This window comes from Mustela putorius, unplaced genomic scaffold, assembly GCF_011764305.1.
Source record: "Mustela putorius furo isolate JIRA1106 unplaced genomic scaffold, ASM1176430v1.1 tig00000129_pilon_pilon_pilon, whole genome shotgun sequence".
Taxonomy (NCBI): domain Eukaryota; kingdom Metazoa; phylum Chordata; class Mammalia; order Carnivora; family Mustelidae; genus Mustela; species Mustela putorius.
Window position 1 is genome coordinate 5,194,862 of NW_025421290.1, and position 70,974 is coordinate 5,265,835.

Genomic DNA, 70,974 nt, shown 5'->3' on the forward strand with positions numbered 1-70,974 from the left:
GCAGTGACTGCTCTGGGGTGCATTATATAAAACCCCTTGAGAGCTCTCCTCAGGGTGGGAGTCTTGAAGACAAAATAAAGGAAATGAGTAGCACTAGAAAACATCTGTAGAAGGTGACTTCTGGAGGGCTCCTCCTGTGGAGCAATGTCATTGTCAAAGGTTCGTAGGGTGCATGGGTGGCTCCATTGGTTAAGCGTCTGACTCTTAATTTCAGCTCAGGTCATGATCTTGTGGTTGTGAGACAGAGCCCGGGCTACGGGCTTTTCACTGGGCTTGGAGCCTGCTTAAGAGTCTCTCACAAGGGCTCCCTCTGCCCCTCCCGGCCCTTAAAAAAAAAAAAAAAAAAGAAAGAAAGAAAGAAAAGGAGGCTTTCTGAGTCAAATATTCCTACTCCCTTCCTGCCCATCCAGACCTGGGTTGGGTTGAAAAATACACAAATCACTTTGATTTGTTTGTCTGCATGTTAAAAATCTGAGCAGGTTTTAGCTCCGCTTGAGTTTTATTTTTGAGTATTCTATACTTACTAGTTTATTTACTCTTTTTACAAAAGAGAATAGAGCCAGGCAAACTGTCACTTGCTTGAAATTTGGGGATCATATGGATGCCTCCTTATGCTCCTGGGTTCTGCAGGGAATAAAATACCGCACTCAATCTAACTCCAAAATCATATTATGATAGGACGCAGTATGAAGAACGCAGCTATTAAAATTCGTGTAAGGTCTGTCTCACTCTGCAGAAATGGGGTGTAAGGGACACTGGTTAGAACAGTTAGTCTGCTCGAAAGAGAGTTTTGCTGAACATCACCCCATCAGATTTGTACCCTGAAAACCCCACTCCAACCCTGGGGCAAACACAACCTCATGTATTTGGTGGCAGGGGAGAAGAAACACTGCGGGAGAACGTATTATTTTCTTGGTGCCATTGTTACCTGCTCTGGGGACACATCTATACTCATCCCCTAGATCACTGTAGATTGTTACGGGGTGGCAAAAAGCTTGAAGCTTAACAAAGACTCAACTCCAGAAGAGAGAATAGTCCATTAGGTCCACCCAAATGAGAGGAAGCTGGTGAGAGACAGTCTCTAAATATAGGAAGAAGAGTAACAAAAAAGTGATACAAAGGAAGGAAAAAACTTGCAAAGGGTGGACAGGGGCAGGACCCGGGGCCCAATCCTGATACTGCCTGTCACCTGAGTTGTCAGGGAGGGCAGGAAGCGTTGGAAAATCAGGCAACCAGAAGCCCATTTGTGGTAGGTCACACGCAGACAAGGACAAGGCAGAAGTCCTAAGCATCTACTCCAGGATCGAGGCTCGTCCTAGGTACAGTGGCGGAGCGCTTGACGTTTAAATACATAGGGCTTAAAGTTGACAGCTAATCTTAGACTGAGAAGTCAAAAGAGGAAGAAGTGACAAATGGGGAGGTCTGGAAGGGTGTGATTCAAGGAGCACAAATTGAGAGCAGGCCCGGGGGCCAGGGGCTAGCCTCAGGGCTAGAGGCGCAGACTGGATTAGACATCACGCTGCCCTCCTAGAGCTGTGATCTCCCAGGATCATAGGTCTCGTCCTCCAGCGCACAGCAGGTTTCCAAGATGGAGTGGTGTGAGAAAAACTGCAGGTGCACTTTCAGAGCCAGGTACTCATACGTATGGAAATTAGAACTAGAACGGTCTGCAGTGATAGGACTCCCCTTCTCCCACTTTAGTGGGATTGCCCACACTTCCTCACATTGTTAATGAAACCTCTCCCATGTGGTGTTTCTCCAATACCTGCCTTTTCTCCTCTTGAGTTCTGCTCTACCACCTATTTGCCTCCCCGGACAGCTAATTATAAGCCTCTATTTTAATGCCTACTTACTATGAAAGCTTGTGTCAAAAGCAGCACCTACCTATATAGACATTTCAAAGGTTGTAATTCCAGAGCAGGGATGAAGCAACGCTCTTGGATATGTTCCCCATCCAAGTGGTGGTTCAGGGAAGTTGAAATAGGTCTGATTAGGTCAGTGCTGATCAAGTGAATGCCTAAGAAGTATTTGAGAATAGCCACCATGATAATGATGCGGAGACCTCCTACAAGCCTATTTCGGATACTTTCTATTTATATGAAGAGGGAGAGGAACTTTGCATTCATCAAGGGTAAAGCTTGGGCTGCAGCAGCCTTGTGGGTAAGTTCACACCTTTGCAGAGCCGTAAGGGTTTTCACCAGCCCTTCTCTATCTTTACAAATCATGTTCCTGCTCTAACCATGGCTTAGAATATTTGAACGTTAGGGTTACAGTTTGGGTTTTTAATCACAGCCTTTCTTGCTAATGGTACAATCTCCTTAAGGTCTTCAGTCTCTGAGACAGTTCTGATCTGCTGGGATGCTATCCTCACTTCCTCTTCTCCATTGCAGGGGTCGAAGGTGGAAGGGGTGGGGGAAGTAGGCACAGGAACAGAGTAAGTGTTTATGTACCTATAGCTTGGATTTTGAAGGGGAAACTCAGACCCGCCCAAGTGTCTTTTATCATCCGTTCCAGTTCTCGAGCTCTGCAGAGATGCCCCTCTCCTTAACAGAAAACAAACTCTCTGCTCAGAGCTTGCATGGACTCTCGTGTTTATAAATGGGAACGTTCGCGGGACTCGAAGTCTTCAAACTCTCACTGCAGATCCTGAGCTTCTGTGCGATTATGTAAAACCTTGTGTTGCCAAAAACCCTCCTTCTGTCTTCCTTCTATCTTGAAGCAGGGTTGAGCAGTTTATGAAAATGACAGCAGGGAAATGTTTTACCTGCTCGACTTGTTCTTCCGATCTCATTCGGGTTTCAGTCAAATGTTTCTACACTGCACTGGGCGTGGGCGGCGGTGACTCACCAGGAGAGAGGACATGGTGGCATGTCCAAGGCGCTGCGGGATGACGGAGGAACTTCGCATTCGGGCTTCCTGCCATTTTGTTCCTTCCCTTGTTCTCTGTCGGATGTTTGCTTGGCTCCTTGTTCCCAAGGAGAACCAGTCAGTTGAGTATTCAAATATTAAATTAATTCCTCTTTCTGCACAAGTGGCCAGGCCAGTTTTTACTGGAAACGGAGACCAATGCGTGAGGGAAAATGGGGGTGGTGTGGAAGGGGAGAGACGGAGTTTAAAGGCAGAGGAACCTACAGAAAGTTGCTTTTTTGTCTAATTACAAATTTTAGGACACTTTCCAAGATCTGTGATCTTTGTGCACGAAGAGACCAAGAAAATGTTTCAGGGAGAGTAAGCTGACAGGAATCAGCTTGTGTCAAGAACCTTCCTTTTTCCTGTTGGCACCATCTGCTGGGCCCTTTAGAGCTGGGAGAGGGACCTGTCCCCTGGCCGTCTGACTCCCATGAGTCACATTTCGCACACAACGCCTCCGCTTTCCCCCTCTTTCAGACTAAGGACTTGTCCAGCTCTCTAGTGGCTACATGCCTGGTGTGCCTGTGGGGAGTAGCTGGCTGGACGGAAGCAGGTGAAGTTGGAAGCTGCACCCCAGTGCAGCCTGGTTCCTCCCCAGGCAGTGGATTTCCTCCTCCTTCTCCAAAGCTTGCTCTCCCCGGGTCCTGTTGTCCTCCTGCAGGACCCTTCTGGAGCCAGGAAGCTTGGTGATGTTTCTTGATTACATTTCTCTCATTTTAAAGCGTAATGTTGCTAGTTTATCAAGAGTAATAATACCCCAAGGTGTTCAAATGAGGTATTTGGGGCATTTGGTTCCAAATGCAGCTGTATATCATGGGAAGAAGGGAGAGAGGAGAGAAATTGGCTTAGAAACACACATTCTAGGATCGGATGGATTTAGTGGAGCATTCTACCTAAAACTTAAATAATAATTAACATGAATTCTTCGCAAATTCTTCCCAAAAGTTGAAGAGGAGAGAACATTCCTAAATCATTCTATAGACCAACATTACCCTAATACCAATGCCATAAAAAGACACCACAAGGAAAGACAACTACAGAGCAAGATCTGTTAAGAATATAGATTCAAAATCCTCAACAAAATATTAGCAAATCAAATTCAACCACATATTAAAAGGGTTATATACAATTACCAAATGGGACTTATTCCCAGAATGCAAAAGTGGATCAGCATATGAAAAATCAATACATCACACTAATAGAATGAAAGGGGGGAAAAAAACCACATGATCATCTCAACTGATGCCGAAAAAGTGTTTGATAAGATTCAACACTCAGTAAACTCAGGATTATAGGAAACTTCCTCAACATAATAAAGGCCATATATAAAAAACCCACAGCTAACATCAGATTCAGTAGTAAAAGACTGAAAGCTTTTTTCTTAAGATCAGGAGTAAGACAAAAATGTTCACTTCTATTCAGCATAACACTGGAAGGTCTAGCCAGCACAATGAGCCAATAGAAAGAAATAGAAGGCATTCCAATTGGAAAGGAAGAAGTAAAATGATCTCTGGTCACAGATGATGTGATTTTTATATGCAGAAAATCCTAAAGATTGCACACACACAGACACAAAAACAGCTCAAGCTAATCAACAAATTCAGCAGTTGCAGGATACAAAATGGCACACCAAAATCAATTACATTTCAGTACGATAGCAATGAAAACTCTGAATTGGGGGGCGCCTGGCTGGTTCAGTTGGTAGAGCACAAGACTCTTGATCTCAAGTTTGTGAATTTGAGCCCCACTTTGGGTGTAGAGATTTTAAGAAATAAAATCTTAAAAAAAGAAAGAAAAGAAAACTCTGAAGTGGAAATTAAGAAAATAATTCCATGTTCCATGGAAGGATACAATATTTGGGAATAGATTTCTAATCCAGGAGGCTAAAGACTCATACACTGAAAATTACAAATCATTGCTAAAATAAATTAAAGGAGACACAAATAAATGAAAAGAGATCCTGTGCTCTTCTTGTATTGGAGGACCTAATGTTAAGATGAATACTACACAAATTGCTCTACATAGTCAATGCAATCTCTATCAAAGACCTACTTTTTTTTTTTCCAAAATAGAAAAACCCATTTTAAAATTCATATGGAATCTTGAAGGACCCTCAATAGTCAAAACAATCTTGTTAAAAAAGAACAAAGTTGGAGGTCTTATACTTCCTGATTCCAAAGCTTACTATGAAGCTCCAGTAAACAAAGTAGCACAGTATTGGCATAAAGACAGACAATGTAGGGGCGCCTGGGTAGCTCAGTGGGTTAAGCCTCTCCCTTCAGCTCAGGTCATGGTCTCAGGGTCCTGGAATGGAGCCCCCACATCGGGCTGTCTGTTCAGCAGGGGGCCTGCTTCCTCCTCTCTCTCTACCTGCCTCTCTGCCTACTTGTGATCTCTCTCTCTGTTAAATAAAGTTTTAGGGGAAAAAAGGCAGAAAATATAGACTGGTGGAATAGAATAGAGATTCTAGAAGCAAATCCTTGCATATAGGGTCAGATGATTTTTGATAAGAGTACCAAAACCATTCAGTGGGGGAAAGGACAATCTTTTTGACAATGATACTAGAGAAATTGGACATCCACATGCAAAAGAATGAAATTGGACACTTACCTTATACTGTCTATAAAAATTAACTAAAAATGGACCAAAGAATTAAGAGCTAAACTATAAAACAGAAGAAAACATAGAAAGTATTCACAACATTGGATTTGATAATGATTTCTTACACATGACATCAAAAGTACAGGGAAGAAAAGAAAAAGTAAAACAAGTGGGATTCCACAAAATTAAAACCTTTAGTGTATACACAGACATTATCGAGAGAGTGAGAAGATGGTCCACTGAGTGGGAGAAAATATTTGCAAATCATATGTCTGTTAAGGGATAAGTACTCAGAATATATTAAGAACTCCTATATCTGAAAAACTAAAAACCAAAATAGCCTAATTAAAAAGTGGACAAAAGGGGTGCTTGTAGTGGCTCAGTCATTAAGCATCTGCCTTCAGCTCAGGTCATGATCTCAGGGTCCTGGGATTGAGTCCCGCATCAGGTTCCCTGCTCAGCGGGAGGCCTACTTCTCCCTCTCCCACTCCCCCTGCTTATGTTCCCTCTCTCACTGTGTATCTCTCTGTCCAAATAAATAAATAAAATCTTCCAAAAATATAAAATAAAAAGTGGACAAAGGACTTGAAGAGACATTTGTCCAAAGGAGATATACATATAGACAATAAGCACATGGAAAGATGCTCAACATTGTTGGTTGCCAAGGAAATGCAACGCAAAACCACGATGAGATACCGCTTCACACCCATACCGCTTCACGCCCCTTAGGTTGGCTATTCCAAAAACCAAAAACCAACCATCCTTACCCTGTACCCTGTACCAAACAGAAAATGACAAGTGTTCATGAAGATGTGGAGAAATTGGAACTCTTGTGAACTGCTGCTGGGAACGTAAAATGGTACAGCTTTTGTGGTAAACAGTTTGGTGTTTCCTCAAAGATTAAATATAGAATTACCATATGATCTAGCAATTTCACTCCAAAGAACTGAAAGCAGGTACTGAAACTGGTATTTGTACACCAGTGTTCACAGCAGCCTATTCACAATAACCAAAGGTAGAAAAAACCCATCTGTCTACCAACAGATGAATGGGTAAACAAAATGTGGCATATTCATACAATGCAATATTATCTAGCCATAAAAGGAATAAAATCCAATGTATGTTGTGACATGTAAGAACCTTGAACACATTATGCTAAGTGAAGGAAGCCAAACACAAAATGGCAAATATTGGCGATTCTATTTTTATGAGGTACTTAGAAAGTAGCATGTGGTCACCAGGAGCTGGGGGAGGGAGTGGGGAGTTATTGTTTAATGGGTACAGAGCTTCTGTTTGGAATGATGAAAGAGTTCCAAAAGTGGATAGTGATGATGATGATGGTGACTCCATGCTGTGAATGCACTTATGACCACTAAATTTTACACTTCAAAGTGGTTAAAAATCCTAAATTTTATAGTATGTATATTTGACCACAGTAGGAAAAAAAATTTTTAATACACATACCAGGGCCTTATTATTAAAGAGGCTGAGAGGGCTGATATAGTAAATATGAGTTGGGAACCTGGAATCTGATTTTATTTTATAATAAAATTTATTTATAATAAGAGAGTTAGAGAGTTAGAGAAAGAGAGAGGGGAAGGGAGACAAAGAGAGAATCTGAAGCAAATGTCCCACTGAGTGCATAACCTGACATGGGGTTCAATCCCACAACCGGAAGATCATGACCTGAGCCAAAACCCAGAGTCGGTCACCCAACCACCTGAGCCACCCTGGCATCCCCAGATTTTTTTGTAATGCCTTCCTGTCTTTCACAGACATAGCCAGGCTTAGAAATTTGTGATTTATTATCTGCCTGTTCTTTCCAAGGCAACTGGTGCCAGTCTGTGAGGAAATGTTCGCAAGTCTATGTGTAATATGTGTGTATTATTCATAAATCTAAGTGTATTAAATTTAAAATGCTGTTTTAGAATCAGGGATTGTCATAACCACATTGGTGTCTACTCATTTATGAATGTATAAATTGATTGTGACTGTAGGTTGTTTTTTAAATGCCTATATTCAGCAAAATACAAATGAACAATCCAGGGGTGTTTGACTGGCTCAGTCAGTAAAGCATAAGACTCTTGAGCTTGGGGTCCTGAGTTCAAGCCTCAGGTGGACCTGGTGCTTACTTAACCCTCCCCCCCCCCAAAAAAATCCTGTTAGTCTTCTCAAAATTTTTTGAAATTTTAATGGCTCATTAAATTCCAAAGTCTGGGAAACTTTGCAACCATTTGAAAATATTGTAACAGAGACTGTCACTTCTATTAACTTCTTTGTACAACAAGAAATTGAAAAGATTTATGCATTTTCCTACTGTTCATAGGATCCTTGAACAGAAATGGCAGAGTTGAAATGGACAGTATCAAGATGCTATTCCTCCTGCGGCCTGTGGCACTATTCTTCCTCAGATGAGGGAGGAGGTAGGTAGATGTGGGGCCAGGAGAGTGGAGAATGGTATAAGTCTTCTAGAGAACATACTGTCAGAAGAAGGGGTTGTCCTGTCCTGGGTGGTCCTTTGAAGGCCCTCCTCACCTCGCTGAGTTTGGGGACTGAGGTAGGACCGGGGCTGAGGAACACCCATTTCTAGAGGATGCCTTTGCATTCCAGAGGAGGGCAGCTGGCAACAGGGAGTGCCCAGTCTGTGGGAGCCCCGCCTGCCCCGCCCGTTAGGCGGATTAGTCAGTTATTGAAAAAGTGCTTTGGAAGCACAAAGGTCTGGAGTGACTCCATGTGCTGTTGCTCAGGCCTGTGTGGGAGCTGGCATTTCTGAGACGCTGAGGCTCTTCTAGGAGGCTAGGGGACAAGAAACAGTTCTTTCCTGTTGTGGTGCAGTCCTTTTTGAGTCTGTCTCAGGATGCAGAGACAGTTCCAGAAAATTCTTTTGCAGTGCATTCTGTCTCAGGAGAGAAGTTCATTTTGGTGGTAGGTTTCGTAAGATATTTAGATAAATGAACCACATCAGATTTTAGTTTCGTTTTCATGCTTAAGTCTTTTTATTTATATTCAAGTCATTTATACATAAATGAAATCATTTAACATGTTCTATTCTGTGACTTACTTTTTTTACCTTAACAATAGTACCTGGAGATCTTTCTATGTTAGTGTGTTTAGGCTTCCTTGTTTTCTTTAATGACTACATTCCTTCCAGGCTGTAGAGCTGCATCACAGTTTTCTTAACCTACTGTAAGACATGTAGGTGGTTTGCTGTTTTTCACCATTACAAACAGTACTACAACACACATTCCTGTACAAAAATTTGTGTGCTTATGTATAAATATTTCTGAAGGATATATTTCGAGAACTGGAATTTCTGGACCAAAGGGCATGCACATTTCAGTTTTTTGGTAAATAGTACAAACGTTCTCTCTGAAAATTCTGTTGTAATTTATGTAGCTAATGTGGCACTCATCAACACTGGATGTAATCAGCTTTTTTAATAATTGGCCACATCATGATCAGAAAAAGCAACATCAATTAAAATCTTGTTTTTCTGGTTTACTGCTTAAGTTATACATTATTTCACATGCCTGTTGACCATTTGGGTTTTTTAACTTTTTTCTGGAAGCATAAAATTACAGAGGTACACAAGTCCTAAGTGTACTGCTGAAGGAATTAACACAAGGTGAGCTCTCCTTGTATCCACCCCTCAGGTCAAGAAATGGAATGTTATCAGATCTTTTCCCACCACCCCAAAAGTAATCACTATCGTGATGTTTAACCCCTACCAATTAGTTGTGCCTGTTTTTGGATTTCATACAAATGGAATCGTAAAGCATGCGCTCTTCTTAGGCCTGGCTTCTTTCCGTAGATGCCTCCAAATGGTTTATGTGCTCTGAGCCCACCACTGGTGGAGACAGAGGCCCAGCTGCCACTCTGCAGGGTCAGCTTCTGGTTAGAGACAGGACTACCTACCCCAGCCGTGCTGCCTTCTTGACAAGATCGACTTTCTTGGCTGGCTGGATGATTGGTATGGGCGTCCCATCATGGGAGAACGGTGTTTGACCTCAGTCTGTCCTCCCCCTTTTGTCTGAAATGAGCACCAGCCTGTCATGCCCATGGACTGGCCAAATTCACTGCTCAGCATGAGATTGTCTGGTTGTGGGCTGCCTCTCCTATGGCCCAGCGGCAGGCAGTTGTGTTCTGCTTGTCCCTCCTTTTTCTTTCTTCCTTACACGTTTTTGGGAAGGCCAGTTACCTGTGACTTGGTTAACATGTGGTAGGCCTGAAGCTTGAGCTAGGAGAAAGAGGAGCGACATCCCCGTTTGCTCGACAGGGAGCTTGGTTTTAGGCTGGTGAGCTGAATGTGCAGCTGTCAACTGTCTGAGCTGGTTTGCTTGGAAATTGCTCTGCTGGCCAATCTCCAGAAAAGTAATCAAAAGTGGCCTCAAATCACAAGTTTTTTTGCTTGCATTCTGAGTTTCACAATTTAAGGAGTTGGCTGGTGCCTGTCCTAAAAGTACGGCATTTTCTACTGTTTGTAACACGTGTGTCTGTGTGTGCATGCGTGCGCGTGCGTGGTGTACACAGGCTTGTCAGCACAGGCAGGTTTTATAGCTAAACCGTTTATACCTACAGGCAGGGAATGATTAAAGAACACGGTGTATGGCAGATTTTCTTTGATTTCAAGCATCATGTATCTGGATTTGTAGGTTGGTGTCTTTGAAGGAATGCCCTGGAGAATCTGATCCACAAGGTACAGAAATATCTGCAGATAATTACTGAGGAGTATTCAGCGTGTCTTTTTTGGAGGAACAGGTGCATTTGGCCACACACTGGGGGAAGTGAAGACCTGAGCTTTGAGGAAGTCAAGTTTGAGGGCACCAGAGGCTGTTATTTATATCAGAATGATGTGTATTGAAAGCTGAAGACCTTCATTCCACCACTGTCACGGAACTAGTTTAGAGAAGAGGAAGGGTGTGCATTTTGCCTTGTTAAAAATCTATTGCACTAAGAGCTTCTGGTGTGGTCCAGAGTGCTGGTCATTTGTACCCAGGCTCTGTTGTGGACCAAGGTACTTACACATGCTCTTCCTTCAGCCTACTTGTGGATAAAATGATTCATTTCTGAGTGGTTGATAGATGTGTGACTTGATTCCTGCCCCCTTCCCGAAGAGGTGAGCAGCCTGGTTTGTGTGTTTGGGGGGAGTGGAGGGACCTTGCATCTCTGAGCTCAGAATGAAGACATTGGAGTCTAACAGCCAACAAAAACAATACATAAGGAACTCTTGTGTTTTCCATTATAATACGTATTATATACATATAATACGTATTATAATACATAACTAGCTTCTGTTTTTATATCTTCTGAGTTCTAAAGAATTCCCCCCTCCCCCACCCAACACATCACAAAGCTCTTTGTCCCCAAACACACTCATTGCCCATAACCAAACATGTCAGAATTATTACGGAGAAACTTGACAGTGGACCAAACATGCGATTTATGCTTGACAAGAATTGAGAAAGAATACATCTCAGATTTTCTGAGAAAGTCTTTACTTTTTGGTTCAGAAATAGGACTAAGAAAACATAGAAAGGGAGGCACCGTTGCAACCCTATTAGGGTCATTAACAGTTAATTTTTCCTAAGGAGCCAACAGAGGATATTTCTTCACAGAAAGATCAGTTATCTGTAGGGCGCCTGGGTGGCTTAGTTGGTGAAGCATATGCCTTCAGCTCAGGTCATGATCCCAGCGTCCTGGATCCAGTCCCACATTGGACTCCCTGCTTGGTGGGGAGTCTGTTTCTCCCTCTGCCTACCCCCCCCCCGCCCCACTTAGGCTCACTCTCCCTCTCACACACACAGGAAGGAAGGAAGAAAGATTGATCAATCAGGTATCTATAGGAGAAGAACTTGGTTCCAGGGTAGGTAGAAATTGAAAAGAAAAAACTTGTGGGTTTTTGCTCTAAATAAGATCCAGAGACAGAGGTCCAAAAAGCAGAGTGCCCTGAATGACTCCAATAAGGAAGTGGTAGGTAGCGGGAAACAACAGCACGTTTGCATAAGTATTGAGATTTTTCTGGGTTTGCCTAATCCCAGTCCTTTGGAATTGGCCTTTTATGAGGGTAAACATGGTTTAACAGTGAGCAAATATTAGTTCACATAATTAAGACCTGTTGAGTGGAACAGGAAACATTCAACAGGAATCTGCAGGTGCCTGTAAGCAAGGGTGACACTAGAAAGATCTTGGTATGTCAGCTCCTTCTTCCCCCAAAGGGAGTGTCCTTGGAACGAAGCCACCAGCGACAGGAGAGGAAACAGACGGCTTGTAAAAATAGGAGCAGCATGGCAAGATTCTGAACTTATTAATAATCTGCTAGCCCTGGGGAGAGTGTAAAAGGCATCTGGAGTATTTGCATTTTTGTTTATTGAAGGAAGGCACTTCACAACTCTCTCTCTCTCTCTCTCTCCCTCCTCTTCTCTCTCCAATTCATTCAGGACAGGAGATTTCAGAGTCTGTCATCTTAGGGGTTGAGTCTGTTTTCAGCTTCACTCCAGCTTTTACCACCCGCATGAAAGAAAGACTATTCTAGTAGGACTTAAGAAAGAAAAGCCAGCCTGACTTCTATGATCCTCTCTTACGTCATGGATGCGTTTTCTTCCTGGAGGGAGCCATGTGATTTCTCCCCTTCTTTCCATCCTGCATTCTTTTCATTCCGAGGCCTGGTCACATCAGGACAGAAGCCCTCATCCTCAGGCTCTGGGGGATGAATGGGAGGCATGCCCCACTCTGGCTCTGCCTGAAGTTTCTTCCAAACAGGAGTGGAGACAAACGGGTGTGCAACTCAACATAATCCGGGGCAAGATATGATCCCGGCCATGAGAGAAAAAGAAACAATGTGCTGATGGAAAATTAGAGAAGATTTATTTGTGGCGACATTTGTAATGAGCCTGAAAAACTAGCAGGATTTTGACAGATGGTAAAGAGTGTCACTAGTATTATTATGATATTCAGGTCCAATAATAGCTAAATGAATCTGTATCTGTTTAGGATATTCAGAGCTTTTGGCCTCCACACAATGTTCTGTTGGCAGGAATACCCCAGCTATGCTTTAACGGATCACCTTTCTCTCTCTCACTCTCAATCCAAGTGGTTTGAATGAGGTGACCCCGCCCCCATCTCCCTTAGGCATGTGACCCAGCCTAGCCAATCAGAGAGCCATATTCTCTTTATCACAGTGATCTGTTCCAGCGTTGGGTATGTGACCCAAGTTGGACCAATTCCAGAGCTTTTTCTGGAACCATTGCCCAAAATGCATTGTCTTTCTGGGGGGATTGTCATACTGGTAAGTAGTAGTTTAGGAGCTGGAAGGGACCTGTTTTGTTACAACAAAGGAGAACCCAAGAGATGGAGAGATTCCTGAGCACCTGGATCCAGTCATGCTTGAAACTCTGCTGTTGGAGGTTTTAGTCAGGCCAATAAATTCACTTTGTAATAAGCCCTTTTGTGTTTTTCCCTTGCAAATGAAAACAGTCCTAAACAATATAGAAATTTTTTTTTTTTTTTAGTATTTCAATTATTTGAGAGAGAAAGAGAGAGCACAAGCAGGGGGGAGGAGTAGAGGGAGAAGCAGACCTTCCAACAAGCAGGGAGCCCAGTGTTCGTCTCTATCCTAGGACCCTGAGATCATGATCTAAGCGGAAAGCAGATGCTTAACCGACTGAGCCAGCCAGGCACCCCACCAATACAGAAGTTTTAAATAATTTGCTTAAACCAACACAACCTGTGGCGGTAGGAGGCTTGCAGATTCACAGAGCAAGTTTTTGGCAAAAAGAAATCTTTCTATTGCTAACATTTTCCAGGTCAGCTTCCTGGATTTCAGTAACAAAGACATTGGAAACTGTATTCTTGAACCCCCTGGTCTGAGGCTTCTCACCAATCTAGCCAACTCCTGTGTGCTGGCTATTTTTCCATGAATCAGAAGTGAAATATGCAGTTCTGTTGTCACAAAGGAATGAAAACAGTTCATTTGCCTTTTGTATCTCTCCAAGCTTTGTTTTTTCTGGGTCACACGTTCTAAGTGAAGAGTCATAATGATAATGCCATTTGGATTTATGAACAGTTGAATAGACAATTGAGAAAGGACTCATTAATCATCAGAAGCAAATTCACTGCAGAAGAATTTCAGAGAGCAGGACAACTGCCTTGAGTCAACTGATTTTCTGCTCCTTCGGGGAAAACTGTTGGATGTTTGAGTTAAGTGCCACATCTGCAAACCTGAGAAAGAGAATGATTTTTATTGAGTGCTTACTGTGTCCTTGGTACTAAGAACAGTATCGTGCCCACATTCTGTCTTAATTTCATCCACTCTGTGAGATAGGCACCAATCCTGTTTTGTGACAAGGGGAACGTGGCCAACATTATCTTTCCAAGCCTCCTACAGAGACAACCCCAAGAGGTCACTGCTTCTTGTTCAAAGTTCGGTCTCTCTGGGCAATTACTGTAGATATTTATCATTCTGCAAACATTTTTTTCATTTTTGCCCTGCAGCTTTGGATAGCCATGTGATATGCTTCTGGCCAGTGACTTTTGAATTGAAGTCTTCTGAAGATTTCTGTAAAAGTGTTGCTTTCCTGATTTGAGCATAGCTCCTTCCTCTTTGTTCTTTTGTTCTCTGTGCTTGGAATGTGGGTATGAGGCAGGTGGTGGAGGAGCTGTATTGTGACCTCAAGGCCACCATGGGGAGGACAGCTGTATTGTAAGGGTGGTAGGGCAAGAAGATAGAAGGAAACTGGGACTTTCTGACATTGCAAAACCAATGTTTCTGTCCTCGAAGGCCTGCTTTCAGACTTGTTATGTGAAAAAAATTGAACATTATTTGGCTAACTTGGTGAGGTTGGGTTTTTGTTGTAGACAATTGCATGTACTCCCCGACACAGGGAAACTGAACTAAAGCAGGGACTTAGTTGTGTTTCCATATAAAGTGATGCCTCGAAGCTGAATAAGACCTAGAACCCACCCTTAAATAGCTCAAGCCTACTTTGGGAGGCAGATTCGTAAAGAAACAATTACAATGCAATGTCATTAATGCAATGATAGTGATTTGCTTAGGAAAAAAATAAAATGAGACAAAAGTGTAATAAAAGTTAGCCAGGCAGAGGAGAAATGTGGGCAAAGAGAGTACAGCTTGAATAAAGGCATGGAAGTGAGACCCAGCATCATAGGTGCAGAGAGCCACAGGCTGGTCTGAGTTGTTGGAGCACAGAGTATAAGGCAGGCAATGATCAGGTGTTTCATTTACCTCGTGCAGCAGAAAAGTTCAGCCCCAAAACTTAGTGGCTAAAAAGTTCAGCTGGTGGTTCTTCTGGTCATAGACTATCTGTTGGGGTTGGAACATTCAAGAAAACTTCCTAAATCCCATGTTTGGTGCCTCAACTAGGATAAATTGAATATTTGCAACTGGCTGGGCATTTCTCTCTCCCTCTCCTCTCTTTTCTCTATCCATCCTTCTCTCTTCTTTTCTTTCCTTTTGAGTAGCTGGGACTTCTTCACAGCATGACAGTCTCAGAGTAGTTGGACCAAGATCTTACATGGTTGATGGCTTCCAATTAAGAAGAAGAGGAAGCTGCTAGTGCCTTTAAGATCTAGGCTCAGAAGTACCAGAACATCACTTCCATTGCATTTGGTTGACCAAAGCAAGTCACAAGGTCCATCCTGAGTCAGGGAGAGGAAGTAGCTTCTACTTCTTAATGGGAGGGGAAGAATGCACATACAGGGAGAGATGAATTGACAGTGATCATCTCTGGAGATGACCTACCATGAAAGTAAGAAGGGTACAGATGCAGGACAAACTTGTCTGCTTGTCGGGTAGGTTGATATGAATGCCAGACCTGGGGGATAAGCCCCGCTTCATATTTGGGATCTGAAAGGAGAATGCCTCTTGGACTGACCAGACCCATCAAAGTAAAGCAGACCAGGAAATGTGATTAGGCAGAGAAACCCCTCTTCAGTTTCCTTGTGACATAGACAGGACTCAGAGTTTCTCCTACGTCATGGGAGATTGTTGAGTTGAGAGTCCGAGAGTTGACTGGAATCTTCAATGGTGAAGGACCAGGTAAGCCCGTAGCAAAGGCTGGGTGGGTCACTCAGGTCACAGGCAGGAGAGGAGACTAGCAGAGAGCCCTTGGATTCAGAATGCTAGGGGAAGCTGAGCAGAATGACTGAGCCCTGACTAAGTTGAGAGACCAGAAGAGGAGTTCCCAGCCACCCTGTAGCAGAAACCAGTAAGAATCTAGAAGACGTGTTATGGTTTTGAACACCTTGTCTTCTATGACGTCCAATCATAAGGTCACAAAAGACAACACTGCTCTCACTCACCCGGGCACAGGTTGGAGAGCAACGAGGGGAAGAAGAGACAAACCCAAGAACCTGAGAATGTGCCTGACGGGAGTCCATATTTAAATAAGCTCTTCATAGCATTTCCTGGACCGTACTAAAACCCAAAATTTACCCAGCAAAAGAGGCTCACAAGGAAGAATAAGTTATAAGGAAATAAAGAAGCCATGTTAAGTAAAATTACAAAGAAATAATAGGAATAATGACAAATGCAGGATAGCAGTGACTTCTGTGGTTGAGGAGGGGGATGTGGGAGTCCTCAGGAAGCTTTGGCTGTTCTGGTAAGGTCTTGTGTCTAAAGTGAGGGGATGGATACATGTGTGCTGCTGTATTCCATCTTCCTTTTTGTGGGCTTAAAATAGTTCAGAATGGAACTTTGTAAAAAGCTTTGTTTCTGAATAGAATTGTGAGCCCTTAATGCCAGACTTAAGCCTTGAATGTGTTAAATGGGAATGAGGATCTAGAAAGAGACTTGAAATAAGTCAAATTTGTTTGTGAGGAAAATCACCCTGGCTGGATTTATAGGAGGGAAAGAGTAGAGAAAGGAAGGAGGCTGTCACAGTAATGCTGTGAGAGCTGACAGTAGCCTGAGCTCCCAGCTGGTGGTCAGGGTCTCTTAGGAGTTAAGTTTGTAGGACTTGGTAATTGGCAAGATGGAGTTGGGAGGGTGGGCAAAGTTATCTATTTGAGTGAGTCGGTGTATGTGGACTGCCCCCACCCCTGCATTGACCAAGATGAGAAGACCCAATTGGGGGGTGTAACTAGTTGGAAAGGCAAAGGGTTGTCAGGACAGGCTGGGTTTGAAGGGTCTATAAGACATCCTCATGGGGATGACTGGCCAGAGGGTGGGTGTGTGAGTCTGGACTGCAGTGAAGTCTGGGAAACCCCAGCACTGATGTAAATTGGAGCTGTAGAAGTATGTGAGATGCCCTGAGGGAAAGTGAGTAGAAAAGAGGACCCAGGACAGACCAGATGCAACATCCCTTTAGCCTCAGAAAGGGAAGCTCTAGCTATCCCCAGCTCTGTAGACACCTACTTGCCATCTCTTCTGATAAGCAGAAAGAAAGGCCACCCACCACTCACTACCATACCTCCCACCATCCTTGCTGTGAGATCCCCCCTCAGGCCTCCCCCTGTGGTAGCCTGTCCCTCCCTGTCCCAGTCTCCTCTGTTTTCTGTTCTCTGTCCAGGTTTGCATGCCTGCCTGCCTGCCTGCCTGGGGGCTTGCTTTCCTTTCTGTCCAGAATTATTAAAAGGTGCAGAGAGGAAGACTTCCCTCGACAACCAGAGGAGATCCTCACCTAGGGAACAGAAACCCACAGAGCCCGGTGAGACCCCAGACGTGGGAGCCTCCTCTGAAGTATGGGCCTCGGGCTCCCAGATCAGACGTCAGTTTTCTCCTGGAGGGTCTGTTCTGTGGAGAATGACAGAAAATGAGAGGGATGAGGGCTGCTGAGTATGGCTTGGAGACCCTGGGGTGCTTCGGCTTCTGTTGGCTTACGTGGTCACTGTGGCAACCACTCTCCTGTGTGTGTCAGGCCTTCCCTAGCTGTAGGGAAGCTGGAGAACATACTGCTGGGGTTCCAGGGTGAGGTGAAGATTTCAGATTTTGGCTGATCTGTGAACACCCCATCTCTGAGGAGAACAATGTGTGGATCTCTGGACTACTTGCCCCCAGAAATGATTAAAGGGAGAGTATACTATGAGAAGGTTGATCTGTGGTGTATAGGAGGGCTGTGTTATAAGCCACTGGTGGGAAATCCAACCTTTGAGAGCTCATCCCATAATAAGACCTACAGACGCATCCTCAAGGTAGATGTAAGGTTTCCCCCATCCTTACCTTTGGGGGTGCAGGACTTGATGTTCTCAGATACCAGCCTTTGGAGTGCTGCCGTTGGCCCAGATCCGGAGTACCCTGGGTCCGGGCCCCTTCTCAGAGGGTGTTGCTTCCATCCATTCAGATGGTTTCTTGAGCCCTGTCCGCACCTATTTTATTGTGGTTGTCCAGGGAGCTCTCCTGGCTCTACTGTCTTACGTATTTTGTTTCTTCTAGATGCAAGATGCTGATTAATAAAAGTTGAATCATTAAAAAAAATCATTTAAAAAAAATCACTCTTTAGGAATTCCTCTTGTACTGCCACAGTGTCTTTGATTTGAATTTCCAGACACTGGTCTCTGTGGAAACCTCACAGGCCTGAAGAGCCAACACTTGATGGGATTTTTCTCTTCTTGACCGCCTCCTCTTTGAAGAAGGGATAGAACATTTCCTTCCTGATGGGTTCGTTGGCAGTAATAGAACATGCGGAAGCTGGTCAGAGCAGTTTGGGTTGACGGCAAGCTTAGGGGAAGTGGACATAACAGGGCCTTACAGCCTGGCCAGCCCTTTCCTGTCAGCCTCCCATCTCCCTTTAGCTTTTGTTATCACAAATGCAAGATAGTGTCAGCCTTTGTCTGTCCTTGTTGACAATCTGGGCATCTTCTCTTCCACCCAGACTGTGGAAATCTCTTTGTTTTTCTTTTTTGTTGTTGTTTTTTTAAAATTTGGTTTCTGATGTGAAGTTTACATTCTGGGTTGGACAGGGAACTGCTCTAAGCTCTACAGAAAAAGTGTATCTGCCCCAAATTGGATTAAAAGAATTTGGGAAAAGCCAAAACAACAAAGCTGTCCTTCAGAAATACCAGTCTCTCAAAGCATTTCTGTAAAAAAGTAGATTTTAGTATATTCTTAGGAATGTTAGGGGATTTGGGTTTCCTAAAATCAACCCTATAGTCAAAAGTGATACAGCTACAGAATAAGATAGTTGAGAAAGGGAAGTTTTCGTACAGAAAACGTTTGTGTTAAGGAATCATTCCAAACCCTTGTGGCGCATCTACTCTGAGAGCTTAGGATTGCTTTTACCTGTACAAACTGTAACCTGCTGGTATCACATATATGCCAAGGAGAGGAGGCATGCGCAAATAAGCAATCTCCATTCTCAGGATGATCGCCTTCCCGCCATCATTGGTCTTTTACTGAACTGAGCAGGGGAGAGCCAAAGGTCCTACAGCTCGTTCCTCTGCCTCCAGACACCTCAGATAGCAGGGTCGCCACTCTCTTTCAGGGCCTCCTCTGGAAACCTGCCCACTGCTTTGGATTTTGGTTTATCTTGACTATCTGATGATTTTGGATGTGCCTTCTAGCTCTCAGGACCTTCCCTGCCACCACTCTTATTCTGGCCTTGCCCTTCTGGGATAGACTCACCCCAGACCTCCCATCTGTCCTTATTCTGGGTCAGGTGTTAGCAGCTAGCTGATTGGATCAATAACCTGGGGAAGGGGTGTGCTAGCGGGTTCAATGTGGTACTTTTCCCAGGTATTATATTTACATTTTGATAGGAGTCCCCTGGGTGGAGTATGGGGTAGGGAGCGTTAATTTATTTTTAATTTTTTAAATATTTTTTATAAACATATAATGTATTATTAGCCCCAGGGGTACAGGTCTGTGAATCACCAGGCTTACACACTCCACAGCACTCACCACAGCACATACCCTCCCCAATGTTCATAACCCAACCACCCTCTCCCTACCTCCCTCCCCCGCCACCCTCAGTTTGTTTTGTGACATTAAGAGTCTCTTACGGTTTGTCTCCCTCCCGTTCCCATCTTGTTTCATTTATTCTTTTCCTACCCTCCAAACCCCCCACATTTCCTCTCCATTTCCTCATATCAGGGAGATCATATGATAGTGAAATAAGTCAATCAGAGAAAGACAACGAAGTATGATACCCTCTGGTTCCATCCACGTCGTCGCAAATGACAAGATTTCATTTCTTTTGATGGCTGCATAATATTCCATTGTATATATATACCACATCTTCTTTATCCATTCATCTGTTGATGGACATCTAGGTTCTTTCCATAGTTTGGCTATTGTGGACATTGCTGCTATAAATATTTGGGTGCACGTGCCCCTTCGGATCACTACGTTTGTATCTTTAGGGTAAATACCCAGTAGTGCAATTGCTGGGTCATAAGATAGAGAGTGTTAATTTAAAGAGATTCACCCAGATTTTGGAAGAAAGTGGTGTGTGTGTGTGTGTGTGTGTGTGTGTGTGTTACAGAAGGAAGAGAGAAGAGACGAGGAGGAGGAGGAAAGGGAGGAAGATAGTGGCTGCCATTTGGCAATGGACAAAGAACACAGGCAACACCCTTTGCCCCTCTCATCCAGAAAGGTCTATTGTTGCTGTGTTGGTCTGTATCCTCCCAAGCACCTAGTGTCATAAATGTGAATGAACATCCTTATCTTTAGCAGTCAAACTGAGACACTTATGAAACTCAGAACTCATGGTTTCTATGTATTCCTCTTAGTAACATTCTCCTTATTCCAGTAATCCCACTTCTAGGAATTTCTCCTAAAGAAAAATCTAGAATAATAAGACTAGCATTAGCTATGGTGTATTGAGTTTCAATTGTGTACCAAGACTTTGATACACATTGGTTCATTTAAGTCTTGCACCAAGCCTGCAAGGCAGATAACACTATCCCTCACCTGAGGCTGGAGAGATGAAGGACTTTGTCCAGGGCTCTCTGCTAGGCAACTGCTTTGGAGCTGGGGCTCAGGGACAGGGAGGGTACCCCACTAAAAGGTGTCATCTACCTGGACACTCTCAGAGATGAGTGTATCCTCTTGTCCCAGAGTCTCCTGTCCTCCCCAAATGTTCCATAGGCCCTGGGTGGGAGGAATGGGATCCCAGGTCCTGGGGGCACGGGGAGTGTGGTGCTAGCAGGGGACAGTGCCTATTGTGCCTCCCGCCTGTCTAGTTGCTGTTCTTCTTTGAAAGCTTTCCCTCGCTTTCTCTGATCAATTCTGTTTCTCCTTTCTCTGTTCTATCAGAATAGCCCAGAAGGGATTTCTACTGCCTTCCAACTCATCACAGTGGTTCTCAAAATGTGTTCCTAAGATCCCACTTAGAATCCTCTGGGGAGCTGTGAAAAGTGCAGACTAACTAAATCAGATTCTCGGGGGAGCGGGGTTGCCCAGAACTCTGCATTTCACGGCGCTGTAGCACGCTCAAGTGACACACCGCACTGGCATTTACGCCCGTTCAGAGCAGGGACTCTGTCACACTGCCCTGGAGTTACCTGTGGCTTTAGCGCAGGGACCCACAGCAGATGGAAGTGAGGAATTGGAGGCAGAGGTGTACTGGCAAGGAAGGAAAGGAGAGTTGAAGGAGGTGGAAAAAGTGGGATTAAGGGTGGGGAATAAACGAAAAGGGTGTAATGTGAGAGCTTCTGCGGGAGAGTCAAAGAGATGGGAAATCACAGGACTCATTTGCTTGGGGTCCTTTGAGGATTACCAACAGATACTCAGTCAATATCTTATCCCCTCCTTTTAAAAATTTTTATTATTTTTTATTATGCCCAAAGATGCATGCTTGAGTCCTAGGAATTTTTTTGAAACCTGAACTTTCAATACCAGCATGAGTAATTGTGTATAAAGTGGGTCACAAGGAAGTGATAACGAATGCACAGACTATTTTAACTGCTGAATCAGAAATCTCTGTGCTATATTATGAAATATGCAGGAAGGAAAATAAGCAGATGATAGGAGTGGAAGGAATCCTAAAATAATATTTTCACAAACAAATTCTGCCCCAACATACGCCTGGAAGGTGGGGGTAGGGGAGCTCTGATGATGCATGCTCCTGAGAGTTAAAGAATTGGAATAAAATTGCAGAACTGGAAATCTTTCCAAATGACGTAGGATCTCCTGATCACATGACCGCTCAAGCCCACAGCTCGAAAGGCTTCAGCAATGTCGTGGGGGCATCTCAGTCGGCTTCGTAGCTTAGACAGGCAGGACTTAGAGGAGGCAAAGACAAACAAAACAAAACCCACAAAAATTTAAAGTCTGTTCTATTTGCTCTTCCTAAAACAAACAAACCCCACCTTTTTTGACTAAATCTGTTTCGCTGATTTTTTTTATTTGGTAAAATATATACAACATAAAAATCACCATGATAACTATGTTTAAATGTACAATTCAGTGGCATTATGTTCACAGTGTTGCGCAATCATCACCACTATCTATTTCCAGAACTTTTCATCATCCCAAACAGAAACTATACCCTAATCAACAGTAACTTCCCATTCCTCCATCCCCATGGGGTTTCCCCCCATGGAAACCGTCATTCTACTTTCTGTCTCTGAATTTGCCTGCTCTAGGTAGGACCCTGTATAAATGTAATAATATTTATTTCTTTAGACAAAAGTAATGCAATATTTATGGTATTGCATTTAGCAGAATGATTTCAAGGTTCATTCATACATGTTGCAGCATGCATTGGAATTTCCTTCCTCTTTATGACTGAATGATATTCTATTGTAGGCACAACATTCGGCTTATCCCTTCATATACTGATGGACAGTTTCTTTGAAGTTGAGCTGTGGTCTTTTCTCAAAACACTTATTGTAGTCGCATGATTTGTGACTATGTGTAGTCGCATGATCCAATGTGATGAAATACTTGTTTAATCGTTATTTTCTTTGGGCCAACATATTTGACAAGGAGAACATTCATGAAGACTTGGTCAAAAAATACTTGAGGGCCTACTATGAGACAGCTGCGGTACTGGGTGCTGGATATACACTGGTGACAAGGCAGACCTTGTGACAGAAGCTTGAAGAAAAAGTCCTATTGTTTTTATTGCCTTCTTGACTAACAACTTAAGGGATAACTCGTAAAAGCTTAGGGATAAGTTTGGCCAAGGACGAAATTGTACTTGTTAGATTGATTTTACACACGGCTTTCCCAAAAGGATTTGAGTTAGCTTATAAGACATAATATATAATGTTAATTCGCAGAGAGGTAGAATCAAGACCAAGAAGAAAGGAAAGTAGTAACGTGCTAGAGCCCTAAGGTGTACATGTTGGACACAATTGCCATTAAGTAATTACTATGTCACTACGTTTCACACAAGCTCCAGGGATGTGCTTGCATGGGGAAAGAAAATTAACATTGACCCGGACGAGTAGAGCTCATTTATCTCATTTTAACAAAAAGTCTGAAATTACAACTCAGGGCTAGCTCAGTAACTCACTATCAGGGACCCAGTTTCTTTGTCTTTCTGCTCTGCCTTATTTATTCATTCATTCATTCATTCATTCATTCATTTTAGATTTTATTTATTTAGAGAGAGCAAACGTGAGCAGGGGGAGGGGGCAGAAGGAGAGGGAGAGGCAGACTCCCCAGTGAGTAGGAAGGGCAATGCAAGGCTTGATCTTAGGACACCTAGATAATGACCTGAGCTGAAGGTAGATGCTTAACCGACTGAGCCACCCAGGTGCCCCATCTGCTCTGACATCTTAAGATGTACACCTTCATCTTCATGCTTCATGACCATATGATCCCAAATTGGTGGCTGCATCTCAAGGCAGCAAAAAAGGAGAAGGGCTATGGAGCCAAGAGCTTTTTCCTATCTTCATCTGGAAATCCAGATAGACCCCCAGGAATGCTTGCACACATAGTAGGTTGCCTTACGGAAGAGGAGCCCTGTGCTTAGGGACCCCAAATCTTATATAATAGCAGTAGGCAGTCCTGTCCTTTACTCTGGAGTGAAACATTATTTTTGTCTTCCCAGGTTCCAAACAAGCCTTCCCTTTATCCCGGCGAGACAGTATGTCTGTTTTCCAAGGTTGTAAGCCTTTCAGACATGTTTGAGAAGATATCTAAAAAGAAAAGACTGTCAGGGCCCCAGCTTGAAAGATAAACAGAAATCTGAGACCATGGAGAATCTTCTCCCAACAATAGCCTCCTCGGGAGCTTCTGCCTATATGTTCCTGGCTGGAACTGTGTCGTATGGCCACCTCTACCTTCAAGGGAGGCTCTGAAATTGAGTCTTTGGGGTTGGGCACATTACTGCTCTAAATAAAATTGTGGTTCTGTCAGTAAGAAAAGGCAGGCGAGGGATGGAGCTTCACAAGAACAAGGCAAAAACTGTGTCCAGGTGTTTTCCTCTGCATGGCCAATGTCTTTCCCCCGTTGCTTAACAGACCTTTTGACACTATGTTTATTGATCCTGCCAGAAATAATTTATACAACTGAGACATAAGAAACCCCCTTGGTCAACTACCATTTTACAAATCTCAAATAAGTTATCAGTCGTTTATGCAGAATTTTAATGTCACAATTGTGTAATATCTAAGTGTACAAGCCCATAATTCCTTAGAATTCTTCCCATTAAAAAAAAATCCTTATTAGTTATTTTGACAAGCCATTTTGTGGAGGGGGTGAATAAAAATTCGTTCAACTTAAGAAAATGTTTGTGTCATGAAATTTCCCCGCATCTTTGAGTATCTATTGCTTAAAGAACACATCTTACTTTGTGAACAGATAGGTGTTTGGTAAGAGGTTTATAAATATACTTTTTCTGGTTTCATTTATTTTAAGAGGCTTTTTTCACCTCATGACAGTCATTTGGGGCTGACAATGTTGCCATGGTAACCATGCTCCGAAATGCTGGTTGCCAGTGAATATTGATCCTTAGCACCTCAGCACCTTTTGCGACAGTGCTCGCTCCCTATGTGAAGGAGGCTTCGCTCCGAGCACATGTAGGTCAAGGAATCTACACTCGGTGGTTAGGTACTACCCCAGAAATCTACTGGATTTTTCTCCCAGGAACCTAAGGATCCCAGTAAGAATCCAGGCCTGCCCCACATCACTGGGGCTTGTATTTTCACTCTAACAGATGGAGGGTGAAACTTCTTTGTTTCCTCTTCGGTTGTGTTGTTCCTGAGTTTAGCTCAGTCAGTGCAGCACAGGAGGCATTTGAGGGAAAATTTTGGATGTGAATGGACATGCCTTCCCCAGAGGCAAAGAAGTTTGTAAACTACTTTTCCAAAGCTCATACTATATGCTTTTGAAATAAAAATGCTTCTCTTCGGAAAGGGAGGGTGATGTTTTGACCTGGGCAGCATACCTGGGGCTTCAAGATTGAGCCAAATCTGAGTTCAGGGGCGTCGTGGAGGTGCAGGGATCTCAGGGCCGCGACAGGGCAAATTGCAGATGGAGTTTGCCCTTCTTCTCCATAAATGCGGGGCAGCCTCCCTTCAGCAAGGCTTCGTGCTTGAGAAAGGGGAGGCTTGTTAGAAAAGGGCAGCTTTGAAACTGAATTCTCTTTGCCAAGAGCTAATGGACTGTCTTCAACGTGCATGAAAATATTTTCAGCGTGGTGACCAGAGAAGCCAAAATGAGGCCTCCACAGACCTAATTTGGCATCAGTTTATCTCCACGTGAAAAGATCTGGATGCGCTTATTTTCCTCTCTGCTATAACTGAGAGAAAAACAAACAGAAACCCTGCAAAGGTTCACTGAGACAGGAGTCAGTCACAAAAAAGGAATTTGAACCAAGATAACGTTAGTTACATTTTATCCACATGTTCCTGAAGCCTGAGCCCTACCAGTCCAACAGACCTGATTCTGCCTTTTGCCATTGCCATAAAACTTTACCGTGTGGGCAAAGACTTTGTGTAACTCAGAGACCCTCACACACAGAGGCACACACACATGCAAACCTCCTTTGATACCTCGGGGATACCACCAGAATGGACAGATTCCAAGACCAGGTGAGACCTTTCACTTTCTGACCATCTTTGCTCAGTTTGGAGAGGCCACTGTCTGTTTTATTGAAGTAGAAATCCAGGAAGGAGACACAGTGGAAGAGATTGCTCCCCTGCTTCTTGTAGCCATGGCTAGCCTGCATGGAGCTCTGATGGGGAACCAGGGAATGTTCTTTGAGAGGATTTTGGTGACTGCTTGCTAACAGTCCTAGCAAGTCAATGTGATTATAATATGCATTTTTACAGTTGTGGCAGCTGAGGCACAGAGAATTTAAGTGACTTATCCAACATCACACATTATACTGCTTGTGTAAAATTATAGACGCCCCTCTCCCCCCCCTCCTCCCAGCCTCCTGCTAAGCAAAATGCTATAGCAGGAAGGGGAGAAGAGATCAGGCGGTGGGATACCTGAAGAGAAAACAAAGGGAGGCTCTTAAAGTCCAGGCAAGCGTGCTGTCTCCAGGGACAGTGCCATTTCTCCCCGGTGAAGTACCAGTCAAGCTCCCCAGCCTCAGAGGCCTGTCCAGGGCTCCTCGCTGCCAGGGTCACATTGCTCAACTGCCTGTAGGGGTGCTGCAGTCCTGGAAGGAAGCCCAGGCTGCAGGGCTGCCAGGCCCCGCCAATCTTCTACTCAAAGACAGAGGTGAATGTCATCCCGGGGTAAACTCTCCTTCCAAGGACCTTTCCAAGGTAAGCCTTGTCTGTTTCAGTGTCTGCCCTCCTTCGTGTATCTCGTCGGACTCCAAAAAGACATGTCCTCTGATAAACACATCAGGGGAACTGGTGGGCTGAGTACTGGTGGGTCATGTGGGGGTCCAGGTTGGGGACCAGGTAGGGGACCAGGTAGGGGACCAGGTAGGGGGGTGGTAGGTTCATTCCCACTCTCTCGCTTTTCTGCAGTGATCCTGTCTTCACTACAGTCCGTGATGCCCAGGACTGGATGACTTATCAGCCAAAGGCACCTCTTTTTAGTTCATGCTGCCTGTTTTCCCTGAAGAATGAAGCTCTGTCTGACCCAAATAATATAGGGGAAATGTTTGTAACTATGAGGTCACTGTCTTTTGTTGGAAATTAAAAAGCAGAGAGGACATATGCCAACGCCCGCCTCTGGGATTTCTTCCCTTGTCTCTCAATAGAGTAGTAGAGCCTCTTAGACCTCAGACCATTCACCGGTATCCTTGGTTGTCAAGATGATGAACACTTATAGCCCTAAATCATGTACTATCACAGTCATTTGGTTTAAAAATATATGGACAGTTTCAATAAAAGGGATGACTAGATTAACTTTTTTTTTTTAAAGGATTTATTTATTTGAGAGAGAGTGTGTGAGCAAGGGAGAGGCAAAGGGAGAGGGAGAAAAGCAGACTCCCTGCTGAGTGCAGAGCCTGACCTGGGGCTCAACCTGGGGTTGGGGGGGGAGCTTGACCCCATTATCCTGAGATCATAAACCCTAGATCATGACCTGAGCTGAAATCAAGAGTCCAGCACTCAACTGAACCACCCAGGTGCCCAGTTGACAAAGTTTCTGAATCCAGAGTCGAGCCTCCTTGGTTAAATCTGTAATATAATAAACTTATAAGGTGTCAGGTTGGCTTGTTGAGTTTTTTTGGTTTGTTTTCTTCCCCAACAGGAAAATTCCTTTACAATGGTGAATAAATAACAAACAGTGCTAGAATTCAGCCTCAGTCCCTGGTCCACAGGAGGCAGGAAGGGAGCAGTGAGAAGAACCAACACATTACAATGCTCACACTGACTGCCACACTAGGAATGACCGCTGCACAACTCCCTGGAACTCCGCCCACCTGCTAGTGCAATAGAGAACTATGTTGCTTGTGATTTGTCGTTTTCACTCATTGAAGATAAAATCCACCATGGTGACAGGATTTCAGCACAACAGTCTCTCCCAGTCATGTTAGATATAGACATCCCAGCTCTTGAGAAACAAAAGCGCATTTGATGTCTCTTGCAAGGACCAGAGAGTTACAAATTTTTCTTAATGATCTGTTGAAATATTTGTATATACTTAAAAAAATAAAAAGAAAACTAATGGTCCATTCTGTGCTCTGTTTCCCTGGAAGATTTCTCATGATCTGGGAACCAAGAATTAACTCACTTCAAAATAAGCAATAAAAATTATAATACCATACTCCTAAGCAGATGGTGGGCTTGCCAGGGTTGGAGGGGGAGAAAAGCAGGTGCTCTGCTTGGGGGTAAGGTGTGATCTTTGGGACCACTGATTGGACAGGCAAACAGAAGCATCCATAAGCAGGACACACTACCAGTAAGGGCCTGTTTCCTTCCATGTTCTCCCTAGGTGCGGAGGCATCAGTCACCTGCGTGATGACTTCTCAGGACTGAGGACCCTATCCCTCAATCTCCATCCACTCCAGTGACCTGCATGGTACGTTGGGTGGTCTCTTAATGAAATGGGCTGAAGCCAGGAATTGGGCTCTAACTCTGGAGGACGGCCGTAGGTTTCCTTCAGGCTATTCCAAGCAGGAAGTGCCTGGGACGCTCACTTCCCCCAAGTAACTGTGAGGCATGAAGGGAGAAAGCAAGGAAAAGAGAGGTTTAGAAGACAGAAGTGACTAGAACCATGGTGGTTCTAGACATGGCTCAGCTTTGTGGGTCAGACTTGCTGGCACAGCCACCTTATCCTTGTGCTGGGGCGGACTGGGAGAAGTCTTCACAGACAGTAGCTTCTGTCTGTGATACCAGTATAGATTATTTTTACTGGTTATAAATGCAACAGATTCAGGTTCATTCCCCTTTGCTAGAACTGTTCACTTCCCTGAGGAATTCGTGGCTTCAAGTCTACCCCTAGGTGCACCCTGGCTTGTCATCTGTTCCCCCCACCCCCACCCTGGGAAAGTGGCCCCAGGATGAGCAGAGAGGACACACAGCACAAGAGGTGACTAGAAGGAGGACCTACCTCAATGAGAATTCTAACTCTGAGAACCTAAGTAATTGTGAAGGACTCAAAGAGGGAGCTGAGCTTCAAGGTCACTCACTGGGTTTTTGTTGTTGTTGTTGTTGTTGTTGTTATTTTAAAGATTGTATTTATTTATTTGAGAGAGACAGAGTCAAGGAGAAAGATCATGAGCAGGGGAGAAGGGTAGAGGGAAAAACAGGCTCCCCAGGGAGTCTGAGCAGAGAGCTTGACACAGGGCTTGATCGTAGGACCCATGATCATGACCTGAGTCTAAGGCAGATGCTTAGCTGATTGAGTCACCCACCTCAAGTCAGTGGGGTGTTTTTTTTTTTTTTAAGATTTTATTTAGTTTGACAAAGAGATCACAAGTAGTCAGAGAGGCAGGCAGAGAAAGAAGGAGAAGCACACTCCCCACTGAGCAAAGAGCCCGATGAGGGGCTTGAACCCAGGACCCTGAGACCATGACCTGAGCTGAGGGCAGAGGTTTAACCCACTGAACCACCCAGGCGCCCCAAGTCAGTGGGTTTTAACTGAAGTTGAAACAGACTCAGAGGGGATGATTTTGTCTCCAGAAGAGACAGACTGGAGGTCACGAGAGAACTTGTCACAAAAGCTTTGTCCACAGGAAAGCTTGCCCCTAAACTTCCAGCAGCAGAGTCTGTGCCCAGCCAGGCCAGCTGGGCTGCATCCTTCACCAAACCTAGTGGTACATCTATGGTGGTCACCACAGCCCCCATCATATTCTGCATATCCTTGCCCATCTCTTGAGGGTCCTGCCCTCACTGTCCACCTGTGCCTCCAGAACATCTTAGTGGCTTCAAAGCCATTGTCACATACCCTCTCAGGCACTGACTGGGTCTTGAATGAATAGCTGTCATAGAAGCCCTCCCATGGCCCCTCTACGGTGTTGGGGGCATGATCTCTGAAGAATGGCTCTCCCTTGGAGCCATAGGCAGCGGTGAAGAGGCAGGTGTGAGCTGGTCCATCAGCCAGAAAGTCACAGCACCAGGGGGACCGTGGCTAAGCTTGGACACCATCAGCCATGAAGTTCATTCCACCCAAGAGGTGCTCGGAAGCACTGTTGCTGACCTTTAGAAACCCATTAGTTGCAGGCCATGCAGGCACAGTCTGTCTGCATGCAGGTTTGCCTGGAATGGGTTCCCAAACTAGGGTTGCTGGCTACGATAGACCACATCATGGTTAGGACATTCCATCACATACCCAGACCAGGTACATTTTTTTTTTGAGACCCATCAGGGAAAATGGGTGAAAGCAGATGTCCTGGGCACTCAGCTGGCTTCCTTGCCCTTCTCACGGCGGGCCTCGAGGGTACGAACTCAGTAGTCTGGCGGGGCAGGGAGTATCTGCAATGGCCTTGACTTCACGAAGTACTCCTTTCCCATGATTCATGCAGTCCTTACTCTGCCCACGGAGGAGGCTCCCAGGGGCTGGGGAGAATGAGGGCAGGTGCAGAGCCTGCTGAAGCCCGGAGAAGTCTGTGGGAGGGGAACCGAAGGCTTCAGAGAAGCCACCCAGCTTCCAGAATGGGTCCTGGATGAGCTTTTCTGGCACCTTGAGGGCTGTTGAGCCCAGCAGATGAGTGTGCTCAGTGTACTGGAAAATGACGACAGCAGAGCCTGGCGTGGGTGGAGAAGGGGACACCCAGACCACAGCAGGCAAGGTAGCCGGGAGCTCCTTGGGGAAGTGCTTCAGATAAGCTTCAGAGGTACCCCCAGGCACTTACTTCAAGGGCTCTTGATGTAGCCCTTCCTCACAAGTTACAAGGACGGCGGGTCTGAGGTGGCCAGGCCCTTCAGCAGCCCCTGTGTTGTCTGGCGGGGACTCACCATAGCCCCTAGGAGCCGCTTGATATCTGCCACTCCTGCTCTGTGGCATGGGACAGGCACTGCCCACACTCCCACGGTGCAAGGCTCCTGGGCAGGGAAGGTTTGGAAGGCCTCACAGCCGTAAAAGAAAGTACGGTTGAGGTGCGAGACTTTCCATCAGCAGTGTTTCCCAAAATGGAAACCATCTTCCAAGGGTGGACCAGGTTTGCGGTCCAGTTTTCTAATAGTCTCCTTTTCACTCCTTCACCAGAATGTGTCTTTGTTTCTCTTGGCTTGGAGGAAATGCAACTTTCTTCCTCCAGGTCTCATCCTGCTCTTCTTCCTTCAGTAACCCCTGGACCTTAGGGATGTGGTACATAGCAACGGGGTGTCTCCCTTTGCTGCCCACCCCCCAAGGTGAGTCCTCTCTGGAGCCTTGGGCACAAGCTGATTTTACAAGTCTGGCTCCTCCCAACACCCTCTGCCTCACACCTGGCCCTGGCGAATGCCCCTCCGGGCCCTTGCAGGGGCAGCTCAGGGGTGTGGCCGTGTAGGAGTCCTATTGGCTCAGGGCTTCTCAAGTGCTCCTTCTCACAGAGTAAACACTGCAGACAGAATTCACCACACCAAAGAGCTTGGTCAGCCCCAGCCCACCCAACTTTCCTGGCACATCGGCCAGGAGTTCAGGCCCTTCTCTGCTGGGGGCCTCTGGGCTCTCATTCCCAGAAGGGCAAGGAAATCACGCATCTCTGGGCTTTCCCTAGGACTGAGGACAAAGGCTTGGAGTCTGAAGGTTGCATGGGATTGCCACAGGGTTCCAAACAACAAGGGTTCCAAACAAGGGTTTAAAACAAAACCCTTTGTGGTCTTATTAGAATACTCACAGATGTTCAAATTTTAGATTTTCTACCTCCAGGACTCTTATATCAGCAGCAATGTTGATTTGGTTTGTTTTCTCCCTCCATAAGGTGTAGGCAAATAGGTGGTCAAAATGAACAAAATGGAAGGGTCTTTGATGGCTTCAATACATTGGATGGGTTCACTGACAGGCTTATCAGCTGGGCCTCAGCCACAAGCTTTCAGTAATGAAAGAGAGTAGTCAGGAGCTTTTCAATACAATCCAGCCTCAAGTCAGTATTTCAGGGGGTACAGAGCAGCATGGCGAGGGCAAGGTGGGATTGGGTGATAGTGGGGCAGTGGTGGGGTCAGGGGCACTTCCTTGGGGCACCAGCGGACCCATTCCCTCTCTGCCCCCCAACCTTCACTGCCTCCCAGGCTCCTCCTCCCATTTCCAGTTGGGATCCACTTGTAGGTTGTTTTAAACCAGTCATTCAAAGCACAGTTTAGCTGTTCCCCCAAAGACTTTAACTTAAAAAAAAAAAAAATCCAACGGGGGATAATTGTTCACATCTGCCTAATGTTTCCACGTGAAAAGACATAATAGACTGTAAGATTTTGAGTTACAATAGCTTTCAGTTTATAATTAAAATCAAATGGGTAAAATTCAAGCGAAAGAACTAGATGCTTCTGATAGGTAGTCTTTATATGAGGACTCAACACAACACGTTCTGTTAGCAATAGCATTGATTTTTCTGATTTTTTTCTACTTTTGTGCAGGTGAGGTAGGAAGGAGCAGATGTTTTGTGTCTCACAAGACAATAACTCATTTCATTATGACTACTTGGCTTCACCTTGTTTCTGCTGTTCATTGTTAACAGAGGCCCACGGTGCTGTCACTGGGGCCTAAAATGTACCATATGGAGCCAGAGGGCCTTGGGAGAACTGAAAATCATTGCCTTGGCCTGACCCAGTCACCTGTCCCAAGAAAAATCATACCCCATCGTCCATGAAGTTTCAGAGAGACTCAGCTTTGACTCAGCTGCTGCTGTGGACCACAGCCCTTGCTGCTTTGGGCCCACAAGGCCCTCAGCCACAGGACTGAGAACACTAATGCCAGCAGACATTATAGACCAATGACCGAAGAGCAGGCTTGTGTTGGAAAGAACACAGCTCTAGGGCAAGACTGGTGAATAAATTAGCATAAGGGTGTGGGGTCTGACTGGAGCTTGATGGAGAAGTCCAAGTGTGCTGTGAGTTCAGCTGAAGCTAAGACTCCAATGAAAGACTAATGTGGTCTAAAGGTAGACAGTAGGTGCTTAGTGAATGCTTAACTGGATAAATCAGAAGATGCTGGTCAGAGGGTCCTGCGTGGGGGTGGGCTAGGGAACCAGCTGGGGTTGCTGAGGATCTATGGAAAGAATTATTGCCGCTTGAACCAGGGGATTTCCTTGAGTGAACAGGCACCAGGCTGCAGAACTGAGCACAAAAGTCAGGTTTGTTTAAGTAAGGTAGGACAGAAACTGCTCCTTGCTGACACAGTATCTACACTCACCTTTTCCCTTAGTAACACAACAGATTTTAACTTGGGTGGCAATGTGCCCAGCTCCATGGTACATTCATCTGTCACATTTAGAGTTGGGATGGCCATTGAGGTATAAGTTTAAGCTGTTGGGTGGGTCTTCTGTTCTTTAAGAGGTGCTACTGTACAGATGTACTCACTTTTTCCCCTTCTCCCTTCCCCCTGTGCCTTTCTGGAAAAGGAAGATCAGTGTGATGGCTGGTGCTCTAGCTGCCACACTAGACCATGAGGTGAATGTGAAGATGGAAATCATAGGCTAAGAATGGCAGAACAGAAAGACAAGAGAACCTGGAATCTTGATAACATTGTAGCTCCCATACCAGCCAGACCCCAGCCTTCTTTTATGGGAGAGAGAAATAGGCTTCTACCTTATTGAAACCATGGTTATTTCTTCATTAACCTGGAATATCAAAAGTCTAGAAATCTTGAGAAGCCTTTAAGAGTGAAAAATTAGGGGTTTGGTTTATTTTATTTGTTTGGTTTTTTATTTGTTTGGTTTTTTTGGTATATTTAAGTAAGCTTTAAGACAAGGTGATTTAAAATGACAAAATACAGTCTTTCTCTCTGAGCTCAGGCATAAAAAGTAACCAAGGAGTTACATATTATTGGGTTATGTATTTATTTGGCTTAAATAAAAATAGGTTTTATTGTCTCATGTAATTGAGAAGTCCAGAGGTCAGGTAGGCTTCAGATAAGGCCCAATATTGTAGCTAGACAACTCAATGAAGTTCCAATGTCTTTGGATGTCAGTGAAGACATCAATTTCACCTAACATTAGACCACAAGGTCCCTGAAACTCTTGGCAAAGTCTTCTTGTATCTGGACCGGATCCCCAAACCAATCACTGTGACTAGGAAGGCTAGGACAATGAGACCCTCTAGATGGTCCACTCAGAGACTTGTAACAAGGTTTTTCCTCCCAATAGCACGGTTGGGGAAGTAGGGACCTTGTTGGGAGGGAGAGAAAAAAAGGGAATGCATGTAGGAGGCTGCCACATGTCCTACACCTCTCCTGGCCATTGTCACCACCTAGTGTTGTTAAAGGAGTGTCATTTAAAGGACTTTTTGAAAAGGCAAAGTTTTCTTGCTCTCAATTGTATTTCTATTCGCCTCGAAGCCAGTAATCGGCTTATTGGTTTGAGGTAAGGCATCCGATTTCCCGACAACTTTTGCTCTTTCATTCACTGATTCAATCGTAGATAATATCTTAGGTGCTATTTTTTTTTTTTTCCAAACATAGATATCTTAGGTGCTAGTTGTGTGTCGTACAGCTGGCAGGTCATGCCGGAGAGGACAGGCACATATTAAGCCATTATGATTGGCGGCCCTAGCAGATGTGGGTACCCAGACTCTTTAGAAAACTCAGAAAACAAGCATGAGGGCCTGGGAAATAAGACAGGTAAGTCTCTCTAGTGACAAGGGAAAGGGACTAGCAGTTGGGCATAGGGTGATGCCCAGAAAGGGTGCACCAATGTAGGGCTCTTGGCAAGGCCCCTGGGTAGGTCGGGTTTCCTGAGCCCGAGGAAGGGAGAGTGGGGTGGGGGTGCCTCTGGGGACGTCATGCTGTGCCTGTTTTGCGGTCTGACCAGGACTGGCTTTGCAATTAGGGTTCTGGGTCTCCCTGGCTAGGAAGTCTCTGGGGGTCAGGGGGAGGATGGGTGGAAGCAGTGGTTCCTAATGTGGGCTTGGGAGCATTTGGGGGATAAAATGCTAGGAAGGGAGCACAGATCCCTGAAACGTCCAGGAAGGATTTTTCCCAGTCCAGATAGCTTGCTGCTCTCCTGATCCTGGACAAGCTCAGGAGTTTTCAGTTTATCATGACACAATTCTCCCCTCCCTGACCCACCGGCCTGCAATAGTCAGAGAATAAGGGCTTCATAACCCAAATAGTTCACAGTATGGTATTTGTCTCTATTTAAAATCATCTCCCATGGGGTTCAATTAACAATGTACATGTCAAACTATGTCACACCCATTACTTGCTCTAATTTGGTCAGGCTGGGTCAGGCAGTCCCCGATCTGATGGGAGCTGTGAGCCTCTCAGCTAAGAGCCAGGACAGTGGTGCCTGGGCTGTCCTTGGCCTGAGCTGCAGCAGGCCGTAATGTCACACTGGGAACTACCAGGCAGCAGGAGGTGACCGGTCAAGCTCATGAGGACAGTGCTCTGTGATAACAGCTTCACCCCTGGAGACAGTTGGATGTGGGTTTGAATCCCGGCTCCCTCATTCAGCAAGTTGGTGATCTTGGGCAAGTTCTTTAACCTTTCTGAGCCTCATTTTCCACTTCTGTGAAAAGGGAATACTCATCACACTTCATTCATAAGGGCTGTAGTTGAGGATTAAGTGAGATAATGTGTGTATAAAATGTTCGGCAGAATGCCCGGCCTTTTATAAGGACTCTGTACTAGCTACTAGTCATAGTATTGAATTTTTTATCTTGTTCAGTCCTTCAAAACTGGGGCTCCTCCTACAATTACCCACAGGAAATATTTCACCAGCCCTCCAGAAACCAAGAGAAGACAGACAGCCCTTCCTGGAGGTCATGCAGGGTAGTCAGAGAAGCCACAATGGTATTTTGACATCAGAATTATTAAATATGTGGCAAGATCAGCCTTGACTTTAAGAATAGTTCGGTGAGGGTACAGAAAGCTTCTATCTCTGCCTGATGGAGATCACAAAATGCCTTTCTGTGGCCATTCAACTATCCTGCAGGGCTCCAAAGAAGCAGACATAAGGGTGCTGGGTCAGTCATTCTCTCCATTTTAAAGAGAGGTAAACGGAGGCAGAGAGCAGTCCACATACATGTGAACAGTCCCTTCCCTCACCTCTCAAAGGACAAGTGAAACTGTGGTAACTATAGAGCTAGAAGCCGAAACTCCTGCCCAAATGACTTGAGACTGAGGCATCTGGGTCATCAACCACAACGGAAGCCAATATTGGGGAAATTATCTGGGGTTAAAGGCACGAAGGCCATGCTTCTTACCCTCTTCCACATTCAAAATCTCTGGCGGTAGTGTGCAGGTCCATCTGTGGGCACGTCCAGGAGGCGATGTATTATAGAAAAAGCCATGGATCATATTCAGGAGACCTGTACTCGCCCTCAGTCCTCCCAAACCAGCTGTGTGACCTTGGAAAAGTTACTGTACCTCAGATCTTACATCAGAAACGGAAGGGAAGGGGTTGGATGACATCAGTATTTCCCAAGCCTGACAGCTCATGACTTCACAGGGTCATGTCAGGGGAGGGGCAGTGGGTGGCGATCTGAAGCCCGCAAGCCTGTATTCTGAAGTGTTCTCGGTGATTCTAGAACAGTCACCATCGGGAAGCCTGGCCAGATGCTATCTGAAATGTCCCAGCTCCAATGTTGTCTGACTCCAAAGCCCCTTTGAGTACATTCCACACAATTCCACACAGTCCAGGCCAGAGATGGCAGCCCTTATCTATGAACCCCCATGAGAAAGTCAGTGTGAAATCCCAGAGAACAGCCAACATGGCAGAACGTCTGGCGGGGGTGATACAAGGAGGAGGGGCCGTGTGTGCTGGGGCTCCAGGTCTCTACCTGCTTCAGGGCCAGCTGGGTGTTGGAGCCTGCAACTGAGGCTTGCCAGGGGCCGCAGTGCTTTCTCCCTGACCATGACCATTCTTTGCCGTGCTCCTGAGGGCCTGGGGCCTTCTCGCCATTGGGCTGTAGTCTCGAACACCCAACACACCTGTCCTGAGACTGAAAGACATCAAGCATCCCAGCAGGCCTGCCTTGTATCCTTGAGGCTGGGATCCTTCACGTGAGCTTTTGAAATCAGTCATGTGTCTCCAGCTGCCCTCGAGTTACAAAAATCCTTCTTTTAATGAGGAGCTGCGGAATGCTAAGCCTCAAGCTGCTTTTAGCTCTTTCAAAAGTTTCAATTATGGATTAATCCTGACATTCTTTGGCTTTAGTAAATGGGCAGGAGGTTTTTGTGTGTCTGTGTGGTGATGTGGGAGGAGTGGAGGCCAAGGCAAGAATAAATCATGGCTCTCGGGCCTGAATTTGATCCAGGAAATGTGTGTCTAGACACCCTCTGGGTGGCAGAGAGAATAGGGGAGGCGGGGGGTCCATGGCGGGAGCTTCTCTGTGGCCCCTCATGCCTCCAAGGTACCCAAGCAGGATGGGGGCTGCCCGGGTGTGTTTGCGGGGTGGGGGAGGGGTGGGGAGGGTGCATCTTGGCCAATGGGGCTGGCCTCCCCTTGTTCCTGATTCTTGAAAAAAGTCAAAGCTCTCCATTTTACCTGAATTCTACTAATTATAAAATGCTGAGACATTTAGTTTAGAAAATTCCTCAGACCAAGCCAATCCCACCATTTAACCTCAGGTTGAGACTGAGGAGAGAGCCTGGCTTCAGGGACTGATCATTTGGAACTCTGGTCCCAAATGAGCTGAGCCACGCACTGCCCCCCCGCCCCACACACACACCCAGAGCTTCTTAAGTCTTCAGAGCTAAATCCAACTCCTACTTGGCAATTTCCATTGTTGGAGGGAAAGAAGACCCTGGCTTTCTAAAGTTCTAGAAATCCCCTTTCTCTTTGGCAGTGTAAGACCCCACTGCAGGGCTTTGGGGCTGTCATCCCCACCTCCCCTTCCCCTCCATCTGCCCTTGCTCCCAGTAAACCCCAATAACAGAGAGCCCATTCCTTGGACAGTATGCAGGCTGTAGCATTGTCTCTGTTCCCATGCCAGAAAACAGACCCAAGGCACAGGGGAGTACCATATGACATGGACAACCTTGAGCCATCAACTTATTTTTTTTTAAGAGGTAAATCATTTGGGTACTTTGGTGCTCTATCAAAAACAACTTACTCATGACAACATGTCACAGAGGCTGAGCAATGGCTCTAGAATTTCTATATAGGGGAATCTTGGAGGTAGCATTTTGTTTGGAAACAAGGAATAGCTAAAGGACTCTTCCTAAAGCTACATGGCATATTAGACTCTCTTTTTACTTAAATGGCACATGTATTTAAAAAACAAAGAAATCCCCTAGAAGCCCTGTGATTGGTCAGGACACATGCAAGGGCAACAAGATAAAGACATCTTCCCTCTACCCCCGCTGTCGCCCCCCACCCCGTCCCTGCTTCTGCACGGGGAGGGAAATGGGAAGAAGGTCCCCGAACAATCCAGGGGCAACATGAAGATGGATGAAGAGGGTACATTCTCACCACCAGGCTGAGCTGTTCTGGATAAAACCAAACATGCTCCTTGGCAAAGGTGAGGGGTCATGTCAGAATGCCCCAAGACACCTGCTCCCATGGGCTTCTCCCGGCCAGGCAGACAGATGGCTCATTATGACCAACAGGCAGCCTCGAGGCCTGGGGCCCTGGATTGTTGGCACCAGATGGCCTGGGGGACAGGGACTTTACCTCATTGCTCAGATTGTATCCCAGGGGATCCTGTCCCTGTTCCCTTCTTGGGATCAGCAAACTCAAGGAACACCAGGGAAGGTTTTCTTAGAGTTTACTTCAGAGTAATTTCTATACTCTAGAAGAGTGACATAAAATATAATGCTCCTGACTTGTCCGGAAGTGGTCGAATTCTGTCACCATAAGGCCACTGTTTGGTATTATTTCAAGTAAGTGATCCATGTATAACCCGAAGGGTTTCAATATTTAAAAATAAACAAGCCATTGAACCTTCACTAAATTGGTGGTTGTCATCACATGTAATAACTGCCTCACAAGTGTGTCAGTCCCTTCTGGAAAACTGGTCACCAGCGACTGGCGAGAAATCACACTGTTCTTATTGAAAAGTTCTCTGTTAATACAAGGACCAACCTTACATTTTCCCTTTGACTTTTTAAACAGCAATAATTCAATCCTGAAAGGAACAGTGATGTGTGTAGCTTCTGTTTCTCCCCAGGGAGCAAAGAACTCTGGTAGGACACACACACACAGGTGAGGGCCTGCCTTCAGAGTTAGGCACAGTTGGTATTTAGTTGGAGAGCGTTTGGGAGATCAGGGGGACAAGAAAGCCCCCTCTGCAGCAGGGGAGGTCCACACCTCGGCTTCCTTTGTCCTCAGCCAGCTCCCAGCAGTGCGCCCCCACCCCCACCCCCACGCCCTGCTCATGGCCCTCTGCCTCACTCAGCTCCCCACAGCACTTCCTCCACCGCCCTCAGGCCAGGCTGGCCAGGAAACCCAGCCCCAGCAGAGGCTCCCAGCTGAGCATCTTCAAGGCCCCTCAGGGAGGCCTGAGGCAGACGGTGACATCCAGGGCAGGACTGAGGTTTGGGGCCTGTTTCACAGGACGCCCATCTCTTTTACTTTGTATGTGGTTTGGAACTCTGTCAGATTTCTTGGGCCCCAATGCCTTCCTCATCAGTCTGCAGGTCTGCTGGTTGGCTCTGCGTTCATCTGCTAGACACAGATAAGAGGACAGATGAGACGCGAATTTTGGTAGCATCAGTTCCTGGTGATTCGAGATGGAGAGGATATGCATGCAATTTGTCAACACACAAGCAGCCTGTTAAAGAACCAAAGTTCATCTAAGGAAATTTAAAGATCTAAGCAGCTTTAGTCACCAATTCGTGAATCGGGCAGCATCCCTGTAACAAATACAGGGGTGCTCTGAGGAGTTGTGCGACCTGGAAGGGTTTTATAGGCAGGAAAGGGGCAGGACAAAGAAGATATTAGTGAAAGAAAAGAAAGGATCGATTCAGGCAAGGTCACTTTCCCTTAGGGGTGAGGGCAGGGGTCTTGGCAGAGGTCCTCACTAGTGCTGATCAGGAAATTGGAGATTGACTGGTTTAAAGTGCACTCCTGGGAAAGGCTGGAACTGCAGTAAGATTAGGTGCTAAGTTTGGGGCTGGGCTTAACATAGGTGTCTCCATTTGGGGTCTGCGTTTCCCCCCCCCCTTTTTTTTTAAAGATTTGCTTATCTATTTTGGGGGGAGCAGGGGGAGGAGCAGAGGGAGAGGGAGAATCTCGAGCAGACTCCCTGCTCAGCACAGAGCCCAACCAGGGCTCGCTCTCACAACCCTGAGATTGTGACTTGAGCCCAAATCAAGTCGGACGCTTAGCCAACTGAGCCACCGAGGGGCCCCTCTGTTGTTGTTGTTTTTCCTGTTGCTTCTTTTTAACAAGCCTAAACACACAGAGCATCTCGAGAACAGAGAGTGACTTTAATTTCTTCTTTTAGGTAGTGATAGTAATGCAACAAACACAAATTGCCTGAGAACACTTAACTATTTTCTAGGCACTATTGCAAGACCATGAAATTCAATGTCAGAAAGTCCTGCCCTCACAAGTTTTAGAGTTTTGTGAAAGATATTCTTGCTAACAAGTACGAATCCAAATGACTCTTCCACTCCCATTAGGGTCCTTCTAAGCAGGGGTAAGAAACAGCCTACCAAAGCAGGGCAAGCAGCACAGAGCCATGGGCTGTACATGGTCTCTACTTTCTCAGAATCAAAAGTCCTCAAACACTTGGAGGAAGCATTAATATATTTTTAATTAAAATAACCACAAACCTCTACTGTGGAATAGCATACAAAAATCAGATCGCCCACTCCATCCCCCCACTTGCAGCCTAGTGGCAGCTGGCTGCTGCTGAGGACAGGGATGAAGGACAGACTGGTAGAGAGATAGGAGGGAGCAGGGACAGTCAGAGCTGTAGGGGTAGGGGTGGGGGTGGGGTGGGGTGGGGGGTAATGCAGAGGCACTAGAGTGTAAGCGCTTAGGTGTAAGCTAGGTGTAAGCGCCCCCCCCACCCAAGGGGAGGTCCACGGGCACTAGATTAGAGGAGGAAGCACAGAAATGCTTTTGGGGACCTTGGAAACTTCAGTAGGGCTTCATGTTCCAGAAATGGAGGCAAGGCATTCACTAAGAACTTCAGACTTGGAGGAGACCGTCTTTGAAGCAACCCAGGGTGCTCTCCGTGTGGGCTTGCCTGCTTTGAAGGTGTCCTCCACCCTCCTAGGAAAGTGGGGAGAGGCTCTCAAGTGACTGAAGCGGAGAAGCTGCATGGAAGAGAAAGAACTGGGTGGGGGAGGGATCTGTGTCCTCTAGCACGTCAGCCCAGCCGGGCAGGAAGCTCTGCTGAGTAACTTTGGTTTTAGTTGGAAATCTTTTGTCATGTTCCTGTCCACGCAGCAGTGTGGGGGAGTGGGGTTCGATTTCCTCCTTCCTTGGGGTGGACAGGGACGGTGGCATGGGGGCATGAAGCAATGGATAAATGGAGAAGTGATTGCAAGAAGTGGTGGAGGTCGCTCGGAGGGTTTTAAAATTCACAAAAGCTTTCCTGGTTGTGGGGAGGACACGCTGCGAGCAGCGTCTGCCTGTGGAACAGGCCACTGGAGATTCTGGAGGAGGGATCCACCCAGGCCTCCTGACTTGTGGCTTTAATTATCCAGTTAGTCATTGGTTTACTGTCATCCAAGTTTAATAAGCTGGACTGTGACCCGTGAGCAAAAAAGCTGGCCAGGCTTGGGGGTGGGGAGGAACCACTCTGGGTTGTCCCGCAGGCTGAGGCAGGACCCACAGAGACCAGCAGCCCTGGGGAAGTGGGGACCAACTTCCTTTTCTTTTCTTCCTTTGCAGCTGGGATCTTGAACACAGGGCCCCCAGGCACCCACCAGTCCAGTTAAACTGGAAAATTTTAAGAACTGACAGCTTATAACTAACTGCTCAGAGATAAGTTTCACTGGCATGGAGCACCCTTAGGGAGCAAAACCTGATTTACAAGCCAGGGAGGGTGTGGGTGAGGTGCAGGGAGCTTGAGAGCCACCGGGCTGCTCACCCAGTTCCTCACAGGAAGCGGCTGATCCCCTTGGCCCTGGCCCCTTGCCCTGGCCCTGGGAGGACTGAGTGTGTTTGGGTGGCATCCTCCTGGAGGGGAAGAAGCAGGTTTTTGTCCCCCTGACCTTGGAGCAAAGCCTGAAGCTCAGTGTGCACAGGTCACGCTTCCATTCTGAGAAACCTGATCCTTCAGACCCGAACACACCGCTCTGTTTTTTGCACAACAGGATGGTCCTAGCTCAGCTCCAGGAACATTCTGGCTTCCAACTTCCCTCCTGAGCACCTGGTGGCTGTCGCTTTACCGTGCCATTCTGTCTGCCTGGGCTTACATTTTCAGCCTCTCCCCAGAGCTGCCAGGAGCCATCTCCCAGGCAAGGCTTCTACACAGAGGCTGCCAGGCCAGCAGGAAAGGAGACCTCCAATCCATCTGTCAGAATTTGAATAATTTCATCCACACATGCTTCTCTCCCAACCACCGGAGCTATTTTCACTTCCCCAAACCATGCAAGCCCAAGGCGCCTGTCAGCCTGCTCCCCCTCAGAAGCAGGGTGCTTCCCTGTGAGCCCTCCAAGAGCCCCACCACACTGGTTTCTTTGTGAGGTCATCTTCACTGTGGTTTCCGGGTCCTCTGGCCTCCTTCCTGCTAGCTTCACACACTCTGGTTTGCCAGAGTTCGCTTCAGTAAAAACATGAGGGCCTTCTGAGGGCTCACCCCTCTGCTGCACGTGGTAGAAGATACAGAGATCACCCCAGGCTGTTCTGGGGGTTACAGTGTAGCCAAGAGTTATCCAAGGTGGGCCCCTCAAGGTGAGTCCCAAAGAGAAAGAATTCCATTGTCAGTTAGATTGGGGAATTTTGATCATTCAGACCACTCATTTCTGTATTAAAAGGTTCTGAGAAGTCCCATCGTAAGGAAATTCTGTTCCCCCTTTTTAACCTACCATTTCCCCAACCCCGCATAATATTGACTATGAAACTCTTCACATCCCAACAGCTACATCTCAAGGAACTAGTTCATATTTTTGGTTATGTATTTTAGGAAAAGATCCAGCAGTGGCTTCAACCTAAAGAGACACCTGGATCTCAGGAGTATTTGGATATAGGTGGTGGCATTTGGAGCTTTCCCAAAGATGGGGAGGTGCTATGGGCATTTTCTGCATGAGGAGCTAAGACACCCCCACCCCCCCCAGCCCCTCCACCCCGGCACTGGGGCCCAGCCTGTCCTCAGTAGGCCTAGAAGAATCATTCTGCCCCCCAAAGCCCTCAGCACTCCCCTCCTCCACCGAGAAGCAGGGGTTGGACAAGTGCTCAGCAGTTTCTCTAAACTGTCTGCAGGTCCAAAACACCTCCTTGCAATCTCCTTGGTCTCCAGATTCCTAGCTTCCTCTCGCTGGGAGGCCTGCATGGTTCCTTCCGGGCCTTCAGGAAGTCTGGTCTGAGTTGACCCGGACAGAGGCTCCCAGAAGCCAGGGCTCCAGGGTTCCATCTACTCTGGAGATGACAAAAGGATTGTGTTCAGGATTGTGCCCTTGGAGGGCGAGGAGAAAGGCGCTCAGCTACCTGGAAGTCCTCGCACCTGGAAAAGGATGCCTCCTGGCTCAAGCCTGGTGAACACACCTGGTGCTCAGCCAAGGTCAGGAGACCTAAGACCGTGAGAATGGCGGCACAGCCTCCCGCCCGGCCCCCATCCTTCTGGGGTAAAGTAGCGGAGACACCCACATCCACAGCCCACAGCTCCAAATCAAGGGTTTCTGGAGCCCCTGCTTCTGTCAAAAGAGAAAACGCCCATGGCAACCGGCAAGTGTTGCCTGAAACTGCAGAGTGTGTGTTTACCAAAACAGGGGTGGCTCACTGACACCGTCGCCCAGCGAGAGTCTGGCGGGGCGCCCGCGAGGCGGCGGGTGGTCGCGGGGGCGGGGGACAGACGCGCCGAGTCCCTGCGGGGAGGAGCCGGCACCGGCGGGGCGGGACCCGCGGGCCATCGACCCCCCGCTGCCTGCCGACCCAGAGGTGGAACCGCGGTCCGTCAGCCCGCGTCCCTCCCTGGGCTGAAGCCGGCCGGCTGCGCACGGTGAGGTTGGGGTTTCCTGGAGCAGTCAGAACGCGCCTCTCCCAGCCCCGAAGGTTTGCGCGTGAACGGCTTCTGTGCTGTTTCCCCTTCCTCTTTCTCTCTCAGGATTAGTATGGTAAGGGGGGGGGGGAGGGGAGTGGTGCAATTTTTTATTTGGAAAATGACTTTTAGGCCGACGTGGTGCCAGATGCGCCGTCCCGCAGCCCCATTTCATGGATGAGGACACTGAGGTCCAGGGAGACCAGATGTGAAGTCTCGCTGCTGGTGAGCAGCCAACCCAGGTAGAGAACCTTCCTGCCCCACTCCCTGGACGTTAGACTGCCCACATTTACTATCGTTTTCCCTTCTTTAACACACTGAAGCAAAATGTGGTTGATTTTTCTCTGTTAAGAAGAATTTTTAAAACTTGGCGGAAGGGGAGGAGGGTAAACATAGCCCTTTCCATAGTAAAACAATGTCTTAAGCTTACCTGGGGGTCTTCTGGCTCTCCAGGGGAAGGTAATTTTGACTTAATATTTACTATTAATTGGAGTCCAGGCATGCATAACTCTGTAAAATTAGATGACACTGTGTAGAAATTTAAAATGTAAATGACTCTTCTGTTCAGTAGAGATGCAAATGATTTCTATCTGGTAGAAAAAAATAACCCCAAAGGTTATAGTTTTGTTGTCCTGTAGGACATGAACCAGTTCTGTATCAAACTTTGCAGCCTTCAGCACCCCTTTCAGTGCACAACATCTCTGTTCTCCTATTTTAAACCAGCTTTGTTACCCTGCAGATTCTCTCATTAATGGAGTAATTAAATCATAGGCACTTATTCATCACCTCTTGTCAAGTCTTCATGTTCCTCCTCCTCTATCATCCCCCCAATCCACTGTCAGTTGGAATTCATACTCAACACCCATTGCTGATTTTCAGACCCAAGTGGAGGAGATGCATGACATCAAGGGGACCTGGGATGTGTGCTCACCAACTTGGCAGAGTCAAAGACTTCTCTGTGATTGTCAGAAACACACTAGGACAGTCAAGAGTGTACAAACAACACAGTACTCCAAGTAATGTGGTCCCTCCCGCCTCAGTTTAATCAGACATGTCTGTGATCAGAGGCTGAGGGCTATGGCCTGCAAGACACCTGCTGTGCTTTCAGCCCCCACAGAAAACCTCTGCCCATGCCCAGAGCCATGCCTGGGACCTCACCACACTGGGCTGGGCACCTGGTCCAAGCAGCAGCCTACTTACTGATTGGTGGGCCAGTGGGACCTCTGCCCATCTACACTCATGAGATCCTCTCTCTTGGCAAACTTGACAAGGAGATCCTAGAGGGAACCCTTGGTGGTAAAGGAACCAGATAAGGCAGGCATTTGGGGTCCTGAAGCATCAGCTTAAATAAGCAGCAAGAAGAGCAGTGGCAGAGCCTGAAGGCCAAAGGTGGATGGAGACTGTGCTCATCTGGCCAAGAGCTGAAGTGTCTGTGTTTGAAAGCAGTGTTTGATCTTGAAAGACTTCTTGGTTCCTGACCTACATCTAGGACACTGTCAGGCTCCATATAGGTTCTATTGTTCCTGTTCCTCCCAGGAAGTGAGCTTGTCCTGGGTTGCCATTAGACCTTTTCTTTTGGTCAAGGGCCCTTACCTTCTTATCTGCATGTGGCCTTCAAATCAACCCCAAAATGCTGGAGGGAAACTAATCAGGCTCTGTTCCTTCCAGTTGAAAGACCTTGATTCATCCTCTCATCTTTTCTAATAACTTAAATAATAGCACAAGAGTCTTTATTACCTTGTGTTCAGCCGGCTCTGCCCAGGGACGTCAAGAATTTTCTAGGAAAGAGCAAGTTTACTTACTTAAAGCTGTCCTTCCCTTCTGCCTCCCACCATTCATTTAGGTTTGAGCATTCATTCATTCTCTCCACAAGCACATCATTGACTCCAAAATGAGTAAGACAACACTCACACTTTGAAAATGATCACAGTCTTGCAAGGACAGGGTTAAGGGACTGGGGTTGATGCAGGAGTGAAGAGAGAGGGTGGGTGCTCCATGCACCCCCAAGGTGGGGGTGGGGAGGGGCACCCCTTGCACCATGGTCTGCATTGGCAACTTTTCCTTTGGCTCTTGCAGGAACGCTGGCTTTCGTGCCTCTGGCCTGGAATCACATGTAACCAAAGCCATATGTTCAACTTGGATTAATTAAACCAAGGCCTCAGAACATTTCTGCTGCTGCTTCTGATGCTTTTGCATTATACTATTTTAACATTTGTTACTGTATGTCATTTGTTATGTTTAACCCTGCGGCCCAGATTCTATTAGTCTGTAAAGTTTAAATGGGGAGAGACTTCTGGTCTTGAATTTTCAAAATGAGGATTATTTTTGGTTTATTCCATGAAAAGCATCATGTCTGCTCCAGGTTGGACCAGATAAGTCCCCAGTCATGATTTTTCTGGGAACTGACTGTAATCTTTACAAATTTTAGGGAATGGTGTAAGAAAAGATTGTGCTATAAACTCAAGGTCCTGATCCTCAGTTCTTAGCACCAGAGTGCAAAAAACAATTCCCAATCCAGTTTTGAACCACAGGGATCCAGGCACCCACGGTGGCACAGGGAAGGGAAAAAGAGGTGCTCTTTCCGGGAGTGGGCACCCAAGGCTTGCCCTGGCCCTAGGCAGACAGCGGAGGCCATAGGACCTGCTCTCAGGGCAGCAGAATTTTGCAGGGACCTTGGTGCTGCTGCTCTGGCCGTTTCCCACTCTTCTGCAAGGAACAACACAGTGCCGGGGATGTGACAGCATATTTGGGCATTTTTATTGGAGGAAGGGTGGTCCTGGTGATGAAGAGACCCCACACTGCAGGTCAGTGTCTCAGCTTCCTCCTCCGCAGTACACTCACAAATGCCTGCTCTTTAGGGTGACAGTGACTGGGAATGGGGGGCGTGGAATGAGCCCATGAGCTCACTAGTTGGATCTCTGGGAATCATTGCAAGGAAGGGGACAGATATGGCCTTTCTGGTTCTCATATCTGTAAATGTGAGCTGGGGCAACTTGCAGACACAGACAGGACACTCCCAGCTGTGAGGTCTGGGATCTTCCTTGAGTCCAGTCAGTCATCAAGGCGTTTCCTTGAGGCTTCTTGTCCTTTTTTTGGCGGGGGGGGGGGGGGTTGAAAGCATACTCTCACCCCACTGAGTGCCGTGAGATCTACTGCACAGCTTACTGGGCTGGATCTGCAGGGAGCTGGGGTTCCCCTTGAGCCCACCCAGTGCAGGCTCCTAGTTCCCCTTCTCCCAGCTCTCTGCATCCAGCTCTTGTGTCTGGAGAGATTGAGTCGTGATTTCAAATAAGTGAATTACAATTTCAGAAGACATGCCTCTACACAGTTAGTGCCGAGGTTCCATGCCACGGTTCAGCTAATGGCCACTCCCTTAGTACTTCTTTCTTACCCCTTCTTGCTTTTAGCTTGGAGAACAAGAATTCCTATCTGTACAGGCTCCATCTTTCCCTTCCCCTTGTAGTTTCCCTTCCTGGGTCTCTCCCATGTGTTTGTCTAATGAAGAACACCGAAATTAGTAAGCCAGGCTTGCCTCCTGGACAGGATTTATGAAAGCCACGTGCCCCTGGATGTAACAGATTTAAATGCTTTGTTTTGGTTGCTCTGCACTGTCCCGATTTTTCTCGGGGTGCTGGCCTTCGCCTGCTCACTGTGCAGGAGGCCCTGATGAGGCCCACCCCCCGCTCCCGCTGGCTCAGGACTGTCAAATGATCTGGTCCTGGCCAGGTCCCATCCATCCACCTGCCCATCAGCAGTGCATTCAGAGACAGACTCAGGCTTACGTCCCTCAAAGAGGAGTCAGTTTCAAGATTTTTGCTGAGACTCTTGGGAAGGCGGTTCTGGGTTTCGGCAGGGCTTGCTGAGCCTAAACGAGGGGTCCTAAGGCTGCTCGTGGCCATCTTGCTGTTGCTTGGGTGGAGAGAGCCCAGAAAGAAACCCACTGATTCTGTGTAGGCCCCTGGACTTCTTCAGCCCCAGCTCTATGAACTGATAAGTCATTTTTCCTCAAGTCCATTGATTCGGAATTTATATTGCCTTCAATTTCAAAAAGACTTGACTGCTAGCTGGCCAAAGTGTATACTGGTTTCTAGCCAACAAAGATGTGTTTCTCTAGGTAAAAGAGAAAAGAGAGGCAGGGGGAAGAGTGACAGGGAAGCTGGGTGGAGATGCTGGAGTCTGGAAAATGCTGCCTTCCTGTTTTCTTGTTACTTATTGAAACCATTCCCCTCCCTCCTTCTTACCAGTCTCTACTGTGCTTCTGGGAACACCCTTGGAAAGGAGGCGGAGAGACGTGCTCTGGCCCTGCAGATATCTGTAGACCAGAGCGAGGTTTTCTCCCCAGGGATCCTTTCCTTGAGAATCCCTCCGGAAACTATTCTGAACCTATTCTGAACCCCCATGCCCAGTCCAAGCAGATCTCCACCAGCCTCGTGACCTGGATCCCCCATCCACGACTTGGAAAACAATTCTTGGGGCAAGTGTTCCACTTACAGAATCCTTCAGACCATCGGTGGGACAAGCAGCCCCATGGCCTAGCCAGGTGCCAGAGAAGGAGAGTCTGCTTTTTTTTTTTTTTTTTTTAAAGATTTATTTATTTATTTGACAGACAGAGATCGCAAGGAGGCAGAGAGGCAGGCAGAGAAAGAGGAGGAAGCAGGCTCCCCGCTGAGCAGAGAGCCTGATGCGGGGCTCCATCCCAGGCCCCTGGGATCATGACCTGAGCCGAAGGCAGAGGCTTTAACCCACTGAGCCACCCAGGCGCCCCGAGAGTCTGCTTTTGACAGCTGCACCATCCAGCCCTAAATGGTTTCAACAAGACAGAAATCTGTCTCTTTCTCGTGTGAATGAAATCTGGACACAGGCTTCATGAAGTTGTCCAAACCCAGTATCTCCCTCTCACTTTCTCCCCATCCCCAGCAGGGGCATCTGCATTCTGCTCCTCCCTTCCCCACTGTCCCTCCCCCTCCCATCCCCCACACCACTTCCACTTCCACCACTGCACAGGCGTAAAGATGGAACCAGCAAGGGAGGCTGGGAAGGCACCTTTTCGTCTGTATGCCAGCTCCATGTTGGAAGGGTCTGCTTTTTTTCTTTAAAAAGCAAGGTAAAATGGAGAATTGGGGGCCCTAAGAGAATGACCTAGGACCACCTGGGGAAACCTTTCCCATCATTACCAGTCTTTGATATTCAGGGGTCACTGCCCTCAGGGAGTGAGGCCTCCAATCCCATCTCAGTTCATCAGTGCTGGCCAGACTAACAATGGCAGTAGAGCCCCAGGAAGCCGGAGAGCAGGCAAAGAGCCCTGTCCCTACTTGACCCTGTCTCAGCGGAGATCAGAAAGCAGCAGCTTTCTTAGGGAAAAAAAATAGAAGTGGGGTGTATTTCTTGGTAGATTTTGCTACCATTTGATGGGAAGGGCCCACTTATGAATAAGTGAGCTGTGGGATTCTATGCAAGGTGGTTTGATCCCAGAGCTCCTCTTACAGCTCCCAAGAACGAGAGACAATGGACATGCACAAGTCCATGCACAACCATGACGCGAACTGTCTTCAGGGAAGGACCCCAGCTTCCACACTCACCGCTTAACATTTGCAGAGCTCTTAGAATGTTGGTTGGCACTTGGTAGGAGCTCAGTAAATATCAGTGGAATATAGGCCTGAGTATTCTGGGGGAGAAAAAGCACTTATTATCACTTATTTTATGAAATATTTATTACACATCTATGTATAAGGGATTGATCTAAGTGCAGTGGAGGGTCACAGAGATGAAAAAGTCACCATCCTTGCCCCCAAGGAGTTTACAAGTCAAAACGCTGTTTATTTCATGTCAATTATCAAAACAAAGCAAAAAATGATCCAGCAAAGCTGGAGGCTCTGTTTCCTGTGCTTGTCCTTCTGTCTTTGAAGAGGCTGGTTTCTGAATTCACATGTCTGCTCCTGGAGGAGATGGTAAGGAGTCAGGGTAGGTCACCTGGGCTGGGGATTGAAGAATCACAGGCAGAACACTGGCCTTGGAAGCAGCAGCCTTCTATTTGTTCCCATCACCTCCCACATCCTAACTGAGCTGCCTCAGTTTACCCTCTCCAAGGTGAAAGCTACCACATTTGTTTCTTCCCTGCTCCCCCTCTCCCTTGCCCACTATGCTGATGGGAGCAGTGATATCGGAATCACATGGAGTTTCCCGAGAACTGGTTTTAATTAAATCTTCCTTGGGACTTCTGGGGAGTAAAAGGGCTGTCCTTTCAAACTGGCTGTTTGGTTTTGAATTCATCTTTACACGAGCTCCTCCCAGGAAAAACAACGGAGGAAGGGACAGAGGACAGGGTTAAATACCCAGGGGAGAGTAAAACAAGACAGCAGAAGACCTGGGAGATCAAAAATTTGAGGGCAGCTGTGATCTCTGAACACCCTGTGCCTTGGGCAGCTGCTATCCCTACCCCAGGGGCCACTGTCCTCCCCACTGCACCAAGTTTACGATGGCTTAGATCATTGGGGGCTTCAAAATCACCCACCTTTGTGTTCCATTCATTCGGTGACTCTTCCATTTTCTATTCATTCAATGTATATTGAGTACCAACCAGTGCCATCTGGAAATCTTACCCTCATTTGCTATCAGGAAGGGTCCGCATCTGCATCAACCTTCTGTGCCCTTAGTTTCATTTCCCAGCAGTGATTTTGGACTTGACAGTAGATGTTGCTCAGAACCTTTTCTGAAAGTCGTGTCTCCAATTCTCAGGGTGGGGCCTGCTTCTCCAAAGAAGTCCTATACATCTCTGGCCCAGGGTAGCACCCACCTTCCCTGCACGTTCTTGCAGGCATTCAAACCCGGGAGGCTCTCTGCGCAGCCATGGGCTGTCCCCAGGGTAGTCAGAGACGTCTGGCTGGAAGCAACAAAGACTCTTTGTGTGGATGGCACTGTCACCTGACAGGTCTGAAATGTAACTTCCTCCTCTGAGGCAGGGGAACTGAATCTGAAAGTCTAGAAGGATGGGTCACAATGAAGATAAAACTTAAAGGAATAAAAGGAGAGTTTTGTACTTTGTGATTAAAAGAAAAAAGATTTTAAAAAGGAACAAGAGGGAAGCCCTCCTTGACGGTCTTGTATGTGAAATTGACGTAAAGGTTTCTGTTGACTACAAGGTCAGAGTGAACCAAGAGCTGAATTCGCAGCTGGAAACCCAAACAACTTTTGCCTGTGTTGGCAGAGTCACAAGTGTCTAGAGAGGGAGGTGGGGACCCCCTGGGCTTGTCCGGGGGCAGGCCATATCTGAAATGTTGAGGCTTAGCTCTGGGTCCAACTTCAACATCTTGGCAGGATCCCTTAGGAGGATGGGAGTGTAGAAACCACACCACATGAGAAGCCACTGACATTCAGTCTATAAAAACAATTTATGGACATAACTTTCTTCAAATACTTAATTGGTCTGATGGCAGAGGGAGCCTGGAGAACTGAAGGTTGAGAAGGGCGACATCATTCTCAGATCACAGTAGACCCTTTCTGACGCGGACCTCTGGGACTTCTGCCCCCTTCGCCTCAACATATAGGATTTGCAACTTCCTGCATCCTTTCATTTCCTCCTGCCTCAGAAGAATAGTCCCCCCTCCCTTAGGAGGTTCCCTTCATCCTCTCCTGTCTCCCACCTCTAGGACCCACCCCACCAATTACCACCCTTCCAGAATCTTTAATTTTCCCTTCTCCACTGGCTTCTTCCCACCAGCCTGCCACTATGAGGAAGATAGGGATTTGCGTACGTATTATGCATCAGGGGCACAGAGATTTCCATGCCATTGACTCATCCAAAGAAGCAGGTGATGCCTCCTCCATTTAGAGAGGAGGAAATAGAGGCTTCAGTTTGTTCAGTGACATTCCCAAGCTCACACCATCTGGTACGTAGGTCTCTAACACTCTCAGCTGCGCTTGCATTCCCACTGTTAAGGATTGCCCTCCCTTTCCAGCCCAATTCCCTTACAGGAACCTCTTGTGTCTACAGCTTCATCTCCCACCTGCGCTCCGAGGCTCTCAGCTCCCCCAGGGTCATCAGTGACCTGACGGTTCATCCAACAGCCTTTCCTCAGAGGTCACTGTCTGACCCTTCTGTAGCACAGTCATTGCTGGCCACAGTCCCCATCCCCCCCCCCCCCGCAACCCCAATATATGGCTGAGCTCACCCACTCCCACTACTCCACCTCTCATCTTTTCATCCCCATCCAGGTCCCTCCTTCCATGTGTCACCAGTCATCTTAAAGGATCTGAGGACTCAGTTGAAGCTGGCAAGCAGGGATCTGAGAGTGAGGTTCCCTGGTATGTGTGGGAGGCAGGAGATGGGTGCATAGAACTGAGCATTGCTGCAGGGCACTGTTCCCGTGACCCGGCTGTCCTCTCACTCATGCTGGGTGGAGTTCAAGGGGAGAAACAAAAGGACCAGGAATGGGGGTCGGTACAGTCTCAAAAAGCAGGGAGAGCTGGGAGAGCAGAAGGCAGTGCTGAGGGAAGAAGGTGTGAAGTTCAAGGAGAAAGCAGGCTGAGCCCCTGGGGAAGGAGGACCGTGACGAAGAACAGAGGAATATTGCACGAATTACCGATGTCAAGGAATGGAGATTCTAGATCGCTGGCCAGCTCATCAGAAGCCTTAAACTCATGGCAGGAGATGGGTTTGACTTTCCTGACTCATGCCTGCATCCCATGTGAAGCCAGGTCCTCAGCAGCAACAAGATGTTGTATCCCCTGGGCTGGTCTTCAGTTTTCTAGCTTGCCAGCGTTCAGCAGTCCTGCCCCAGTTAAACAGGACCACAGATCCAGGGCTGTGCGGAGTGGCATCGCTCCAGGAGCCCCACCACCGCCACTAGAAAACCACTCTGACAGCACCTGGGCATGGAAGCACTTATTGAATGAACAGATGACGAATACATTCGTCTCCCGTGCGTCTTACTCCAGTTCAGTGCAGCAGTGTTCTTCGAGCAGCCGCAGAGGTCAAGCTGTCCATGGGGGACTGAGACAATCAAGCTGGGAAAAGGGAAACCACGCTGCAGCCCAGGCAGTCCTCATGGATTCTAAATTAGGGCAAAATCTCAAGAGGCTTCCAGACAAAGCCTTAAGCTCCCTCTTCTGGGCTTGGCATTTGTAAATTTCCTTTAGAACCCCAGAAACTCTTTAGCTTGATAAAAAGACCATCCCAGATATTTGGCCTTTCTCTGGTGAATTGAGTCCAAATGTGTGTGCCTGGGATAGAGCTGCTGCTGGGCCCTGAAGGGAAGTACCTCTAGGCTGTCCCCAGGACAGCCCCTCTGGACTCCCTCTTCTTGCTCCCCAGATTGGAAAGGGAGCATTTACTGCCAATCCTCTCTGCTTCGTCGCTCATCTCATTTTATTCAGAAAGGGATCAGAAGATCTCTTTTCATTCACATAGAAACAACGCTTATCTCCAAAACTCCTGGAGTATTTCTGAGACCGATCTCTAGACTGTTTCCATGTGCACTAAGAACTAGAGCATACAAGAGACTTCTCCTACTTTCCAGAAGAGAGCAGAATGAAAGCCTTCCAAGAAGAGCCCCAGACCCCTACTTGCTGTTCCCCCAGGCAGGTAGCTGGTTCCCCTTGCCCTCTGAAGCACCAAGCCTTCCTCAGAAAAGGACTGGGAATTTAGCTAGACAGAAGCATAGACTTGGACAGCTGCCACCACAGCTCTGCCCTCAGAGACTTCCAGAAAAGCTTCCCACTCTGTTATTTGCCTGGGTGGCCATTAATGTTCCCACGGTAGGCCCTAGAAACCCAAGCGAAACTGGAACATCCAAGTGCTGTGGGTTCAGTTGGGACTGCAGGCCCCCTCTGTCAGCACTCCACCCCTCCCCCCTCAAACACAAATGCAAATCTAGCCTGCAGGGAAGAAGCCTAAGAAAGAAGCTTGGGACACTGCGGGGGAGGGGGGACATCCCTCTGCATAGAGGCCAGCTCTGATTTGTGGCTAGAGCAAGGGAATCCAGAAAGACTTCTGTCAGAGTCCCAGGACTCTGGTTCTATCTAGACTCCCCAGGTCATCCACCCCAGGGGGAAACCCTGGCATGGGACCAGCTAGGGGAAGTAACTGGAATCCTGGGGGCACATTCATCTACAAATAGTTCACACGATATTGTTAGAAATTCAATCCAATGCAGGATTTACAGATTGGAAGCGTTATAGATTTATGGCTTCTTTTGGAGGATCAAATAATTGGAAAATCTGGTTCACCAGGACTCTCAAGGCAGAACAAACTGTGTAGACAGAGTACATGTCTGACAGTTCTCCACACCCCCCACTCTCCGTGACAGCCCTCACACCCGGCCAGGTGCTGTTGACCTTGCACTGCTGTTGGTTTTTTTTTTTTTTTGTGTGTGTGTGTGTGTGTGTGTGTGTGTGTGTAATAGCGGAACAGACTTCTCTATACACAATTAGCCATCGGAAGGGATTTTCTGCACTGGACCTACTGGTTCCTACTGGCATTTGAATTTGAGGGCCCCAATCCCAGGCAGCTGAAGAGCCAAGACTGTTCTAGTCTCGAAGGACAGAAAATAAACCGAATGACTTAGACAAAAATGAAGAGAAGCGTTGGCCAGCTCCTCTGGGCAGCTACAGAGGTGAGGGAGAGAGTGCAGGACTCACAGAAAAGGCCATGCAATCTGCCAGGTGCTCTCTCAGCTCTCCCATCTGCTGGTCTCGGCTGGTCTTTGTGTGTTGCCCTCATTCTCTTTCAGCAGAGATGCCTTGGTCATGTGGGGAGGACTGTGGCCATTAGAAGACCCGATTTAGAAATCCCCATAGGAGAAAAAAAAAAGAGCACAAAAGAGAGAAAGAGAGCTTCCTTTCTCCACTTCTGAAAATCAATCCCAGGAAAGGATGCCAGCTTCACTTGGGTCATAGGCCTTAGATCGGCAGGATGTTTTCTTTTTCAATCCAATATGTAAGTAGCTTGTCACTGTTTTCAGTAGGTCACAAATATTACCTTATTTAATATTTTTCAACAAAGCCTATGGATTAGTTCAATTACTCTCTCCATCGCAAAGGGACCACAGATAAGTGGTCTTCCTAAGGCCATGGAGATACCACTTGGCAGAAGTGGACTTTGAACCCTGGCAGTCTGGCTCCAGAGTCCATATTTATGCCCCCATGTGATGGTTGTACAGGTTTGCATGGCCCAACTCTCAGGGAGCCAACACTGGACCGAAACAGAGTATGACCTCACAGGTGACATGGAGGACAGCAACAATCACTAGCTGTTAGAGTGAATGGGAGACCCACAGGGGCTCATATCTGGTGGGCATGGGGAGTGGGTACTGTGACTGACAGCCCCACTGGTCCACATTTGCCGGGGGAGGAGCAGTTCCCCAGCAAAAGAAGCCTAGGAAGGCAGTGAGAACGTGTGACCATCTCAGGAGCAGCCCGCGACAGTCATGGCTACAACATCTGTCTAGCTTCCTGCTCCCTAAAGAGGTTTAGATGTCTAGATGTCCTCTGGGAAGGATATTCTGGCCCATGGACTCTTAAAAAAAAAAAAAAAAAAAAAAAAAGAGAGGAGAAAAGATTTAATCAACCAAACCATAAAAGAAACAGAAATAGCTTAATGTCAACCACACAAAAGAGGCTTAAAAGGAAACTCAATCACTATTCACATGCTCTCAACATCTTCTAACTCCTTTTTGAGAGACCCCACACAACTTACCTAAACTTTCTGAATCTGTTTCTTTTAAGATTTGAGAGAGAGAGACAAAGCCAGAGCAGGGAGAGCAGCAGGCAGAGGGAGAAGCAGACTCCCCGCTGAGCAGGGAGCCTGATGCAGGACTCGATCCCAAGACCCTGAGATCATAACCTGAGCCAAAGGCAGACACTTAACCGACTGAACCTCCCAGGTGCCCCTGAATCTGTTTTTTCCAACTGTAAAGTGGGAGCAAAGGCCTATCCAGGTTGTTAGGAGTTGGAGAGATAAGATGCCACGGCTCATGGCACACAGAAGGCTCGGGAAAATGGTTGCCATTAAAGGGCTAATTTTCACCCTGCCTCTCATGGGCAAGTGTCATTTAGAACTCTCTGCTCTCACTTGCAGCCATTTCTAGTCTCCCTCTGAGAATTGGGCAGATTCTGCCATTCTCTCCTAATTTAGCCTTGGTTTCTCAGGATAAAACACAAGCTCCCTTCCCCCACCCAGGTAAGAAGCCTCAACAAGGGCAGGGAGGGTCGTGTGCTGGATATGGAGTAGGGTATGGGGAGGGTCTGAGGGAATACCAGGAGCTCTCATGATGACATGTGGTGGCAATAAATAAGATGACACAAGAAGGGAAAGGAACAGGAAGCGGGTGGGGGGCACAACTTTGAAATAGTTAAAACTCTGATGGCCACATTTTGGAATTAAAGGAAACTTCGAGAGGATCCAATTGAGTGGTTATTCAGTCTTTAATAAAATCTTGCCCAGAATCAAGATCTGCAAAATAGATAAAGGCAAGCCGTCCTGGATAAAATGAGGGCTTGGGGAGCAGTTCCTTTGGCCTCCATGCAGGGCTCCTACGAACAAAGTTTAAAAACCAGATCTGGGTCAGTTCAAGAATCCAGCACCACCACAAACATCCACTCTACTTGCACTCCCCAAATGAATGACCTCTTTCATCCTCTACCCCCAAACTCAGGGTCTTAAAACAATTTTATTTGCTCCTGAGTCTGCTGGTCCATCATTTGGGCTGAGCTCAGCAGGGGGTCTCCAGGGGTGACCTCTGCAGTTGATCATCTGGAGGCACGAGGGGGTCTGTACAGGCTAAGATGGCTCACTCACACTTCCGGTAGTTGGTGCTGGTTCCCTGTAGGGCCGCTTCTCTCCTAGGAGAGCTACCTGGAGACTTCATATGTAGCACTGAGTTCTAAGAGGACAGGATTAGAAGCTGAACGTTCTCTAGAGGTAAGAGGTAGGAAATCCCATAATATCACTTTCGCCACAACCTACTGGCCAAAGCAAGTCACAAGAGCGGCTCAGATTCAAAGCCAAGGTGTGGAGAAATAGACTCTTGATGGGAGGAACGTCAGTCACATCGAAAAGAGGTGCTTGGACAGGAATGGGAGGAATTTTTTTTTTTTTTTTGCAAACTACCATATCTCTGGTATACGAAGATGACAACGTGTAGTGTACGTGGGTGAGTGTGGCAAACTCTTATTATATAAACCCTCTCATTATTCATTTTCCACTTCTTTCTTATCTGCAGAACCTTAGTTATTTTTTTCAGGGTGGCCTTGTGTCCAGTTACAAATATTCACCCTCCCAGATTTCCTAATAGCTGGAGCGACCACGTGACCCAGTTCTGGCCAATGACAGTAACCGGAGGTCTCCTGGGCGGGGTCTCCAGGAGAGCAGTTGTTAATCAAAGGGAGCAAGCTTTCTGGCACGTGTCTTGCGTTTTTCCCTGCTCCCTTCTTGTCCCACTCCGGCCTGGTCCCCATATGCAACACTTAGGGGTGGAGCAGCCATTTTGAAACCATCCAGTGAGACTGGATGACTAGAAACGCAAGAAGCTTGATCTCCAGTGGCATCATGGGACCTCTTCTCTGGTCATAGACTCCCTACTTCTGAGCTTCTTGTCTGAAAAAAATAAACCCCACTTGGTTAACTCAGAGCTGTGGTTCTGAAACAGGAAGTGATGGTGAGAGGAGACTGGGAGGGAGGGCAGAAGGCTCACCATCATGGGCAGTGACTGTTAGGGAGACACCCCAGCTGCTATTTACTCCAAAAGGAGTTTCTGCCTCTTGCTGTGGCTCATGTGTATTTTGTGTATTTGGATGGGCCTGGGTCTAGACATAAGTGGTTTGGGTATAGGTATATAAGGAAATGCGGTATTCTTTTGCAAAAATTAAAATCAAATTGGAATCCAGAGTTCAAAAGGCTGAAATAAGTTGAAAGTGAAAAAAATAAGTTCAATGGTAAGGACTATAAACTCTTGTACTTAGATTTTTTTTTTTTTTTTTTTTTTTTAAAGAGGTCAGCATCGGAGAGCTTAGTTTCACAGCCTGAGGGTTGGAGTTGACTGCAAAGGCTTCAAATGAGCTCAGGGTGAGCTGTGAGTGCCAAAACTTCTGGCTTACCCTCTGACTGCGATGATTATCAAGGATCCAGAACGCAGAGAGCAGACGTCCCTCAGCGTGCCTGGTCCGAGGACCAGGGGTAAGCGCTGTGTCCACCCTATGACTGACAAATGGAGCCCAGCCAGAGAAAGACCAGGATGCCGTCCAGGATCTGGAAGAGTTTAGCTTGGACCAGAGAAGACATGGAGGAGCCTGAAATGAGAATTACTTTAATAAGCCATCTATTGCTGTATACAAACCACACCTAAAACTAAGTGGCTTAAACCAACAATAACCATTCATTTGCTCAGGATTCTGCAGTCTGGGCTGGAGAGATTTTTCTCTGCCCCACGTGGTGCAGTGGGGTGGGGTGGTGCAAGCGGGTTGACTGGGACTGGAGGAGCCATGATTGCTTCCCTGGCAGGTCGGTCATGGTGGCTGGGGTGACTGGAAGGGCTGTGGACTGGCTATGCCTCTCTGCTTGTTGGGCCCTGTCAACCTGCTTCTCCACCTGGCTCTCATCCTCAAGGAGGCTAGCCCAGGCTTCACGGCATCTCAGGAAGTAAGACAGTGAAAGGGGAGGTTACAAGGTTTTTGAGGTTTGAGACTAGAATTTTTGTCACATTCTATTGGACCCAGCAAGCCATAAGACCCGTCCAAATATAATGTGAAAAGGGACCACATTAAAATGTGAATTCAGGAGTGTGATTCACTGGGGGCGATTTCATAGCAGGCTTTTGAAAGAACTAATATCTAGTTTTTCTGTAGTCTTTATGGTTTACAAAGGACGTTTTCTTGCACTCTTATGTGATCATTACAACTATGTTGATTATGGAAAGTAGTATGCAGGTAAAACAAAAAAAAATCATTAAAAAGTTCTGCTTTAGGGCATTTGTCACTTATTTTCCTTGGTGTCAATACTCCCACCCCGGCTCATTTCAAGCGACCAACTTGAGATTACTGCAAACAGAGGGGAGAGGAAGAACACTTGGGAGCAGACAACACACCACTGTAGACAGTGAGGAGTGGTTACTACCTGCAAATGAGGCAGTGAGACGCTCTCAAAATTACCCACAATGGATAGTGGCAGATCAGGGACCCACCCCAGATCCAAACTGTATGCTTTGGGTAGAACGTTGCCCTATCTCGCAGCAGTTTTCTTCAAACACCTGAAGGGTTGCTATGGAGAAGGAGGAGCAATAGTCTAGGTGGCCTCAGAAGGCAAAAATAAATCCATGTGAGTAGATTTCAAAGAGAACTTCAGTGTAAGAAGGTCAGTATGAATATGAATTCTGCAGTCAGTCATCCAAAGAGAAGGAGTGGCTTAGTGCCGTAGTGTTGTCCCTATCGAAAGTGTCTCTCAGAAGCCGGACCTTTGAAGATTTCTGATCAGGGGAGAGGTTTAAGGTTGAACTAGAGAGCCTCCAAGATCCCATCTACATCTTAGATTCTGATTGTAAGAATGTTCTGAACTCCCCAATCTAGAATCATTCAAGGTCCTGTTAAGACCAAAGAGGGTGAGGGAGGAGGAGAGGAGAGAAGCGAAAGAAGGTGAGTGTTACGTCCCCGGGAGGAGCTTGGTCAAAAGAGACATGGCAGCCCTGGAGAGATAGGTCTCCTGAATGTATTCAGGCTGGAAAATGGGTCTTCAGTAGGGTGGCCCTGGTCCAAGGGACAGAGCCATAGGACTCATAACATGGAAGCACAACTTATTTTATTCAAGTCAACTCAAATGACAGAGACCGCCCCCAGACTTGAGTCTGAAATGGAAGGTGTTCTCAGGGTAGCAGAATGAACTATTGATATTGCCTGGCTCTGGAAATAATGCTCACTAACTGGGCTTCTTTAATTTTTGCTGAGGATTCAGCATTTAGTCTCCAGCTCAAGCAGAACCCACTGATCCTGCCCCTGGCCCCCACTTTTGCTTGTGGGTCTGGCAGTCTTGGGCACTTCCCCCTCAGTGCTGGGGCTTCCTAAAGCTGTTCAAGATTCTAGCTTTATAATGAGAACCACAGAACTGGAAGCTTTCCCAAAGAAACAGCTCAAAACGTGAGGAATAAATCTCCCCATTTGGGAATAAACACCTGGGATGTTTCCTGGGATGACTCAGGCGTCACCAGCCATGCCAAGAAATTACATGGGTAATCATAAAGCCTGGGAGCTTCCAGGGAATGCCCCAGACCGTTACTGAAGTAGATAAGTCATCTCTGAGAGCGAGTCCTTTGGCTCAAAAACTGTACAAGTCCATGCATCTCTGATTTTGAGGAGCTGCTATTTCCCAGAGCTAAACCCAAAGAGAGGAAGGCAAGTTGACGGAGCCAAGCCTGGGCCTGCTCCTTCAGCTGGCAGCTCCCCCATAGTGGGACCAGCCCCATCAGAGACTTTCAAAGATGCTTGCACATCAAGGTTCCCAGGTTTCCACTGAGTGACATGCTCCTTGAAGTCCAGTGGGTCCATCACCCATGTGTAGAAAGATCTGGAATGGTTGGGCAGGATGTGGAATAAGAAAGGGGGAGGCAGGGGCACTTGAGTAGCTCAGCTGGTTAAGCATCTGCCTTTGGCTCAGGTTAGGATCCCAGAATCGAGTCCCATATTGGCTCCCTGCTCAGTGGGGAGTCTACTTCTCCCTCTGACCCTACCCCTTTCGTGCTCTAATAAATCTTAAAAAAAGAAAGGGGGACGTAGGGAAGCAATGATGGTCCCCAAAGCCACTTCCCTGCAGACACCCTGAAAAACTTTTAGAGAGGAAGAACCCACCATCAAATGTATCAAGCACATACATTTGTACTTGGATCAAAGTACACACAAACCAGCACCAGCTCTCAAAACCTGGGCAACCCTCTTCTCATTCTGAGTGCCCCCAGTTGTCTTTGTTTTTACACAGAATCTGGTCTAAAAACCTTGGTGAAACAGAGCATCAGCTATTAAATTAGAGCTTCTCAGCAAGTGACAAGACTTGGGCATCCATCCTGATTGTGGTGGAACTGGGCCTGAAGCCATCTCTGGGGTCCCGTGCAGAGGCTGCTTCATGAGACCCAAGTTCCTTTCTGTCCACTTCTTCCCTTCTCCACGCTTCCCCTCACCAACCTCGAACCAGGAGAATCACAGACCACGGTGCACTTAGGGATCATGCTCATTTGAACACCTGACGTTACAGGAAAGAAAGACCCAGAGATAAGGAACAGAGATGCTGAACTTGCAAGGACACTCAGCTAGTTAATAAAAGAGTCATTCGTTAGCCAGTTCATACCACTGACCTTTTCAATACAAGACCCTCTGCCCCACTTCTTTCCCAAACAAGGTGTGGTAGCCAGCCTCCAAGATGGCAGCCCCACCCAGGCATAGCCTTTCTCCCACAAGGGTGGTCTGTGTGAATAATGGAATACAGCAGGCGGGATGGGACTCCTGAGATTAAGTTATAAAAACTGTGGCATTTGCCTTGGGCGCACTCTCTCTCTTCCCTTCTCGCTTATTCTTCCATCACTTAATCTGGGGGAAGCCAACTGCCAGGGGCAGGCAGGCTTGGACAAGCTCCCACAGTGGGGACTGCAGTCGCTGGCCAACAGCTCGTGAGGAGCTCAGGCCTGCTGACAACCACGTGACTGAGCTCCCCAGCAGACCTTCCCCACCTGAGCCTTCAGGTGACTGCCACTGCCACCGACAATAGCACAACAGCAACCTCAGAGAGGCTGTGAATTGAAGACACCGGCCAAGCCACGCCTGGATTCCCACTTCATAGAAACTGAGAGGATCCGTGGCTCTTGTTTTAACCTGCTAGTTTGTTTGTGCGGAGTAAGATAAAAAACACTGGGGTTTTTTCTTGGTCCCCTCCCCCACCTTGGAAAGAGAACAGGAGAGAAAGATGAAGGCAAATCCCAGTTTACCAGTCAACACAAGACCCGACCCTGTCCTACACTATTTTAGGAGATGAAACTGTGGCAAGTCAGGGGAAAAAGGGGGAGCTTTAGTGCAGGAGTTGGGGTCTTTCTAGGCCTGGGTGAAAGGGTAGCAGTCGCTAGGCCGCTAGAACGCACAGGTTCCCTTCACAGAGCTGAGAGCCTACGGCACACGCCGGTGCTAACCGGCAAGAGGCATCACGTGTAAACCTTATGAAGCTTTAGCACTGGAAATACTCTTTGGTGGCTGTTCTGTGACTTAAGGGCACCCCCCCCCTTAAGGGAAAGGAGATTTCCTGTGCTTCTAGCTTCCCCTCTTGGGGATGGGGTCGGGCGGGCTGGAGTTTCTGCGTGCAGTTTGGAAAGGCCGGGTCCTCCCCACCCCTCTTCACTCCCGCTGTGGAGCAGCCCAGCCCTGTCTGCCCAACAGACACATCCAAGGGACGCTCTTTGAGAGGTGCCTGAGCAAAAAGTCTCCCACAAGCGCACACATGCCGCAGAATATTGTCGCAAGCGCTCCTTCTGACAGGCTTTCTCATTGGACGGTCCAAAACTGGAGGGTACTTATGCAACAGTCTATCCTACGCACTCTACCCTATATGCTCAGAAGTGAGCTCGGTCTTGTTTTCTCTCCAGAAAACCTATAGCTGGAAGCATAACGGGCTTTCCTGTGCCCAGAATTTGTTTCCTAAAATACAGCTAAACTAGGTTAATGCCTGTTTTACTTTTTTCTCTTCTCTTTTTCTTTTCTTTTTTTTTTTTTTTTTGCCCTTGAAGTGTAGATTCAGAGCCCCCTAGGAAACTTCCTAGCTTATTTTAAAGCTACAACAAGAATACAGCTCTACCTTTGCTTCAGGAGGTATTTCAAGCAGACAAGCCAGAGCTGGGCTTGAGTGATGAGAGAGAGAGAGAGATATATATATATATATATATACCAGGAGCATAGGAGCATGCTAGCGGCTAGGGTTCCGCTCAGGGAGGCCAAGATGGCTCCCGGTATTTACCAATGCCAAGTTCATTTGCTGCAGCTGGGGGAGGGCTGGAGGCACTTTCAGAACTATTGTTTGTGAGCCAACAACTTCATCTCTCCAGCTGTTCCTTAGTCTCTTAAAGGGACAGGAAGTAGAAGAAAATGAAGAAGTTGGGGCCAAAAGTCAGTTTCTGCCAACAGGAACAATGGATGCAATTGTGTTTCTCACGTAGCAGCAACTGCTCTCAAGGAGGATTAAATGAAAGTATGTGCATGCTGTCACCATCATGAGAATCTCACCATGGGAACTTCCGGATGTACTTTTTGGGAATCTTAGGGTACTGGGAAGACCATTCTGGTAGAAGAGAGATTCTATAGGAAACTCAGAGAGGGACCGGTTCTTGGGTGATCCCTCTAGGCAAGAGAAAATGCAAATATGTGCTTTCTTCAAAACCAAGGCAGGGAATGATGCTGTTAGAAGGTCTTCATTTTAGTCCCTCCTCTTTCTTCCATCTAGTATTGCTTTCTCTCTTCAATATATGGTGTCTGTGTTCCATTTCTCACAACCTGCTACATTTACAGATCAAAAGACAAGGTTCTAAAAACTGACCCAACTCTCTCACCTCCGCTGATGACTCTCAGGTGTCTATCTCTAGTCCTGACCCCATTCCCAAGTGCCTGCTGGAAATCACTAGCTAGATGTCCGCCCTACCTTAAGTTCCACATTTAATTAATTAATTATTTATTTATTTGACAGAGAGAGAGAGAGAGCGCAAGCATGGGCAGGTAGAGTGACAGGGAGAGGGAGATGGAGAGGGGAAAACCAGACTCCGCATTGAGCAGAGAGCCCCATATGGGGCTCGATCCCAAGACCCTGGGATCATGACCTGAGTCAAAGGCAGATGCTTAACTGACTCAGCCACCCAGCTTAAGTTCCATTTTTAAAAAGGATATCCTTCTCTCAAAATGGCTCCAACTCCCAGCTTTGATAAGCTAGTAAATAAGGGATACATTTTTTATTAAAAAAAATTATTTTTGACTTTTACTCTCTTTCATTCCCTATTCCAACCTGCTCCCAAAACCTGGTACATCTTCCTTCAAAATGGCTCTTGAAGTCTTCTCGTTCTTTCCAGGCCTTCTCTTGCTATCCTGCTTTAAGTCCTCCTTCTCTGACATCTGGTTCCTGTCCCTACCTGTCATCACCTCTTTGCCTCCAGCACTCTCTCTCCCATTTATTTGAACAGAGTGTGATCTTCCTATCAGGCAGACTAGGCTAGGCTGTGCTGAATCACACATGACTCCAAAATCTCAAGCTTAATGCAATAAAGGCTGACTTCTTATTTACATTATAGATTCATCATGGATTTGCTCTGGCTCTGCTCCAAGCTGTTGTCATTCTGGGACCTAAGTGAAGGAATGGGACATTCCCTGTTTGGGACAGTGTTGTTCTCAGTGCATAGGGAAAAGAGAGCAGATCATCAAAACTTTTTTTTTTTCCTTAGATTTTTAAAAATTAATTATTTATTTGACAGAGATCACAAGTAGGCAGAAAGGCAGGCAGAGAGAGAGGAGGAAGCAGGCTCCCCAGTGAGCAGAGAGCCTGATGTGGAGCTCAATCCCAGGACCCTGGGATCATGACCTGAGCCGAAGGCAGAGGCTTTAACCCACTGAGCCACCCAGGCGCCCGTGATCATCAAAACTTTTGCCTAGAAATGGCACAGATCCCTTTTACTTTCCATTGACAGAAGTGTCAAGTCTGATATTTGAAGAACATTGAAGAAGCACAAGTCTGATGTTACCTGGGTAGGGATGTGTAAGCCTTTCACAGGGAAAGGAAACGAATGATTGTGATGAGGTCAACCCATCAGCCACAGGACTCGTTTCTGAATTTCAGCTTTCCCCTTCTCCCCATGACTCAAATGCTGTATGTTGAAACCCCAGTCATCTCACTGTTCTGCTTACTCTCTCTGGCTCAAAGTGATTTCTCTTTCCCGTGATCTTTAGTTAATTTTATAATCAATAGCCCCTATACTGACTTTTAGGGGTCTACCTGCCCATGGCCCTTAAGGTGGTCTTATGATCCACTCTCCTGGCCACAGCTCACTGGATCTTCAGGACTAGCAAGTGACCCCAGGATAGCCAAAAGGCAGGCTCACCGAAGCCTAGGGGCTGGGCCAATCACAATAGAAAGAATATACCACCTGGGTGGTCGTTAGGGCTGAAAGGAGGCCTAGAGGTAGAGTCAGGGCAGATGGGTGCTCTGGTTGAGTAAGCTGAGAATGGGAGAGAACAGAAGCCACAGGAACAGCAGAGGTGGCCTTAGAGAGAGGAGCAGGGACCCCAGGAGAGGGGGCGGGGCCTTCCCTGAGAGTGACAGGGGGCTCGCCTGTCCTCTTGTCACTTCCAATGCTGAGCACGTGGGGTCTTACAATAAATCCTTCTTTTCTTGAAACAATTCTGTTTTTAGTAACAGCAAATCCTAATTAAAGCCACCTTGAGTTTAGAGAAACCTCACTTGACAACTTGTTTCACGTGGATTTAGTCTGACCCGCCCATTTAGACTTTCTGCCCCCCAAAGCAAGGCGCACATGTGTGTTCTTCAGGAGCCTGCCTTCGTGCAGCATAGGCTTCCGTACATGTTCTACGAATGGCTTGCAATCCATGTCCCATAATTATCATCATCATCATCATCTTCTTTGTAGCCAACTCTAAAAAATCAACCCAAAGCATTGCTGCTGAACAAATGAGAAAGAAAATACACATTTCCTTGCCCAGGAAACCGTTTCTATGTCCCCTGAACACAAGTTTCTGGGGCCTTCATAGCTGATGTGCTGTGGACAGTGGGCACAGAGTGGACATTTCAGAACATTGCAGCCTGTCTCCAAGCCTCTCATTCAGCACAATCCCCCCAGAGCAAAATACTGGGTCCCAGATTCAGCCTCTTAAAAATGGGGTTAACATCGGTTATGGTGAGAGGAAAATAGTAAAAGTGATGAACTATCATCTGAAAAAGAAAGGACACAGATGATTCCTAGCAGCAAGCCCTCACTCTGCTTAACAAAATGCCCTGTGTGCTCAGATCAACCTGATGAGATGCATAAAGTGAGTGGGCCACTTTTGCAGAGCCTTCAGATAGCCTTTGTCCTCTTTCCCCATCCCTTCTGTCTTCCAAGCTCCCAAGTGGAAGGCAAAGTTGGGGGAACAGAAGGAGAGTTCACATACAGCTTTCTCATGGGAGTGTCTGTGCACACACAAGAGTTGTTCAACACAGAAAGCCTTTCGTTAGGGTCTGACAGGATCGTGCACCACTTTTCTCCGCTCTAGACATCGGTTTTCTTCTTCTTTTCTTCAGATTTTATCTATTTATTTGAGAGAGAGAGTGAGAGAGAGCACACAAGCAGAGGCAGACAGAGAGGGAAAAACAGACTCCCCTGCTGAGCAGGGAACCTGATGCGGTACTCGATCCCAGGACCCTGGGATCATGACCTGAGCCAAAGGTAGATGCTTAACTGACTGGGCCACCCGGTGCCCCTAACATTGATTTTCTGCCAAGAAAAGGAAAGAAAAAAAAAAAAGGATGATAGAGATAAGTAGACGATAGATGATAAAGAGAGACAGACTCACAGCCGGCTCTCTCCCAGTAACATCGGCACATCCCTCCTGGGAAGGGTCCTTACTTCTCACGTTTCCTAGCAGGCGAGCAGAAAAGGCCCTTCTTCTGACCTCAGTATGGCACTGGCTGTCTGCAGGGAGAGAGAGGACCACCTGAGTTTTCTTGTTAAGTGGAACGACCAAGAGAGACTCCAGCTGTTCTCAAGGTCTTCATATCCCGACATGAGGCACCAGGGAAATCAGCTGAGACCAGAGGCTGTTCCCAAACTCCTCTGTTAGTTGGCACTTCAGGGACCACGTGTCCGTTTTCTTGGGCCATCCTAACAAAGTACCACAGACTGGGTGGCTTAAACAACAGAAATATATTGCCTCATGGTTCTGGAAGCTACAAGTCCCATGAAGGGTTGTCGGTGGGATGGTTCCCTCTGAGGGCTGTGAGAGCTAGTCTCTCCCTTGTCCCTCCCCCAGCTTCAGGAGCTTTGCTGGTGATTTTTGGCATTCTCTACTTGGAGAAACATCAACCTGTCTCCTCCTTCACGTTCACCTGGTGTTCTCCCTGTGTGTCTTGTCTCCAAATTTCCCCTTCTAGGACTTACCTTAATAACTTCATTTGTACTTGATACCCTCTGTAAGACCCTATCTCCAAATAAGGCCACAATCTGAGACAGTGGGGTTTAGGACTTCCAGGTGTGTGTGTGTGTTTGTGTGTTGGGTTCACCATTGAACTCACCCCAGGCCTCCCCTCAACTGACCCAGCATGTGAGGTCTGCTCTCACTCCACTAGTCTTGAGTTTTTAAACCAGACACAATGACCTTCTCCCTGAGTCTTGACCTCTTGGACTCAGCCAGAGGCTGGGGAAACAGCCTGATTAAAGCCAGCACTGCTTGAGCAGGGAGCCAGCCAGCTCAGAGCAGGGAGGCTGACTAGAGCCCCTCTAATAATTTTTGTGGCTTTTCCAAATTGGTGCACGTTCTCAGCTTTACCCACTTATCTCTTTAAGCCTCTTTGGGAAGGGTGGGAGGGAGCATGGATAGGCTGGCTGCATCCCTGAGTTCTGTGTGACTCTCTGTGGCAGACCTCCTGCCAGACAGCTGCTAAGGGAAGGTAGCTGGAGCTCAAGAACGGTTGACTGTGAGCCTGTCATTCATGGAGCTGGAAACACTGAGGTCAGGCCTACGTCTGGTGTGGGAGTTAAGAAAGAGGGGGGGGTACAGGGGCGAGTGGGGGACCAGGGAGGGGATAAAGGGGATCAGGAAAAGAGATCTGTTATTATTACAGGCTTTTCTGTAAACTAGGTAATTTGTGGGTTGTACAGATAAATGTTCTCTTCCTTAGGCTGAATTGGGATTATATTTGGCTTTGTGTAATAGAAAATCTGAAAATAATAGAGGCTTTATAAAGATTAACCTTTATTTCATCAAAGAAGCCTGGGGACAAGCAATCCAGGGCTGCTATGGCTGTCTTACCATCTTCAGGGAATAAGGCTCCACTTATATACTGTTCCCTCAACCTGAGCATGTCTCCTCACGGTCCCCGATGGCTGCTCAGCTGCCAGCCATCACATCCAGATACCAAGTAGCAGAAAAAAGGCACCCCATACATTACTTCTATCTACAGCTCATTGGCCAGGTGGCCCTGTAATCTTTTCTTTGGGTCGCTATGTACTTAGCAAAACCTGGAGATTGGTTATTAGGAAAGGAAGAAAGAATGTTGAGGGGCAAATAGTGGTCTCCACCACCACAGTATACATGAAGAGTATAGTTACTATCTAAATTCCCAAGTTCATCCTTGAAAAGAAAATGTTTCTGAAGCATAAATTCTTTGTCCTGGAGGATCTCCTATCCCACTGGATGTGAACCATCCCTCAGGTCTCAGTTTCAGCCTCCATTCCCCTGGGAACCTTCTGGGTCCCTGACCCTGGACAGCCTCCCCTGTCTTACACTCTCATTGACCTCGTGCTTCTCCTTCAAAGCACTTGGCACCCACGTCATTATTGGATTATCTCAAATTATTTGTGTAAGGACTGCGTCCCCTGAAAACTGGACAGTAAGGGTTGGGAGGGCGGCGACTCTGTCTTGCTCACCATTATGCTCATAGTTGATGCAAGAGAGGAAAAACTTGCCTCTACCCTTTTAGGTTTTGTTACTGGACCTAAGAATCAAACTGACATAAGAAGATAGATTAGCAGGAGAAAAGCAAATTTTGTTTCATATTTTTACATGTATGCATGAGTTTTCAGAGGGAAAACAGGGCCTGAAAAGCTGTTAGACCCAAATTCACCGTAGGGAGAAGATAAAGGAGGTTTTGGGAGAGAGACAGTAAACTATGGGTCAATGACTAGGAAATGTATGGGGAAAACCAGTAAAAGATAAGTGTTATCTTGGTAGGTTTGTTTGTACAGAACATTTTGGCATCTTCTTCCGGTCCCTGGTGAGAGACAAGTGGAGGGCACCTTTCTCTGGGGAAATTTTATCATCAGCTTTTAGGCAAAAAAGCGAACCCTTTCCAGATCTGTTGTTTCTCAAGTGACTTCAGCTCAAAATAATCACTAAAAGTGGCATATTTGGGGGTGGCATGTTCCAACCCCCTTCATAGACCTTCAATAAATATTCATTAGCTGATTGACTTTGAGTGATTAGAATCCTAGAGAAGCCCTAGATTCAAGGCTATTTCCAATGAACTTTCTCTTAAACTGATTTGTCCTGACTGAGACAGAGCCAACCCAGATTCTCCTGTGCTGTGCACCTGCCACGATTTGGGTGGCCCACGTGCCCACACCAATGTCCAGGAGAGATGTGGGATGGGGGTGTCCGACCAGCCTCTTTGAGACAGAATCCCATGATAAGTGCCATTTTACAAAACCAGCTCCACCCAGAAGCACACCCAGGAGGGCAGAGGAACAGAGACTAGAGCAGTGTGGGAGCATTTTTAGATCAGAAAATGCAACTAGCTGCCCCATGTTTGGAGAAGAAAAGTAGGTCACCATCCTACACTCGGTCCAATGGCATCCCCAGGCCCTAAAGCGGAAGGAAGGGTTGTGTGATCTCTGGCGTCACAGGCTGTAGGAAGATTTGGTCATGCTCAGCTTTATGAGAATTCCCTGCCCCACCTCCTGGTCATTCTCAAGACTCCCTGAAAATGCAGCAAAGATCAGTCCAGGCTTTTAGGACCTGGATACAGAATCTTCCTAAAGCCAGCTTTTAAAGAAAGAGTTCATTTCAGCACCACCCAAACCAAAAGGCAGAACCCAGAATCCAGAATGGCTCCCAAACCCTCCATTTTAAACTTGACCAATTAAAAAAGAAGCAGTCTGTGTTCTGGCTGAGGATCATGGGGTTTTAAAAGAGAGAGCTGATCTGTGGGAACCCTGGGAGGGAGCCCTGAGAGGCTTCTGGTGGGGTCGATGGGCAGCTCTGCAGACAGGGCCCCTGCCAATTCCCCAGCCCAGGGAGAGATGAGACAAGATTGAGAAACAAAGACTCATCTCCAATTTGGCAAAAAAACATCACTCCCAGCATCCCGTCCTTGCACACATGGCAGCCCTGCGAGATTCGTCATAACCATCCCATCACACTTCAACCACTTCTCCTTCTGACTGAGAAGCTGAAAGTCATATTCTCCCTCAGTGTAATTCGGGGTTTTTCTGGGGCAGGACTGATGATGGGGTACAGGAGTCATCCCTTCCTGGTTTGCAAGAACCAATTATTAAATGATCAAAAATGTTGTGAGCCTGTGGTTAAGCCATTGGTGACTTGAAGTCTGCTATGGTGGGAATGCTTACACTGTGGAAATTGGCAGAGGCTACAAATGAGGGTTTCATTTTTCTGTTTTTCAGAGAGCTCCTTTAGCAGCACACGTTGCATTAGCCATGAAGCGGAGGCACCCTGAGAGGGCTGGGGGAGACAGCAGGAGAGGGCCATGGAGTGAGCAGGGCTGAGAGCGTTCACATCTTTGTGACGTCACTTCTCTCCACTTGTCATACATTTCTTTGGGGTCAGTGTTTTCTCCATGAAAACACCAAGGGAGTCCACACTCCTGCTTCACTGGGGAATGGAAAGAAGTTTACCTTCACTCACCCCTCTGCTGAAGGGATCCAAGAGCACAACTTCAAAGAGCAGCAGGCTCATATTCTTGCAGAAAGGGGAGACAAGGAAGAGCTGAGAAGATGCCTTTAGTGGTGACAAGGCAACAGAAAAGCATATATGGGCAGCCTGATGGTCAAAGGTGGGCTTCCTTCACATCCTCTGATAAAACTGGTGAGCCAAGTGTGCCAACGAAAACCACAGTTGACGCTTCTTGTGTAAGCAGATCCCTCTGCTTCAGGTTTTATTTTCAGAAGTCACAGAAGATTGAAAAGAAAACAAATCGTGTTCATGAGAAGGAAAATAAATGAGAACAGGACTGGTACAGAGAAAGGTTCTTAAATTTTACTGCACTGGCCAGCCTGGGGAGAGGGTGCTTGTGGAAACAGATTTTCAGAATTTTCTCTGAGAAATTTAGACTCTGGAGGTCTAGAAAGAAGACCAAAAATCAAACTTTTCTTTTCTTTTCTTTTTAAGATTTATTTATTTGAGAGAGAGAGAGTGCAAGAGTGAGCACGTGCAAATGGGGAGGGCAGAGGGAGAGAAAGGGGGAGAGAACCTCAAGAGGGCTCCCTGCAGAGCATGAAGCCTGCCACAGGGCTTGATCCCAGGACCCTGAGATCATGACCTGAGCTGAAATCGAGTCAGACCCTTAACCGACTGAGCCACCCAGGCGCCCCCCAATATCAGCCTTTTTAAGAGCTCTACTCCCACCCATTGCTCCGCTGCTGGTAGCCTCAGGACTTCACTCAGAGAAACCGGTCTAGACAGGGTCCTCAGGGGCCCTATGTCAATGGCGGTGGATCCTTGAGTGGGACACTCCTCAGTGCCCAGGTACTGCTTGGCCTC

The 70,974-nt window shown here is 46.9% G+C and overlaps 1 protein-coding gene and 1 long non-coding RNA gene across 12 annotated transcripts; one reads left to right on the forward strand and one right to left on the reverse strand.

The window, feature by feature from the left end:
* The first annotated feature begins 1,653 nt into the window (after positions 1-1,653).
* On the forward strand, positions 1,654-58,450 carry LOC123388856. Of its 10 annotated transcripts, XM_045069197.1 has the most exons (5): positions 1,654-2,160; positions 7,838-7,934; positions 27,758-27,844; positions 43,627-43,736; positions 51,706-55,269. In XM_045069197.1, exons 3-5 carry the CDS (start codon positions 27,842-27,844, stop codon positions 52,616-52,618), a joined length of 1,026 nt encoding a protein of 341 aa, XP_044925132.1. In that variant the 5' UTR covers positions 1,654-2,160; positions 7,838-7,934; positions 27,758-27,841; the 3' UTR covers positions 52,619-55,269. The 10 variants fall into 10 exon arrangements, 4 of the variants coding, with proteins under 4 accessions (XP_044925132.1, XP_044925146.1, XP_044925139.1 ...); XR_006603374.1 differs by lacking the exons at positions 1,654-2,160; positions 7,838-7,934; positions 27,758-27,844; positions 51,706-55,269 and adding exons at positions 42,205-43,508; positions 44,374-45,389; positions 45,571-45,708; XM_045069211.1 differs by lacking the exons at positions 1,654-2,160; positions 7,838-7,934; positions 27,758-27,844 and adding an exon at positions 40,299-42,191.
* LOC101675041 lies at positions 49,291-51,711 on the reverse strand. Of its 2 annotated transcripts, none has more exons than XR_001179345.2 (2): positions 50,094-51,711; positions 49,291-49,430 (listed from the first exon to the last, which is right to left on the reverse strand). It is a non-coding gene; the product is annotated as an uncharacterized LOC101675041 (long non-coding RNA). The 2 variants fall into 2 exon arrangements; XR_006603379.1 differs by having other exon boundaries at positions 50,006-51,711.
* Positions 58,451-70,974: the final 12,524 nt, after the last annotated feature.

Bases quoted from the DNA above. Each gene is read 5' to 3' on its own strand.
- LOC123388856 (XM_045069197.1), top strand. The intron at 43,737-51,705 runs GTAGAGAACCTT...ATCCCCATCCAG, and splicing joins CTGGTGAGCAGCCAACCCAG to GTCCCTCCTTCCATGTGTCA.